The sequence below is a fragment of the Falco rusticolus genome, chromosome 12, assembly GCF_015220075.1.
Source record: "Falco rusticolus isolate bFalRus1 chromosome 12, bFalRus1.pri, whole genome shotgun sequence".
Classification (NCBI taxonomy): Eukaryota; Metazoa; Chordata; class Aves; order Falconiformes; family Falconidae; genus Falco; species Falco rusticolus.
The window spans coordinates 27,744,262-27,797,598 of NC_051198.1; the positions used below are offsets into that span (position 1 = coordinate 27,744,262).

The 53,337-nt window shown below is 47.5% G+C and overlaps 1 protein-coding gene across 3 annotated transcripts; it reads left to right on the top strand.

Annotated features, from left to right (window-relative positions):
- Positions 1 to 465: 465 nt before the first annotated feature.
- On the top strand, positions 466 to 51,655 carry STUM (stum, mechanosensory transduction mediator homolog). Of its 3 annotated transcripts, none has more exons than XM_037405648.1 (4): positions 466 to 731; positions 35,714 to 35,893; positions 41,518 to 41,526; positions 44,333 to 51,655. In XM_037405648.1, the coding sequence occupies exons 1-4, from the start codon at positions 545 to 547 to the stop codon at positions 44,365 to 44,367; spliced, it is 411 nt and encodes a 136-aa protein (XP_037261545.1). In that variant the 5' UTR covers positions 466 to 544; the 3' UTR covers positions 44,368 to 51,655. The 3 variants fall into 3 exon arrangements, with proteins under 3 accessions (XP_037261545.1, XP_037261544.1, XP_037261547.1); XM_037405647.1 differs by having other exon boundaries at positions 44,516 to 51,655; XM_037405650.1 differs by lacking the exon at positions 41,518 to 41,526.
- Positions 51,656 to 53,337: the final 1,682 nt, after the last annotated feature.

The following is a 53,337-nucleotide window of genomic DNA, read 5'->3' on the forward strand; positions in this document are numbered from 1 at the left end:
AGCGCAGCTATTTTAAAACCCGCACACTGCACCGCGTCTCCACTCTTTCCTATCGAGATGGCTGTTCCCCATCCCGCAGAGCCAACCGCACGGCCGCCGGGGCCGGTCCTCACGGCGGGTGCCCCGGCACCTCAGCGCGCCCGCCGCGGAGCGGGCGGGCACACACGCCCCGGCCTGCGCCCCCCGCCGCTTACCGCTGAGCTGGCCACGTTCGGTGCGGGCCCGGTGCGGAGGGGAGCGGGGTTGCGTGAGGGGGCGGCGGGGCCGGCAGCCCTGACAGCCGGGGGTGAGGCGGCGGGGCGGGGAGGCGGGAGGGGGCACCTCTGAGGGACGCTGCCCGCCGGGCGAGGGGGCGGGGGGGAGCGGCGCGGCGGGGGCCGCCTGCAGCGCGGCCGGCGGGGCGGGAGCCGGCCAGGGGCGGGGGGAGGGGAGGGGTCCGCGCGCGGGGGCGCGCCAGGCGGGGCCGCGCGGCGGCGGGAGCGCGCGCGGCAGCAGCTGGAGCCCGCCGGGGGCACCGTCAGGCACGGCCGCGCCCGCGCCGGCCATGGAGCCCTTCCCCAAGGAGGGCGAGAGCGCGGCGGCCGCGGAGCCCAGCCGGGGCGCTGCCCCCTCCAGCGGGGTGGTGGTGCAGGTCCGGGAGAAGAAGGGCCCCCTGCGTGCCGCCATCCCCTACATGCCGTTCCCCGTGGCTGTCATCTGCCTCTTCCTCAACACCTTCGTGCCGGGGCTGGGTAAGGCGCTCCGCAGCCCCGGGCGGCGGGAGGGCGGCGGAGGGCGGCCGCCGCCGCAATCGGGTGCGGGGTGTGTGTGTGTGGGGTTCTTACGCGGCGGGGGGCTGCGGAGTGAGCGCTCCTCACCTGCCGCCGTTTGACGCGCCTGTGCGGGGCCGCCGGACCCCGCTGCGGCGGCAACTTTCCCCGACGGCGTCGCGGGGAGGGAGACGGCCAGCGCCGCCGCCCTGGCGGAAAGTTTGGCGGCGGGACCGGGGCGGCGCCTCCGCCGCGGGGTCCCGGCCTGGCGGGCAGCCGTCGGGGCAGCGGCCGCCCGTCCGTCCCTCGGGGCGGCGGCCGCGCACTGTCGCGGCGATGGGGGCTCCGTGGTGTCCCTCGGGGTGGCCCGTTTTCCTCGGACAGCGGCGGGGAGCGGTGCAGGTGCACCCGCCCGCGTCCCCGGGGGGGTGCCGCTGCGGGGCTCGGGGGGCGGAGGCCGGTCCGCGGGGGCTGAGCAGCCCCGCGCTTCCCGACCGTCCCGCTCCCTCCGGGCGGGGCACGGCCCCACGCTGGGAATCGTGTGGTCTGGGGCAGGGCTCCAGCTGTCGGGGCTCTTGCGAAGTGGGGTCGTAGTCAGAGGACCGAGGCACACAGCCGCCACATCACTCACCAGCGAAGGCGAGCTTTCCGAGCCCGGCTTCCCGAGTTTCCCGAAGGAGATCCCTCGAAAAGGTTGGTCCCGCCCCGCTGCTCTAAGGAACCGATGTCCGGATCCACAGTTCCCTCAGTGTGAAATCCCTAGTGAGCGACTCGGGAAACGCATCCCTAAGCCGTGGCTGTCATCCCATCTGTAGTTCCCTTTCCTCCTTTTCAATTAGGAAATGCTTACTGCACCTGGAGCCCAGTATCCAGACACTATAGAGGCACCTGGAACACAAGGCCAAATACAAGTGTTGTAGCTGCAAACAAGCAAAACAAGCACATTTAAAAAACCAAACCCCATTAGTCTCTTGTAGTCCATTCCTGGCCACCATTTCTCTACTATGGCCACTGCAGAAGCCGCCTTTGTGATATGGGAGTATCTCCTAGCTTGCCCTGCTTGTCAGGAGCTACTGCCTTGCCCTTAACGGCTTCATGTGTTTCGGGTGGCTTAATTCTTTAATGAAGCTGAAGTTCTTCTGATTAAAGTATTGCCTAAGTCTTGAGTGGTATCTTGTGTGCAGTTTTTACAAGCCATTGCTATTCCAGTGTGTTTGCTTTGAATCGATGGATGTATTCTAGAGGAAAACTTCCGCCTTTTGAAATACCTCAGGATTTTCCTGTGCAAGGAATGGCATTGGTGTATGTGCTTCCAGATGTAATGCTGCATGCTCAGGTGTGTTGTTCTCACAGCCCTGTGTGCAAGCCTCTGAAGAACCTGGAGTGATGAATCAAACAGAAACTCTCCAGTTGAGTGCTTTCAGGGGGTTTGAGGTTATTGTTATTTAGCACTTAATTTCCCACTGTCTTCAGAGAGAGATGTTCAAAGCCAGAGCTTTCAAAGTGAATGTCATTTTCCATTGGTGTTGAAGACGCTACATCTTCACTGTAGATGTACAAGAAAAAAACTGACTTACCATGCCCTTTTCCTCATTTGAATGATCTTATGCTTCATACTGTGCACACTAGAAAACAGTGTTCTTCCTTCATCCTAGAAGAGTAGATCCCCATAAGCCATCTTCATGCCAGAATTGGCTTGAGGTGTGGTCATCTGCCCGGAGCTCTTCTCAGGCTGCTGCTGTGGGGCTGCTGGAGGTAGCAGTGTTGTGCCTTCCCTGTCGGTAGAGTGACAGCCAATAGCGCATCCTTTCTGAAGGCTCCCAGCCCATGCTGGCCTGAAAGCTTGAGAGTTGAATCTAGACTTTGCAGCCACATATTAGTTGTGTTATCATTGACTAGCTGGACCAGCTCAAAATGGTTTTAATTCTATTTTTGTTTCTTTTTTTAACAAGCGGAGTTTGTTTTTTTTTTCTTGTTTTCCATTTCATGCACTGATTTCAGCAGTGCATTCTGGCTGGCTGTACTACTGTTCCTCCTGATCTCCTGATGCAAAAGTAGCAAAGCAAGCTGCAAATTAAAAGACATCCTTCTATGTGGCATTCTTACAGACTGGCAAAAAGCATTGTTTTGGAGATGCATCCTAAAGTCTCTGTATGCAAAGCATAGCGCTTAGTCTGCACGTAAATGAACCGTTCTCTTAATGAAGCTGCTAATACTGTGTGCGTTTTAATAGAAAATTTACTCCTGAGATAATATACCCAGCTAGAACATAGCTATTTACAATCTCGGCCATATCCTGTCGTATATCACATAGCCCATACACAAGGGGAAACAGGAGGAACACAGATCTACTAGCAGGAATGGTCAGAGTAAAAAGAGCTCTTGTGTCATTGTTGCATTTCAGCCGTCTTGATGAACTGAGGAACACTTGTAAATGAAATTGTATTTGTGATGGTGTGAAGTATTCACATCTAGGGTGTGAGCCTGTTCCCAATGAAGTAAATAGCAAAATTCCCATCAGTTCCTGTAGTCCAGATTTATAACATGTTAAAATGATGTCCCACAGGCTTGCTGTATATTTTGCCTGCTTAGGTGGAGAGTGACTGCGTTTAGGTGGTAATGGTCGTTCTTTATTTTTCAGTCCCTGAATTCGTTCCTCATCTGTTTGGCACATAGTTATCATTCATGTGTAGACTCTGCAGTGCAATTACGATGAAGGGTCAGAAGCCACTGGAATAGACAGGAAAATGGGCAACACTGAGTAAACCAAGTGTTCCACTGCTTGGAGACCTGGGCACCTGAGGTGTTCGTTAGTGCCCAATGCTTCACACCAGTGGTAGCTAAATAGAACTTGCAATCTGTTGCAGGCTACCGAATACTCAGACAGGCTCTCATCATGTGAAAGCCTCTACTTTTTTAAGGTAAATTATATTTCCTATGTTACGGAAGTCATGTATGAGGGTGAAATCTGACGATTTTGAACATCCAGTTTATTTTTCCTTTATGCTATTTATGTTTTGCAGTAGTACTCTATTTGGACGGGAGAAGTAACACTTTGTTTATAGTCAGTTTATTTTTTTCAGTTGGTTAATTTTCAGGGTTTTATGTAGTAACACAGAACTGCAGGTTTTAAGATGCATTGTAAACTGTTTTAATTACTCTTTGCATATATGCTACAAAAGACTCACAGGAAAATTTTCATACCCAGGGGATATGTTAACTTGTGCCTTGCCAAAACTTAAAATTCAGACCAAATAAAACCCAGGAAAGCTTGAGTAGTCCATCTACTTGTAATCTGTTTTGCAGAACAGCCTTGAAATTGCACACTGCTTCCTTTCACTGTGATAGATGCAAACACTTGGAGATGTACTGGATCAGAATTTTCCATGGTCGTACGTGGTCTTCCCCGTCTGCATGTGATAGGGCTGAGCTGTAACCAAGGTGTCCCTGCCTTAGGTTCATAAAAGTAGCAGATAGTATGAAAGGGAGAAGAGGGAGCTGGTGTTGTCAGTGAGTGCTTTAGCAAAAGCCATCATGCTGTTGGCTACCAGGGTTCCAGCTCTGTCACAGGCACCCTGTGCCACAGACGCTGTAACCTCTGGTTTGGCTTAGGGCTTCTGGATCCGACTCTGAGGCCTCGGGGCCAAATCGTGCTGTGATGAGCTCTGGAGAATGGAAGATGATGACACCAGCAGAGCTAAATGGTGGCGTTGCCTCTCTTTTTCAGTTCCCACAGGACTGAGCAGTGTGCACCTCCAGCCGGTACGTGCTGCAGATGGCAATTGAGAGGAGGGGCTGGCCATGCCCTTTAGCTGGCAGACTGTGTTCTCCTGGAGCTGCCGTGTGCCAGTCAGCGTGGGAGAAGATCTGGCTCCTTGTCATTCCCTGAGCTGATACATGGGAATCTTGCCCTCCTTCCTACCAGTTTTTCCCTCCCTCGACATCACGTGTGTGGGAGGGGGGAAACAAAGGGGGAGAACTTGAAGGAAATGTGAGAAGTGAGTGGAATTATCTGAAAGTATGAGGTATTCTCCAAGATTAATCCCTCTTGTCAGAAAGGGGGTGGACTTTTGGATCACAGCCTGAATTATACATGTATACTATTTTATGCAGGAGTAATTGAATACATAACATAAAATTATGTTAGTGCAAGGTGGGAGAGCAGCCACCCATGTGCCATGAAATAGCTGGTGGAGGAGATCAGGAGTGAACAGCCTCTCCCAGGCAGGTAAAGAAGGGATGATTCCCAGCCCGCTGAACTTTCTTCTGCCATGGTGTACAGCTTTCCTGTTCCTGGGTGCGTCAGCTCTTCTGCCATCTCTTTAGTCTGCTTCAGTCTTGATAGAGTTCAAGGGCCAGACCTTCAGCAGTGTAAATATGGCTTTAGTGCTTAATTCGTAAAGCCCAGCGTCTGCAGAAGGCTCTCATTAGAAGCCATGGCACTCTTCAGTAGAATGAGCTCTCCAAAGAGCTGAATAGAAGTGCATAACACAACACTCGGGAAAGTTGCAGGGATGAGATCTGCATAAATTATCAATATCAGTTTCATTTTTGTTCTTGGAATGGTAAATAGATGCTTCAAGCATGCCTTCTTTATTGGAACAAAGATTTTAAAGGAAAAAACCCCACATTTTCTTATCTCAGTAGGACAAATATTGCAGAAAAGAAATTGGGCTTTCAAACATCCGTGCATTAAAAAATCTCAACTTGCTTTGGCAGTCATGATCCTTTTTAATATTTTTTTTCCCTATTGAGGTGCATATAATGATCTGGGTGATTACAGCTCATTTGTGGAAAACAAAGGTTTTTCAAGAGTTTATATGAATTCTTGTTTGTGAACTTTATTGCTGGAATTCTTTAGCTAATGTGTCCTTCAGCCTCTGATGTATAGACCCCTGGTAGTCTGCAGAAACAAGCTATTTGTTCTTGAGAGCATAATTAAACAAAGCAAACCTATTTTCAGCAGGCTTCAGTCTGTGGCTTTGTATTTTCCACTGAAAAGATCGGGAAGTTCTTTATGGTAACTTCTTCATCTGCTTGTGCAATGTGGGAAAGGAGACCTGTGATGAACTGTGTGCGTCCAGGTTCCTGCTCCATTGCTGGCAGCAGTGGTGTCAGCTGTGCTGTAGATACTGCTCATGGTAAGGTGAAGTTGGGCAGAACAACAACTGGATCTGCAGGTTTCTGCTGCTGCAGGTCCTGTTCTTGTCAGTATGGAGAAGGCCATTGATTTACTCTTTTTTTTTTTTTTTTTTTTTTAAATACCACAACACCACACCAAAACAGTTTTAAGTGACACTTCTAAATGTCTTATATAACTAACTTGGCTGATCATATTGAACAGTCACTCAGCGATCTTGCCAGTACAAGGTAGTCTGGAGTATTTCTGTGCCATGAAGTGTCTGGACCATCTAGAATGACAAACAAGCTTGGAAAACTCATGAGTGGTTTGCAGATAATTTGTGATCAGAATAAATGCCAAATTATTTCAAGTTTTTAGCTCCTTGGTTGAGACAACTCCAGCCTATGTATCTGATCAGCAATAAAACAATAGGGTTTTATCTCTGCTGAGGGATCTGGCATGGCCACTCAGTTTCAGTCCAGTGTCAAATAGCATACCCTGCTGTATTTTAGGAAGAAAGCTGCTTTCTGCTTTCTGGCTGTATTTTATTAGCCTGTACTTGTCTGAATGCTTAATATTTTCTTCTTCTTTCTGCCTTTCCTGTGTTTTACACTGGATGCCTTCCTTGAGTGTGGCCATTATGGCTAAGTGGATAAATATGTGTGTTCCTTCCTATTCATCCTCCTCCTATGGCCTTTGTTTTACAAACGCAGTTATGGGTGTACATGGTAGAAGCACAGCAGCACCTTGTTCTTGACTACAGTCTCTGTCACAGTCCAAATATTTAGTAGTATTTGTGTCCTTCGGTCAGCTTTTGCTCTTCACTTCTTGTAGTTGGTAGAAGGCAGCTGTTGAGCTCTACTTGGCGTTTATAATGACTTTTTGGTTCGTTTCACTGTCAAGCTGTGCGCTAACCTAATGCTGCTGCTTTTGAATGGCTGTCAGTGCCAGACCAACTTACATGCAAACAAGTTTCTCTCCCCTCCCTCATGCCTTCTGTTTCCATCAAAATAGAAGACAAAAGAAATGGCCAGTGACGTCTTTGTTCACTGCTGTCGTTTAAGCAGATCTGTGGAGGTATTTATTACTTAACAAACACGTAAGTAGACAGGGTTTGCTCAGCATCCTGCAGTCTGATTTGTCATTTAATGCAGTTTGGACAGATGTACTTTAAGATTAAGAGTGAAGGTGGGAGCAGACAGCAGAGAAGAGCTGTTAAATGGCCAAGTAAACCAACTGAATTTTAAGAAGCCTGGAGAGCTGTTCCAAATGAAGGGTGTGACATGGAGAAAAATAGAGAATCAAGCCCAGAGGAGAAACGTACATTCTCAGAGATTTGTTTGATAGGGCCAAAGAACTGGAACTTCTTGCAGCAAGGGAGAAAAGGAGTAAAAGGATTTGAAGACCGAAGTAACTTGGATGAGGAGAGTGCTTTTGACAGGTGAATTTTGGCTAGTCTGGATTGCAGGGTGAAGAGGAATTGTTCTCCTGCTCTGAATCAGTGGGTGTCAGAGGTATCTACAAAGTCTTTATCAGACTTTATCTGCACCATTGCCTGCAGCAGTTCGCTGCCATTTTATCTCTGTTCCACCGTGAAAAGAGCGTTTAGGGTTTGTGGAGCTGTTCAGGATAGCCAAGGCAGGAGCGGGAAGCAGTAACCAGGTTCCTCAGGCTCTTTCTTACCTGTCAGATCATGTGCAGCACCCTGAACACAAACACAGCCGCGGGTGGCAGCAGGCAGCATAAAGCACAAAGGTGAATTTTAGAATCTCTACACAATTTTGAATTTTGTGGAGAAACAAGTGATTGGATGATAAAGGAATTCTCAAATAGTCCCTCAGTTTGTAAAAAATGGACTAGAGTTTGCAATACATTTATGAAGACTTTCATTCAGAGGTAAGCTGGAAAGGAGAAAAGGAAGAGCGCTTTTTTGCTTATTTTCTATGAGATACAAAGTCAATCTGACATAACCTTCTGTCTTTGTACTTGTCTTCATTTTATAGCTTTACAACTTTAAGGTTACACAGTTGCAGCACTGCAGTGGATGTGTGTGGACTTGGTTGTAGCACTGTGTAAAGATGCTGGTCGATAGAGCTAGAACAGAATGGTTCAATTGGGAGAGACCTACAGCGATCATCTTGTCCAACTGCCTGACCACTTCAGAGCTGACCAAGAGTTAAAGCATGTTGTTAAGGGCATCGTCCAAATGCCTTTTAAACACTGACAGACTTGGGGCATCAAACACTTCTCTAGGAAGCCTAGACCACCCGCTTGGTAAAGAAATGTTTCCTAATGTCACGTCTGAACCTCCCCTGGTGCAGCTTCGAACAATTCGCACGCCTGCTATCACAGGATACCAGGAGAAGAGAGCAGCACCTCCCTCTCCACTTCCCCTCCTCAGGAAGCTGTAGAGAGCGATGAGGTCGCCCCTCAGCCTCCTTTCCTCCAAACTAGACAATCCCAGCATCCTCAGACACTCCTTGTAGCACAATCCTTACAGCCCATATCTGAAAGAATGTAAACTGGTTTAGAATGTTGTACCTATGCCCAGTACTTTGAATTTTACTGGTGTAAAGGTTCTGGCAATGTGGCAAACCTTACTAGCAATTAAAAACATGATCTGTGCCTTACACAACTTCTGGAAGTTACTGCTCCAGCAGCAAGGGAAGCAGAAGGGAATGCCCACCTCTGCTGCAGCTACTCCAGTTCACAGTCCAACATCTTATTTGAAACTGTAGTTAGAGCTCATTTGCCGTTCAGCTGCTGACCTGGTGCTGTTGTGGTGTGGTACACACATGAGGAAGCTGGTGTGGCAGCAATATTTCCTAGCAGAGAGCTGGAGCCAGCATCACACAGCAACCTTCGAAATCACTGAATACAAGTCAGTCCCACGAGATGACATCAGCATGGGCTCAGCATCACATGGGAAAGTAAAGTTTGTGTTGACCGAGCTTGCTTTAGAGATTCCAGGAACATGAAACCTGGACTTCCCTGTTTCTGCTGAAGATTGGGAGCTTTTTCATTAAGTGAAGGAATTAGTCAGTCTTCCCACTCTTCCCAGGATTTTTGAGCATTTATGTTAACTAGAAGCCCCAAAATGAAAATTTTCTGAGATCTTAAGAAAAATTATATGTCATTCTATCTAGTTATATGTCACTCGTTTATTTCTGATGTTGTAAACTTACTAGGTTTCATTATGTGTAGAGTCAAGGAAAAAATAAGTAGATGGAATGTGATTTGATTTACTTGCCTTGTATTTGATTTAATATATTTGATTTAAAATACTCCTTTCCACAGGTTCTTTTCTCTCTATCTTACCACTTAAAAGCTGCTTGCACCCTCCTTCCTCCAGCAACCTAGTCCTTACTATAAAGGGAGTTCAAAGCTCAGTTTTGCCATTCTAAGGCAGTTACAGGCCAAACAATTTATCTACTTGACAGCCCCTCAAAAAGACCTGGTAATGCGCTCCTTTGGTGTTTCCTTAGAAGAACCCTGTCCCCTGAGGCTCTTGTTTAGGTGAGAATCTTCTGCTTTCAAGAAAAGAAAAATAATGTAACTCACAGCTTTGGAGCAGGATTTGAGGAGATGATCCTGTCTCAAAAAATATAAAAAAGCAGAACGGGACGGGGGAGAAAGAAAGAATTGCAATTTTTAAAAATCTCAGTTTTGGAAAACCTGGTTCATGACTTTTCAGCACTGGAGGATGGCAATATTATACTGAGCTTTTAAATTAAAAAGTAGATACATTGCTAACTAATTTAGAACTCTGCCAGACTAGACCAAACCATGGACACTCATGTCTTTGAGCGTATGATTGTGAAATATCCAGACTAGTAAATATAGATGAGATGGTTGATGAAACTGATTGCTAATACACTAATTAAATGTTCCAGTATAAGTGTACCCAAAGGATATGCCCAGAGTGATTCATGGTCAAATCTTGCTAGAGAAAAGAGTGAAAAAGGTCAGTAGAGGAGCTCTTGGAAACATGATCGTGTTCACTGCAGGGGTTTGACCTGTACTGCATTTCTAACTTCAGTAATAATGCTTATACAGGGAACTGTGCAGCGGACTAAGGCTGCTGTCTTTGGGAATATTAATTTAAACACATCACAGATAATAATCCAGCATCTCACCCACTTGTCTCTTGTCTAGGGTGAGCTCTCAGTTTGCCACAAGCATCGATGAATATCCACACAAAACTTAAAATGCTCAGAGTTTGTGGATAATAATTTTGCTTCAGTTATAACACAAGCAAATCTATGAAGAATGCAAAGGCTACATGGTCAAATTAATCTTGAGATTGTGTTGGAAAACATTGCAATTGAACCAAATAAGAATGTTGTTTTTAAAAAGTGTTTGTACATTTTTAGGTGTTACAAGCCCTTGAAGAACTGAGATTTTAATGAAGATTAATAAACTACACTATAATGAGCAATTGTTAAAAGTTGACTATGTTAAAAAGTTGAGTAATTTTACAAAGTATTAGTAGTGGTATTTATATGAAATATTTTACATGAAATAAAATAAACCCAGTGATCACATTAGTATAACACTGTCCAGCTGAAACAGTTTTTCTGTTTCAAGTTTAAAATATGTATTTATTTGTAAGCATATATCTATTACATATGCCAATACGATGAGATGAGATCTTGGGTTTACATGATTTCTTCCTTAGGTAGGTAGAAAACCATTTGTTGTATCTGTTTAAATGCATTCACAAAAGAATGGATGTTAGATTTCATAAATGGGTTTTGTTAATTTGCTATTTTTAAAGTACTTGCAAGGCCTTTTCTGTTGCCATGACAATTTGATTTCCATAAACATGATTTTTGTGTGTGTGTGAATATCCAACATTGGTGTTTGCTGTGCTGTGCTGGTAAAAGGAGATGGCAACTTGACACCTTAGAAATCACTATGCAGAGCGGCCTGTAGAGTCAGACCTCTTTTCACTGACAGTGGTCAGGACTAGGTTCTTTATAATAAGATAAAATAAGCTCTTGGAACAAGGTTTATATATTTCTTGTAAATTAGTTTTGTGGTGGTTTTTTGTTTTTTTTTTTAATGTCTTGCAAACACTGTTTTGGAGTCAGGAAGCTTTAGGTTTCCTTTCCTCTGAAAATTGGTTCCATGAATCTGAAGACTAAATTCTAGCTAAAAGTGTGGCTGGACTTCCTTGGATCTACATATACAAAGCAGCTGTAAGGACATAAAACTCTTATTGCCCTGCAACCCATTCTGGAGTTGCTGTCCTAGCGCGAGGGGTTCACAAAAGGTTTAGGACTGTGAGAAAGGACTGGTCACAAACTGAGACATTTGTGAAGTGTAGCCAGAAGAAAATACTTTTCTAGCTGCGAGATTGGCATGGTCCCCCCACACCTTCCTTCTGTCTCTGTGAAATGATTGTGACAAATCAGACCTGTATCTGAGCTCCTTTGCACCAAACCTGGTTATCAAATAGACCATTGAAAGAGTAGGTACATTGGGTTTGATGTAGTTGGACAATGTAGTTAATGCAGATTCTCTGGGTTGGGCCATTAAATTATCTCTCTATCTATTTAGCTGTGAAAGCGTTGCCAAGTCTTCCTGTCTGTATTACAAAAATTATGATGTTTTTTGCTGCATATCTCTGTATCTAACAAACTGATCGATACCAGAGAAGGCTTAGCAGGGGTTTTAGAAAACAAATACTAAACATTTTTTAAAAACAGTATTTTAGACTCAGCATCACGAGTTTTTTTTCCTCCTACTGAAATTTCATTGTGGCTACAGAGAGCTGGTGGGATGGTTCCTTGTCTCATGTAAAAGAGAGAAAAGAGCACAGGAACTACGATCATTGGCAACTGTGAGTATAAAAACGCTCTCTTGTTTTCTCTTTTAAAAGCCAGAAGGTAATTTTATACATTGACTTGGCATCAGAGTACTTATTTCACTCAGTCCTGTGCTCCTCCTACACATCCCAAAAACAACATTGAGATGGATTCTCCTGGTACTCCTTTGAAGCTGACTCCTTGAGGTGATCTAACTTGCACCTTGTTTACATTGGTCAGCTGTACACGGTGACCTGATTTTTGTGCCTTGAGAGCGAGCCCCTTACATCATATGCTGCCACAGAAGGCTACCATTCTTTTAGACCCACACTGTGGAGACATAGATAACTGCAAAAGTTATCTTGGGCTTGAACCAAGCCACTAACCAAGTGTGGACAGAAGAATGGGCAGGATTCATGTGCAACCACCAGCCATTCTGTATAATCAACCCATCTTGATCCAAATAACTTTTTACACACAAGGATGCCAACATGCAAATTCTCATTGCCATAGGAGTTAAGCCTCAGTATTCCCACTTGGAATGGTAGATTCAAGGCAGTGCAGTTAAAAGCAGGATTTGCCTCCTTGTGCTGCGTGCAGCTGACACTTAAACCTGTGGTGCAGCCAGGGATGGAGTTTAGATCCGAGCATTAGTTCCCGGGAGCCACTCCTGCTCAGTAATTACACAGTGAATACTTTTACTGAAGCTGTGATGAATAAATGCTAACATTCTGCCCTCAGTATTAATGACACAAGGAATAAGAGATTTTTCTTCTGTGTATTAGCTAAAATTTGGTATACATGGTACAATTGAAAATCTGGCACTTGTGTGTATATGTTCTGCTCTCCCATCAGTGCTTTCAATCCACTAGATGTTTAGTGCTCCTTTCTGTGTGCCGAGGCAGAACAGAGAGGGGCAGAGAGGACATCCCCTTTCTAGTTGCTCTATGGACTCTCCAGGTCACATTGCTTGGAGCAACAGTCATTTGAACCAGTACAAAACGTTCCCATTTCAAGCTAAACCCACTCGTCAGAACTGAGAATCCATGGTGGCGCAGGGGAATGCAATGTTGAGCCTCTAGAACCATTTTGCCTCATGTCTGCTCATCATTTTTGCTGCTTTTTGTGACATGGAGCTGGCCCCTTGAGGTTGCCCCTGTGAGTAAGTGTTACTTACTGTGAAGAAGAGTTTCAGAACTGAGCCGTTACATTGCACGTAAAACCAGAGAAGACTCTTTCTAAGTTGCAGTACCAAGTAGGACACTTACTGAGAATTGTATTTCCCAAATTAGCTAGCTAGCTAAAGATCTGAAGCTGCTGCATCACAAAACTTACTCTACTTTCTCCCTTACAAATGTGGGTGTATTTTAAATATTTATGACACTTCATCATACACTAGTAAAAGTTCTTTAATATATTTTGTAAAAGGAACGATACCTAAATGACATGAGGCCTTATTCCAGTGATGACTGTGTTTTAAGTCTTTTCTGAGAAGTCCGCTATTTACTGGTGTGAGAAGCACTGAGTAGGTAGTCGAGCAGGGTTTTACTGCATTATTATTTCAGTAGCACTGTGAAGTGCAGACTACACTCAAGTCCTCTTATGTTGCAGAAACATGAAGGAAGGATTATAAGCCACACACACAGACTGTTTGCAGTCTGAATGGAGAATTCAGAGGAGATAATCTGCTGAAGACTGTCCAGGAAGCTGGTGGCAGAACTGGCAGGAGAATCTACATGGACTTCTTGCAATTCAGTGCCTCAAATCATGCAGCCATGCTTTAGTTTCCATTAATCTCTTCCAAGGAAACTGTTTTTAATGAACTACCTCCATCACTCTTGAACTTTGCGTTTGTCAGGAAGCAAGGTGTTGTCTTTGCTAGGCATTAGTGAAAACACAGTAAATGAGTAGGATGGACAAAAGCAGTTTGTAGTTTGGATGTGCTAGTTACTCCCTCATGGGATCATATGATCTGCTTTAGCCTGTAGCTTTCACAGACCCATCTTGTACACACAGCGGGGACTTCAGCACGTTTTAGTTAGGACGTGGCAAAAAAGCCCCAAACCAAACCCCAAAGCCAAGCAAGTACAGATGCACCCTGGGGTTGCCATTTGATAGAACACAGATTTGTACTGTGCTTTGTAGTTTAGTATTAACAGATACTTGCAGTGAGTAGGCTCTGCTGTATTCCTTTTTGTTTACACCACAATGGAGTGCTAAACAGGGCCTTACCGTGACCTTAAAATATACTATTTTAAATTATATTATTTATACAACTGTGTAGGTTGACTATGGCACAGTACAGACAATGGAAAAAGAATGGGTCCTATCCCAGAAGGTTGTGATAGAAATGTAACCACAAGAGTCAGATCCAAGTTTAAAGAAATCTTAATAAAAAACATACAATACAGTGTAATGAAAAGTATTTCCTTGAGTTGTATGTTTAAAGGCAGAGTTTTAAAGGCACAGTTGGGACTTGTTTCTTAGCAACAGGGCTCATCTGAGCCATGCAAACACTGTCATGTTGAAAAAAGATACCCTCAAGAAGAAAGGCAATATGAAAGGAGCTAGAAACATCAAATTTAGATGTCTTCCTGCTGTTGTAGGAGCATTTAATCAGCATTGCAAAGCTTTCAGGCAAAGACCAAGGTCATTTTGATAAAATGTAATGATCAGAACAAAGAACTCATCTTTACTTCTGTTTCTCAATAGGGAAAAATGGCAAAAATAACATTTAAAAACACGTGCATTGGTATTATAGGAATATCATAACTCATAGTTTAGGTCCTCTCTTCCCTCTGTATCCATAGCATGGCTGTATTCTACACTGAGGGCACAGGAGTCCTGCAGAAGTCCTTGCTCTGTGGTATCTCATACTGTATCCAGTATTAGATATATCAGAGGAAAATCTGTAATGAACAGAGCCGAATGCAATAACCTGCCAGCACCAAAAGCTTCTCCTAAAGGAGTCTATTAGCTGGCTGATACACCAAAGCAGGGGGTAATTTTTTATTAGTATTATTTAGTCAAAATAGTTTAATGGCAAGTGTTCTTTTTATTGGATGTATTAAGTGGGATTCATCTACCTGTGCATTTGAATTGGTTGCTGTTACAATGTGTGGGGAGGAATTAGGCACTACCAGCGTGTGACTCATCTCTTCTCTAAAATAGGTTAAGTGAATCACACCCTCTGGGGGCCTCAGTCTCCTTTTTTTTTTTACTGCAAAGGGTAGCTGGCTCAGATGGAGACACCTCCCTTACAGATATCTGAAGTTAGGTCAGATGAAAGCTACCCATTAACTGGTTTGCAAAATAAGGTATTTGCTTTAATAGTTTCAAAATACATCACACATTGCCCACACATCTTTCTGGATCTCAGCTTGTCCTTACAAGAACTCATAAGTCGGTCTGACCTCCATGCTGTTTCCTCATGCATATACATCTACCATGTCTCATGTAATTCATATACTTTTGAAGCTTAGACCTCCTATCTTTCTCGGGAGTCCTCAACAGAAAAACCTTTAATTTCTGTATTTACTGTCATTGCCCTTCCCTGTAGTTTTTTGCTAGCCCTTTTCCAGAGTGTATGTGTATTGGGTGTTGGTAGCAAGGTTTTGGCTGCAGAGTGCTGCAGGGAAGGGGGGACACATCGGTGAGAACAGCTGGAAGAAATGTGTATTATGGAGAGCCCATGCTAGAACAGGTGCTTCTGATGGGAACTGCAACTTATGGAAAGCCCGTGCTAGAGCCGGTTTGTCCCAAAGGACTGCAGCCCCTGCAATGTTCGACACCAGACCAGGGGAAAAGCATCAGGAGGAAGGAGCGGCAGAGAAGAACTGCTGTGGACTGACACCCCCACCCCATTCCCCACCCGTCCTGCACTGCTCAGAGTGGGACAGAGGTAGAGGAATCAGGAATGAAAGAGTGAAGTTGAACCTTGGGGCAGGGGTGTGTTTTAATTTGTCTGTTTCTTGCTATCCAATTTCCTCAAGTCCAGTCTGTTTGGCCTTTGACTGTAATTGGTAAATGATCTCGCTGCCTTTATCTCAACCCACAGACTTTTTAATCTTATTTTCTCCCTCTGTTCTGAGGAGGGAGAGGGGAGCGAGAGAGCGGCTGGGTGGGTGTCTGGCAGCCAGCCAAAGTCAACGCACCACAGCATGTCACTGATTTCTGTAATGCTGTTACAACCTCTTCCATAACATCCTTCCTCTAGTAATACTGTTACAAGTTCTTCCATGGCATCCCTACTCTAGTACAGTCTAAAAGTTTTGTTAGCTTTGCTGACTGTGGAACACTTTGAGCACATGTTCCCACTACACTGCTCGTGATCATTTGGATCCCTTCCTTGAAGGATGTGCTGGATGTTCACAGTGTTCTTTCCTTTATGCATTATCTATGGAATAGAAAGTATGAGGGATGTCCTTGCATGCTCCATATCAGTAGCATTGAGAGCTGCTCTATTTACTAATGGGGCTGACAGGTGAACTCAAATGAATATTGAAAACTGGCTACTGCCTCTCCTCACAGAATAACCAGGTTGGGAGGTACCTCTGGAGATCATCTAGTTCAACCCCCCACTAAAGCAGGTTCCCCTTGAGCAGGTTGCACAGTCGCATCCAGGCAGGTTTGAATGTCTCCAGAGCAGGAGACCCCACAGCCTCTCTGGGCAGCCTGTCCCAGTGTTCTGTCATCCTCAAGGTAACAAAGTTATTCCTTACGATCAGAAGGAACCTCCTGTGCTGCAGTCTGTGCCCGTTGCCCCTTGTCCTGTCGCTGGGCACCACTGAACAGAGCCTGGCCCCGTCCCCTTGACACTCGCCCTGAAGACATGTGTATGCATCGATAAGATCCCCCTCGGCCTTCTCCAGGCCGAACAGCCCCAGCGCTCTCAGCCTTTCCTCAGCAGGGAGATGCTCCAGCCCCCTCATCATCTTCACAGCCCCCGCTGGACCCTCTCCAGTAGCTCCCCGTCTCCCTTGACCTGGGCAGCCCAGCACTGGGCACAGCACTGCAGGTGTGGCCTCACCAGACAGAGTAGGGGGGGAGGGTCACCCCCCTCGCCCTGCTGGCCACGCTGCTCCCAATGCACCCCAGGATCCCACCGGCCGCCTTGGCCACCAGGGCACGCTGCTGGCTCATGGGCAACCTGCTGCCTACCAGACTCCCAGGTCCTTCTCCGCAGAGCTGCCTCCCAGCAGGGCAGCCCCAGCCTGTACTGGTGCCTGTGGTTGTTCCTCCCCAGGGGCAGGACCCTACACTTGCCTGTGTTGAACTTCATTAGGTTCCTCTCCACCCAACCCTCCTTAATTCACCCTAGCCAACCAGGATGACACCTAGCAGTAATCTCTGGGTGTGATGACTAACAGAAAGGTTTCCTTCTCACTCTTCTTCTGACTTCTGGGACATTGACAACTCCATCAGAAACTTGATGGTGGCAGCTTAAGCAGTTACAGCTGAAGGAACAGTGTCTTTTCTATGCTCTAGCTGGAGATAACACCACCTCACATCAAGAGATGGCAGAGGAGAACATCTACTAGTACCTCAGTTTGCTTTAACCGTGGCTTTGAACTAAGGTTAAGTTTAGGAAAGCTTTGGTAAGACTTTATACTGAATCTGATGTAGGACAGACACGTTCCCTTTAGTGGACTCTGATAATTGGCTTATGACCTATGCTAAGATTAATTGCCTGGCAGCTGGCCCTGTTCAGCCTGTAAATCCTCAGAGTTGCACAGCACAAGCACTTGGTAGTATGCTATTCAACCAGTTCTGCTAAGGTCATAAAAACCCCAGCAGATATCATTAGCACTGCTTGAACAGGAAGAAATCTAAACTATGACAGCACAGGAAAGAGACTTTTGCAGGCAAACATTCTTTAATATCCTGTAGTATCCTAATTTTCTGGTACGTACAGATTGGAAGTGAAACATACTCATAATTCTATTACAGCTAAAAACCTTGGAGGGCAGTAAGGCTAAACTAGGAAAGCCAGGATTTATGATAGAGTAACCTGACAGCTCTTTCACTGACCTCAAGCATGATTTAGCCTGCAGTTCCTCAATTTCAGTGGGAATTAGGTGCCCAAGTGTTTTCAAAAACCTGTGTTTTAGCTTCTCTGCCTGCCTTCTTTTGTTTTTCAACAAGGAAGAGAACACTAGCATACATAATTACACAGACATGCACTGGGGTATCATTAGTACTTATGAAATGCTAAGATAACAGAACTAGATGAAGTGCTGCTGTTGGTCAGTACGGACATTAGGAGAGAAGTGACAGTATGTTCAAGACAGAATAAGTAGAAAGATACACACAGAGTTATTTGCATATGTTAAAAAAAATTGGAAAGATTATAAATAGTTTAGGGCCAGACGTTTGAGAAGGATAGGAACTACGCTCGTGTTCTTTCCCTGCTGAGCAGTTTGGCTCAGCTGTTAATTTCACTAACTGGAAAATAAAAAAAGCACTTTTCCAATAGACTTGTATTGCCTTAATCCCAGATCTAGAAATGTGATGTTTCACGTGGATTCCATACATGGTGCAGACTATGCCTGCCCTGCATGGTTTGCCACTCAGCTAGCAATGATGAGACTCAACTTTCCTACAGCACCAGACAGGTTCTGCTTTCTACAGCCAGCCAAAGCATCAGCAAATGTGCCAGCACCTTGTCCCGGTACTCCCTTCTTCCTTAAAGTATTCTGTGATTTAGGGACTTCCTACCCTACAAATTGTAATTGCATCCCTGTGTTGTAGTAGCCTTTGACTGACCTTTGTTCTACGTGTATTTTGGCAAGTATTAGTTCAATTAGTAGTGAGGGGAGTTGATCACACTGTCTTTACTCTGTCCAGTCCTCTTCCTGCTCTCATCCCACCCCAGATCTGGTCTTGCTTTCTGTGAGATGGGCAAAACAAAGAGCAAGTTCCATGTGACCCATAGCTACTAGCATGGGCATTGTTTTGAAGCATCCTGCTGCCAGCCGTACCATCTCTCAGGAAAGGCATGGCGAGCCTTGTGCAAAGCATCATTCCAGTTTCCAGAAGACCTAACACAATCCAGCCAAAAGACCAAACACTATCCTGGTGGCAGCTCATGTTTGCCTCCAAGCCCATGTTGCTCTCCAAGAGCAGACACAGAGTTCCTGGGGAGCATAAAGCAGCAATATTCATTCTACCTCTGCAGGAACAGGTTGGTTTTGAGGCTCTTTCTGGAAAGGGCAGGGTGATCCACGTGTTGGGCCTAAAACACTTGGGCCTTCTGCAACAGCTGAGAAGAGTACAGAGCAAGCTGAAAAGGCAGTTGCAAAGATTTCTAAGTGTCCTGGATTGCCTGTAGTTTCTTGCAAGGGAACGCGGTAGGAACTGCCAGGGGAGCAATGCAGCCTTGAGCTGTGTGCTTAGTGATCCGTGGTGGATCCCTCATGTGCTCAGGCTAGTTTGCTCGACTCACACCCCAGTCCCACTCATGATTCTGACTTTGCTCAGCCCAGACACAAACACCCAGAGATTTTACTGTGTACAGAAATCCCTTTTCTATATGAGGAGTGTTTTCTGGGTGAGAACTAAGGTGGTCTGCACAATCCTTAGGAACTTCGCATTAAGGAGTTTGATCCGTGGATCTTAGATGTGAACTTTCCTTCTCCCCTGCTGTCCTGTATGCCAACTTGCTATTGCCTTTCCCTGCAAGAAGCTGCCACAGGACAGTGGCTCCATTGTAGGGCACAGTGTAATCATTATGGACTCAAGATCTTACAGTAGCCACTTCTGCTTAGATTATTGCGCTGTCTTAGTCACCCTGGTATCTGAGCTAGAGACATGTGGTTTGCTGTGGATAGTTCTGATGTCCCAGAGTGCTGGTGATCCTGTTCCAGTCTGCCTCCAAGGAAAGCAATGTTGCAGCTGCTTGGTGATGTGGTCCTAATGCATTGACGTTGGATTTTGCATGGAACAGACATTTTTCTCTAGAAAATACTAATTATAAAATGTAAGGTAATTTTTCATGACTGCATCTGGTTAAACAAATGTTCCTTTGAATGACAATAACAGGCTTCTGCTATCAGATTGTTCTGTGTAGCACAGTCAGCTAAAAATACATGCTTATTTTTTTCATTGCAGGCACAATAAAACACAGCAGAATAGCTCTAATGTGTCAGATTGTTGTTGCTTTTGTATAATACTGTACTAGAAATCTTATTTTGTAAAATGTGAGGGAAGAAAAAAATGCTATGTTTTATCACTAAAATGAAAGAAAAATTAATTATTTTAGCTAGAAATGTGGGGTTATTTAATCCTTAAGTGTAGGAAGCTATAATGAGTGTAGAAATACACTTTGGGCACCTATAGGGATTAGCATAGAAAAGTAAGGAATTCTTAAGTAGGAAGAGAACATCATGGTATATAGCAGTATGTCAGTGGTCCACTCTCTCAGACAGCACACAGTAGCCCATGCTTTAAGGAGGGGGAGGGTGTGCAGGGCAGGGGGAGGCATGGACTCGCCCCAGTTTGGGTTAGGGAACAGCTGCTCTCTGCCACTACTTACTGACTTTGGGCAGGAGAAACTATAGCCTTCTGTCATTTTGGTGGCTAGAAATGCAGATATCTACATGCACAAGAAAAATATCTGACCTATTACTTAGTCTTAAAAAAAACCCCAACAAATCACACAAGTGACTTAATGGATTTAGCCTTTGGTAATTCCTGTGATGGATGGGGACATTTGCTAACTACAGAAGTTAATTGTTGCAACAACTTACCTTGTGTTACACAGGAGCTACAACAGATCCCTACTTCAGGGTAGGGGTTTTGTGTTGCAGGGTGTATATAAATGATAACAGCAACAGATGTTCATCAGCTCCAAAAGTAAGATCTTAGGAATGGAAAGCATTTGATATGGTGTGCGAAGGGAGACTATGGCTGGAGAGTAGCCTATAGTGATTGAAGTGAATGTAAGGGAAGAAAAACATTGATCTTGTTGATGTAAGAGAGGAAATAGTATTTGAGGTGACCCGAACGCATGGGAAAAGGAGATGTAGGAAATAAATACTTAATTCTTCTCCTTTTCTCTTCACTTGTAAGCCTGATTGATGGGAAGGTGGTCAGTGGCATCATTAGTGACAAACATTCACTATGCAAGGAATTGGAGTTTGACTTTGCCATCTTTGTTAAGACAAGAGGATGTTCAAGCAGAGATACCAGGAAGACTAGGCAGGACATGGGAGAAGTGTCCTAAAAAGATGCAGGAGCTTGAGTTATTGGCATAGAAATGGAGATGGCACATGAAGGCTCATGCGCAGATGAAGCTTAAAGGCAACGTGGTATGGAGGGAACAGAAAACAGGGGGAAGGGAATTGCAGAGGCTCAGTCTGTGCCTCTGTGAAATAGTAAGAGAAGGTTGGTAATGTAGAGTGAGCGATGTGGTAGGAGAGAAAAGAGTAGATGACAAGATGTCAAAAAGCAGAGAGCCTCCAGAGCTAGGAACTAGAAACCCTGCAGATGGAGCAGAGGTCCTGACACACACTCAGACTCTTTGCAGACCTGAGTGCGCATGGTTTCAGCAGAGGGGACAGAAGCCTCGTTGGTAAAAAGAGAAAAGTGAGGTAACATTGCGACATTTCCAGGACAGAGGGAGGGAGGAAGGTGGTTAGGAAGCTGGAGCAGCAAGTGGAGCTGCTTAACTCTGACACAACTCTGCAGAGGTAGGAGGCTTACTAGAGGCCTTTTTCTGTAGCGGGGTAAAGCATAGATCTCGCCTTAGTTTCAGCTGTGCAGTCCTATAAACTGAATTACGTTATAGTGCGAATGCTGATGCAGTGAATCCAGGCCAGAAATGAGCTTAAACCACCATCAGCTCTTAGAAGCTTCAGGGTTACAGGAGCTGGTTAAGTCGTCTCCCAGCGATACAGCTTCTAGGCACAAGGTGAGCCTGGAGACCCTTCCAGGATCGCCAGGCACCGTTGTCCTGCTCAGCTAGGGAGCAAGGAGAGCAACGCCGGCTGCTGCACAGAGCAGAGACAGTTCCTCACACAGCACAACAGAGTTGCTAAAACGTTAGCTCAGTTCACTTATGCATATAGGATCAATTTTCTACAGTCTCTAATTCTGCTGGAATATGTATCCATGCAATTCATGTTAGCCCTGTTCAAGTTCACATTTGAATTTGATTCATCAGCCTCACACCAAGAAGCAGGCGTACACTGTTTGCCATGGCCCGTTACTATTATTTAAACTGTCTTTCTGCTGTTTGCACTGCTGAATTGCTGCCAAGATCAAGTTAGACCTGATGAGCCAAATTAATCCCCAGTGTAACTCTGTGGCAGTCAATGGATTTATGTCAGAGATTAATCTGGGCCCAATATAGATGTATTTTTTGGCAGAAGGAAGAGAACAACAACAGAGGAATGAATAAAGGTTAGATGGATGGTCCCTCAGCTGTGCCTGCCCTTTCAAGTAGTGTTTTCCCTCTATGCCCACACCCCTTCTTTCCAAGGAGATGCGTTCCTCTGCCTTCCCAGCTGCTTGCTCCAGAACCCTGAACCAGGGGAGCCATGCAAGGTGCAAATAGGACAGTTCCTTGGTTTGCAGGTGACAGAGCTTTTTGAGCTGCTCTGGAGACCCACAGGCTCTTGAGAGAGCCAGTACATGACACCAGTTCCTAAGAAGATACGGAACGAGTAGCTTTAGGGATATTCAAGAGCTGCAGGATGAGCTCTTTGGGACAGGGAGACTCTTTTGGGGTTCATACGTTGCCTACCGCCAAGGAGGTCCTGGCCCTGGCTGGCATGCAAGTAGCAAACGTGAATTCCCTTTCCTCTGTGGGACTGGTACCCCCTAAAAAATAGCCCTGTTGAGAAAACACCATGGAAAACTGGGTAAGAACCAGCAGTTAATTCCTGGAGGATATACAGAAGCAGAGAAACAATATCTTTGTTTAGGTTGTGAAGTCTTGTGCTGTGATGTCAGTGTTGGGTGTCAGGGCTGGTCCCCTGCCCCCAATCCAATGGCTTCTCAGTAAAGCAGGAGAGAACATTTAAAAGTCTGAATCTCATCTCAGTTGTACCCTTTAACATTTAGGTAAGTGCTTCTAGCAGTCTTGCAGGAGAGTTGAACCATTTTTCCTTTGTCCCTAACCTTATTGTAACCTATTCAGTGTGAGAATTCTAAAAAAAAAAACCAACCAAAAAAACCCATGTCAGACAGTATGAAACTACCATAGTTTGCAGTTTCTCTTTGTATAACACTTTCCCTGGTACATCTCACACCCTATAAATCTTCTCTAACCTCTGAGGGAGGACTGGCGTCCTTGATTCACTGTATAATACAGGTATTACTTTTCATATTTCACTCAGAATAATTACACACTATGTTGTGATGCTGTTCTTTGTAGTATCTACAAACAAATGCACACACGTTTTCATCTAATGCTGACCAGTAGCTAGATGGCAGATATTGGAAATTATTTGGTAAAGGGAAAATCTGTCCTGTAATGGAAGTAAGCGTAAATTGGATGCTATTTCCTGCAAATTTGGAACACAAAAACCAGAGGTAGTGGTGTGCAGGGGACAATCAGATGAAAAGACCACATGTAAAATCTCACAAGCACTCTTGCATGGCTGTGCAGAGGCCCAGGCTCTGCTGGACACATCTCGGCTGACCAGGAGGCATTAACTGTTTGGGGATAACCTGGCTCTGAACATGACCCGGTATTCACCTGCGTTCCTGACATGCTCAGCTAAGCCATGGTGTTTCCTTTGGCTTTGCTTTCAGACAATAGAGGACTACACCCTGCAAAAAGGATGATTTGTCCAAGTCAATATTTCTTTTACATTTAAAGGAAGACCACACATATATGAAGTGTTATTTCCCCTTAACATAAAGGCATCTCCCCTCAGAGGCTGGCTGAGCGTGCATGTGCTCACAGGGGCAGTGTCAAAGGGCAGGGGGGGCTGTTGACTTGAAGTTCACCTGTTCTGGCACAATCAGCAACTCACAAGCTTGCTTTCTGCTCAGGTGTACCTATCGCTACAAGAGTAATTGCACCTGATGTTTAAGGACCAGAACAGCTCTTCAAAAATAAATAGAAAAATGATGAAGAGCCCTGTGTTCAAGAGTTGTTAGTCATGTAGTGGCAGAAGGACGTGGCTCTGGGAAAATAAGCCTGAGATAGATCAGCTAAGCCTTGCATAGATTAGTTGAAGTTACTGACATCCTATAGAATAGCTGAGGCTGGAAGAGACTTGTGGAGGTCACATAGTCCTTCGTCCAAGTGGGTTAACCAGAGCAAGTTGCTCAGGTCCTCGTCCACAGTATCACAGGACACCTGCTGATGCAGATACACTGCAGTAGCCTCCCTAATCTCCCTGGTAAGAAATCTTCCTTTTAGAAAACTGTGCTAGCTGGGCTGAATTAATTTGTCTTGGCTGGTGCTCATTTTCACAGAATCTCTAAAGTCATGGATCGCTCCAGCCTGCTCTATTTATGGAGACTGCACTGGGGTGATGTCAAGCATAAGGTACCACAGCTCATTTCTCTGCTGCCAACAAAGACTTGCTTGGTCTGCCCGGGGCCTTTCCGCAGGGAGCCAAAAAGGCTCTGGAAGACTCTTATTTCCCCGTCTTCCCCATAGGAGCAAGACTCCAGAGAGCAGATCATGCCTAGAGGCTCACTCCGTGTGCTTCACCTCTACAATGAGAGTACCAGCCCTTCTCACCAAGGAGAGTGGGGGTTGGTTGCAGCCCAGTTCTGTGTGGATCCTCATCCTCCTCATCCCACCCTGCTCTTCCATAGAATCGATTGGTTGTGTTTGAGTCTACTGTTCAGGAATGTTAGTGTGGGAAATTTCAGTTAAAATGGATACAAGTTAAGCTGCAAAAAGCGTTCCCCGTGGTTTTACTGATAGGGTAAGGCATCTTTATATTCTCCGTTAGGTAAATTATCATGAAAGTAAATATTTTTTTTAATCTGTCTGAATCACCTGAGGGTACCAAAGCCAAAAAATATAAAGCATCATCTCCTAAATATTTCAGATGTTATGTACATGAATAAATGTACATTTACATTAAATGTAAAAGTAATAGGGGCTCAGAATGGCACTCTGTGTTTTACTGGGTGAAGCCAGATCAAGTGCTCACTTGTTTTCCTGCCTCTGCCCTCCCACAGGTTAATTAAGTGTCATTAGTGCCTACCTCAGGGTGCTCTAATTCAGCAGAGGGAAAGCAGCAGGCTAAGGGCAGCGTAAGGTTTCCTCTCTCCTGCCCTGTCCGCGTGCAGCCAAGCACCCACAGTTCAAGGCAAGGTCTCCTCGTCTGTCTTTCTGATCATTTAGCCCCCTTTAAATAAGCAACTTTGATTGTCTTTAGTAGGTACAGTGCTTTACCTTTCATCTAAGAAAGATTAGTGCTTCTGTGAAAACTGTCCTTTAAAAGCAAGAACTGGTCACTGGCTTAGGGTAGCACTGAACAGAACAACAGGGATATAGCCCTGTCACGTTAGGTGCATGAAAGCTGTTAGATTTCCTGAGACAAGGACTACCTAAATAGAAAAGACACTTGAAAGTGGTGGTGTTAACACCTTGATAATGTTACTCTGACACTACAAGAATAAAGTTACAGCTTGAGAATTATTTAGCAAGTGGCCATAAAGCCAGGACTGAATTCTGCCATCCCAAATCATATTCCAGACTCCTGGGTGCAGCACCGCACCTCCGAGCTACAGAGTGCAACTCTCTCATATCCCCTTTAAGTCCCTGCTTGAGATGCTTTGGCTCCTAAAATGCATGCACTGAGTTTTCTGGATTAAAAAAAGGTCTTTTTGTTAGTCTCCTGCATGCTTATCACTGCAGATCTCTGAGCATTTATGTCACAGTTTTGTGTTACGTTCCTATACTACTTAAAAGATAGCTTGTACTTTGGGGTGATATTGGAGGCTGGCACACTTTATTACACTTCCATTTCGGCTGTCTTGATCTGTAGCAAAACCTCTAATTGCTCTGCATCCCCATCTAGCTTTCTAATAAGATTAATTCTGTCTTGTGTCTTGGTAGTCCCTAATTAACATGATTTGTCTTCACAGTTAAGGACTCCAGGGTATCACAGCAAGCTCAGATTCGCTGCTCAGTGAATCTTAGAAGTAGTTAATCTATCCTTCCATGAGCAGAGCAAATGTGGTTAGGTGGCTTCAAAGGGCTAAATGATCAGAAAGACAGACGAGGAGACCTTGCCTTGAACTGTGGGTGCTTGGCTGCACGCGGACAGGGCAGGAGAGAGGAAACCTTACGCTGCCCTTAGCCTGCTGCTTTCCTTCTGCTGAATTAGAGCACCCTGAGGTAGGCACTAATGACACTTAATTAACCTGTGGGAGGGCAGAGGCAGGAAAACAAGTGAGCATTTGATCTGGCTTCACCCAGTAAAACATGGAGTGCCCTTCTGAGCCCCTGTTCTGTGGAAGCTGAGACTGGAGGGGCACGTACGCATGCCACCCACTGTGCCCCACAAGAAAGAGCTTTCCCTGGTACAGACAGTTAAGAATAGACTTTAGTTCATCACTGTATAATTGGCAAGAGCCTCTGTGAAAGCTCTTGAGAATCCATAGCCTTTTCCTCATTATTTTTCCACTGTTACACAGCTCTTATTTCTGGGGGCCTTTAGGAACTGAAGGTTTCGGAAAGCCAAAAATCTTTCCTTACAGGTGGTTTCCTGGCCACTCTGAAATGAGGAGGGGCTCTCTCCAGACATTCTGTTTGTGAAGCTTCCAGGTTTGTAAAGTTTGGATGAAAAACGACATCCAAATAATTTCAATATCAATTAATGGAATGGCTTGAAGTTTGTTTCTGGATGCACATGAAGAAAACTGATTTCTAAAGGTGCTTGAGAACTGTGAGTTAGGATCATAGTCTCAAAAAGAAGAGATATTTTAGTGAAAGGTTGTTTTTGTCTCCTTGGTTCCTTTGTCACTTGGATCCCAATCTCCTGCAGCAAGTGGGTGCAGAGCAGCCTGGGACTCAGCCTTGGCAAAGCACCCAAGCTGGTGTTACTGGGTGGGGAGGAGAGAGGAGCATGAGGTGGAATGAGCACGTGGTTTAATAGTAGATAGTACAAATACAGAAAGTTCTGCGCAGCAGAAGACAGCAGAGAGAAACCAGCAAGCAGAACTGTTCCCACGAAACTGATCTTTTAAGTTGCTGATAAATTACAGAGCAGCAGGAACGCATCCACTTAGGGCAGATGAGTTTATAACACAATGCCCTATGCTGGAAACAGTGGGCATGCCTTTTATTCTCCTTTATGTTTTTGTTATAATTGGAAGCCAATTACATTATTTCTCTCAGTGCTGGCATTTTTAATAAGGATGCAAATTAATTAAAATTCCTCGTTCTATTAGCAAAGAAAAAAAGTAAGCAGAAGCTAGGCTGCAGCGTCTTGGTTCTTTTCATCGCAGTGCCCCTGGCTAGCAGTAGAAGAAGGGACATGGCATTTGGCCTCCCTGGCTCTTTGTTCCCTGTTAGTAACATGCAGACGGCCTGTGGTCTGCTTCATAGCAAACATCTACCTTAAAAACAGCAGAGTACTCCTGGGGAATCGCGTTAGCTTTAACCAAGGCAGTCTAGCTGTGGGCCAGAAGCAAGCCAGATTAGCCTATGCAGAGCTCAAACTGCTAGACTGCTGGCTGTGCCTGGAGGATATCTTCTTTTACATCCAGCAGAGCATCTCTCTATACCACTGCGGTCAGCAGGACAGGTATAATGAGTAGCTATAGTGCTACTTGGACAGGCAGGGATGCTCAAGTGACCCAAACAGGAGCCAGATTTGGATTGGGAAGAAGATGTCTGTTAGTGAGGTACTAGCATTACATCGGGAAGCAGCTGGGAGTAAGTGGCAGGTTGTTGTTATGTTCAGAGTTGACCTGAGCATCAGCTAAGACACTGTGATAAGTGGCAAAGAATTTCTCCTTGTGGCATGTTATCTCGGAAGCGTGGCAAAAGGTGATACTTCTGCAATCTACAATGGGCTTATCTTAAGCAATTAGTTTTCTGTGACTAGTCAGTAGGTATTGTTCGGTGCACCCTTCCCCTTTCCTATGTCTAGGTTTCTGTGTAGCAGTATTTTCCCCCCTTTACTTCTGGGAAATTGTAAGCTCTCTCCAGTGGTTCATACTATTATAAAGCATTATGCAAAGTGTCAGTGGCAATGCTGGGACCACAGCTTTTATACAGGAGGGGAAAAATTAGAGTCAGGCAAGTACAACTTGCAAAAATAATTCAGCAAGTCCTGCCAGAAGTCTGTCTACTTCACCACCATGGATTATGCAGCAGGACTCTGCATCGCCATGCAGCAGGAATTCTCCAATCTCAGATACTTCAATCACACCCTTAATTTTAAGCATCAAGTCAACAGAATTAAACTGTAGAAATGGATTGGAAAACTTCACTCAAGGATTGTGGAATGTCTGGCAGTGGAACAAACTGTACTGCAATCTCACTATTTATGGGTGGCTGCTTTTAAGTGTTCAAAACATTGCAGTGCTGCAGAGCAAAAATAATGCCGACGGTTCCGTGTATAATTAAAGCTTTAGTAAGTCACTTCACCTTCATGCAGCCCCTCCCATGTAATTTAAGATTTTGCTGTGTATTTTTAGCCTTGTAAGTCTGTGAAGTTTGTTGCAGTTAAGTTTTGAAGTTAGTGTTAAAAAACTCTGCATTTTCAGAAGAGTTAACTTTTTCTAAAGCCTTAAATATGAGAAAAATCTCATTTTTTATGCAAAGGCAGTGCTATCTTACTTGCACGTGGGCTGTCTTCTCTAGATGCTACATAAACACTGTCAAGTTCTGTTCTGACCACATGACATAAACCTACTAATAACAAAAGATGCAGAGCTCAGTGCTGGAGCTACAGCAACATACTGAAGCAGTTGTGGTCAGTCATAGGCATATAGTGGGACATGCTGGACATTTTTAATGTATGTAGGGAAACCAGAAAGCTAATCCTATATCCAGCTTGTCTTCTGCAGACTTGGGAGTTGGAACAAATCCTTTGGAGACAAGATCTGCAAGAGCCAGCTCTCACTTGTCAAGTGACTATATTTTTTTTGTCTGTGGCAAGGCCAAAAGGACCTGACAGCACCAGAATTCACTTTGAACATCCTTCTGATATGGAAGGGGAAAATAAAACCAACGTGCTGGCAGTAGCTAAACAAAGCATTTTTAATAGCAGTCCATGGAGGAGAATTCACGAGCTACTCTCCATGGCAACATCTAGGTTCTGTCACGTTTGCTGCCTCCACTCTCTCCTCCTTCCCATTCTCTTGTCCCTTTCGTACCCTTCGGCTCCTGCTGTTCTTGCCCGAGTCCTGCCCACATGCTGTCCATGAGACCTGGCATTTGCAGACGGTCACTGCCACCAAGGTGTCTGCACATCACTTATGTCCCCCACTCTTGCAGCAATGCTTGTTGCATCTGGCCTGTGCCCGTGGGGTTCAGATTTTCAGTTCCAAGAGGTGCTGCCTGGGACCAAGCAAGCCTGCTGTTTTCTAAGCTGTCCAGTGCTCCTGCTCTTCTTCCTCCTCAACTCATCACCTGTCTGCCGTAGCTCCCCTGCACTGTATTTGGCGGGGTAGGCTTTAGCCTGTATGGATACTGGAAGGGGTAAGAAAGCTTGCCAATGGCTATTTAATTAAACTTCAGGCTAAGACCCAAGCTTTTAAGATGTTGGGTCTAAACGACCATTATCTCTAGAAGGAAACCAGGTAATCGCACCAAGTCCTGGCTTCCTTCTGTGGCTGAACTACAAGGGGAAGGATGCAGGGGGACCCACTGACACTCAGGTTGCATGTTCTCTTGGGTGGGACACCTAAACCTTGCTGATGCTGCAGCATTGTGGTGCAGTCTTGCCATCTCTACATGCTTTATATTTCAAGAGAAGCAAGTCCAGCATCCACTAAGAGGTGAGGAATTGCTGTGTAAATGACATCCTCTGTAACCTGGACTAAGCTCTGGGCCCAACCCACAGCAGCAGCACGAGTTCTTCAGCATTCCCGAGCTGCTCGGTGTGAGAAGGCTGCCGGCACCACGGCTGGATGCTCTGCTCCAGGAGCACAGCTGTAGTTGTGTGCAACTGCTGTCAAAGGGAGCTCAACAGCAAGTGGCTCGGCGCCTTCCTTTGCATGGGGCGCCTCCGAGCAAAGCGCGTGGGGGTATGGCCTCCTGGCAAAGGAGAGCGTCTGGCCATGGCGTCAGGCCCAGGTACTCAAGAAAGCTTAGCTCCCTCAGGAGGACACCCTCCAGCCTCCACACCTCCACTTTGGCTGCAGACCGGAGAGATTCACTGCATGCCCCCTGCCTGCAATCACAGCTCTCTGAGGAAGCCGCGGGTGGGAAGAGGAGGCATGGTGGAGACCCTAGCGAGAGCGCTGCACTCATGAACTGCAAGAGCCACAGTAGACCACACACAGGTGCATGAAATGGTCTTCTGAACCAGCCTTTTCTGTTCAGAGAGCTGCAGTAAGCTTGCAAAGAAAGCACTCAGAGGGTTTAGGTGATACACCTATGCTGGCAGGTTCTCTCTGATGCAGCCTAAGCCCTAGTGAGTTCCAGCCAGGTTGAGACTGGGGACGCTGGTGAGGACTCGCACTGGCCAGAACGCTTCCAGAGGGTTTTACTTTGCATCTGTTTTCTCAGGCAAAGGCACAAACAATTCTCTGCTTTAGGAAACGTCAGCAGATAGTCAGCCTGAGTGTTAATGCTTTGCAACTTCATTTTGTTGTGTTGTTAACAGCATCCTTTCCACAGCCCAGCTCTACCCACCTAAGCAGAGGGGAAGGATTTTCAGCACCAGCAGACACAGCTATAGCCCTTTCTTGGGCAAGCTTCAGTAGCTCTCTTTCCCTCATCGTAACCCAAAGGGATACAGCTTAGCACATGGATTGATGCCAAGGATAAGAGGCCTCCACAGCAAACAACTCCTTACAGCTTAAACTAAAGTATAAAAATGAGTTCATGACACTGAGGACCCAAGGATGCCTTGACCAACAGATTAGCACATTCACTGTAATGCTAAGGAAACAAGTGCAATCCTTATTACCCTTCTTGCACAGTTTTTCTGACTCACACAAGCAAGAACCAGCATACCTCATGAATTTTCAGCGCATCCACAACATCTGCCTCATATACCTGCCAACACTGTTTAATGACAGCTAATAATCATTTTACACAAAAAAATTCAAAGGCACATCAGACGTGTCCCCACACAGCACTCCCCTGACACAATACAGCTACACAGCTACATCTCATCCCCACAAAACCCACACTCATTAATTACATCTCCCACTCAATCCAACAGCCTTGCTCCCACAAACACCTCGAATTTCATTCCCCTGTGCTTACCTGCAGCTGTGGGCCACTTGCAGCTTTGCTCCAACTCCTGGGTTGTGACATGGTCCTATTTTTCCCCTCTGGGAGCAGGAAAGGAGGCACCATGCCACTGCCTTATTTACTCCCAGTCCTATAGGGGAATGATCTTAAATGATCTGCAGGCTTGTGGGAAGAGGAAGGGGTATTTCCCAGCCCCTCCCTGGCTCTAGGCTTTTGTAGGTAGGGATCATCATCTCCACGTGGTGCCTCTGGCTACAGTAATTTGGGTTCCTGCTCTTCCTCCACCTGTAACAGGACATGGTTTCCTTGCAGCAGAGGTGCTTTCCGTAGTGAAGTTTCAGGTATCTGATGGTCAGTGGGAAGCCCACTAACAAGTTGTCTGTGTGTTCAGATTACTTACACTGTGGTCGTCAGTGTCTCGTCTCCCTCCCATTTGCACCCTGGCTCCATCCAGGCTCCCACTTCTAACGTTTCTGGGAAGGTGCCATCAGGAGTTTCTCACAGCTGGGTCCTCCACATAAAACGTGCCAAGCTCCATGTCTGACTGAAGCTTTTGCAGGAGTGCCTGGGACAGGCTTTCTTGCAAAAACAGGAGAGAAAAACTTGTGTCACGCAGCTTAAGATATTCCATAACACAGTCACTGTTGCACTCAGCGCAGAGGAGGCTGCTCAGGACAGGCTGTGGACTTGACGTCGTGTCTTTCTCCACCCCAGTAAGTGACCCAAACAGTAGTAAACCAGGAGAACTCTCTCCAGGGTGTGAGTTTTTCCTCTAAGAGAAAAAGCCCCACACTATTTCTCTCTCATACTATTATGGTCTGCTCTGTGAGGCCAGTAACCAGCAGGCGATGCTCTTGGGAGGGTCATGGCTGTCAGGGTACCAGCATACACCAGAGACGGGATTTTATCCTGCCTGACAATGGACTGAAGGGGAGAGAAAGGGCAAAGCCCCCTCTGTTGTCTCTCCCTTTATAGTGTTGTCCTACAGGTAATACTTCCTCTTCATGTTCAATGGGTTAAACTGTTGAAAACAAAAAGCCTTCCAAATTTCCTCGTATAAGCTAAAAATACCCCAATTCTGCAGGCAGCAAAAGCAAACACAGGCTCCCAGGGGCTTGCTGTCCTTGCCCAGTACTGTGTGGGTGCCCAGCTAGCTGACACTGCTCCAAGTGACGCGAAATGAGTCAAAAGAGCAAGCTCAGCTTCCCATCCCCTCCTAACCTGGCTGCACATGGTGCCGTCACCCTCTGCCCACCAGCTGGTCCAGGAGGGCAGCCCCCAGCTCCCCCCTACCCTGCCCAGCCCCTGGTGCTTGCTGGCTGCCAGATGGGCTGCGTGGCTCAGCCGCCTGATTGCAATGGGCCCTGGTGCCCCATGAGGCTGAAGGAACAGACTCAGGTAGCGTAGGACATCTCTCCACCATCTCCCCTCTCTCTCCAAAGAGGCTGTATTCATTCATGATTTAGCATAATCCCAGGTTTTACTGCGTTTTGGGTATTTTTCATCGGGAAGCTGTAAGAAATGTTTGATCTAATTTACTTATCTCATGTTTTGCTGGCATAACCGTGGGGGCTTTTAGTTGACATCTGCTTGCAAAGTTAGGAGTTTGTGCTTGCTGGTTACACTCCCAGCCTGAGACCTTTTTTGACGGCTGATTTATTTGGCCACCATCATCCCAGCTGCCGTTTGCATACCAAGTTTATGATTTCCAGGCTATAGGTATTCAAGTGTCTGAATGTCTGGTCAGGCAGGGAAATGGTTCAGTGCCCCAGCTATGACACAGCCGGGTGGTATCAGCAGATACAGCTCGCTTGCCTTCCTCCTCCCTCCTCCTCCTCTCTGCTTCCAGATGCAAATGCTTCCATATTCGGCAATGTGTAACTATGATGGCTTCTTAAGGGGAAAACATCTACCTTGGCAAATGCATTCAAGACTCTTCTGCTTCACATTTTAAAGCATATGTGGACTAGAGGAAAAATACTCCCATTTTATGCCTGCTGGCACATCTCTAGTCCTGTATTTAAAAATGCCAACAACCTCCCAAAGATTACCTAATCATAATTAATAATAAAAAAAAAAGCATTGGGAATGGAACGGAAAATGAATTGGCTGCCATGAGTAGGAAAGTGGCCTGAAGAGGGAATCAGAAGCCAAGGTTCATGAGATTGTAATCCTAGTTTCTGTATTAATTCCCTGTCCAGAGAGGTACGCTTACCCTCTTTGTTTGCTTTATTCCTTTCTGAATGGGACTAGACATTAGCTTAGTCACTGTGGTGTTTAGGGGATTAATTAGCTAATTCAGCACCTCGCTGTAATGATGTAAAAGTCTTAAAAGCTTCACTGGAAGGATTTGAAGCTGTAGCTTAAGAATTATTGCTCATTTATGACCTTTTTTGTAACACATCTTGGAGAGTTAAAGGTAAGGCAAGAGGAGAAGATTTTCATTTTCATTTTCATTTTAAAAAGAGACATGCATTTCCATTTGGCAAGACTTTGCCTCCTGATGGGAAAACATAAACACTCAGTCTCTGATCTTGCCTCAATCCATATTTAATCTCAGAGAGTGCTGTTGGTGTAACTTTGCAGACAACGGTTTCAGGAAGCATGGAGGAATATCCCAGGCTTCCTTTTGCTTTGGAGAAACAACAAAGGAAAAAAAAGGTGGGTGAAGCAGGGCAAAGATCTCACATAAGCCCACGTGGAGGACACAAAAGACATGGAAGACAAAGCCACAGAGCAGAAGACAGCCTTTTAACAAGCAACAGGGAGAATTATACAACATCCTTTGGGATTAAAACAGTTTCCCCTTTTCCTCTGTGCAGGCCCTTTTGTTTTGGTGGACAAGGGGATGAAACCCTGCCTGTAAAAGCCCAGCAGTCAGGGGACAAAGCCCGGGGGGATTTCTCACAGGGGAGAAGACGTGCCCCTGTGCCTGCGGGTGATGCTCTGCAGCAGGGCTGCCTCCCACCGCCCCAGCAGCGCTCACCCACTCCCCTCCGCAGCTGCTCAGTGCCCAGCTTTGGCGTGCGGCACGTGGAGCGGGTGGGAGTACGAAATCGGAACGAGCCAGCGGCAGGAAGACAAGCGGGGTTTTAGGAGCTGGTGGAGTGTTAGGAAGATGCTGGAGTTGAAGCCTGCAGAGGATGGTGAGATTAAAAATAGGCTGTAGCCAGCCTTCCCCAGCATTTTGGCATCTTAACTGCCTGTTATCCTTGTGACCCACTGAAGAAGAGGCGGCGATGGATGAGATTATCTCTTCCACCGCCCTGGCAGTGCAGGAGGAAATGGTATTTTGCTCCTAACCAGGTTGTTCTCTCTCTGTCTGGTGAGGTCTTCTGGAAGGGTGTAAAGTGAGTGTTTCTTCCCCATCTTCAGTCAAACCAAGGGACTCCCTCCTTCCCTTGAGTTCAAGGCGCTTGTGTGCATTGAAGATGTGCTCATTCATTCACATCTTAGAGGGTGTTTGGAGGCTTACATCCTTTGATAGGAAAAAGGGCAATTCTTGTAGAAATGATTGGACATCGTGCTTCAGGATTTTTGATTCAAGACAGTCATTAAAGAAAGCATTTCACAGAGCTACATTATCCAGTGGAATCCACATTACACTGTTGTACCTATCTTAGCAACGCTGTATTTATATCAAAAAAGGCCAAAGATGATCTGTAATGTTAAGAGGTGTTGAAATGCATACTTAGATCAGCTGACTGAACCTCCTGGTCAACAACTTGTACATTATATGGATCAGAAACAGTTTCTTCTGCTTTTTGCCTGTGCTTTGTATTTCTGCAGATTAATTGCGGGGCAGACAAGGCTTCCCTGAGCTGCAGGTTTCAGCTAGCCATGGACCCAGGGCACCAGCTGCGAGTAAATGGTCAGGCTTGTCCAGTGTGGTAAACTGAGGATGGATCTTTGTAAAGGCTACAGTGGTGTAGTTTCCAACCCCCTCCGGCTTGAACTTTCCTACATGAACAAGATCCCCCATCTGAATTGTTTTAGGAAGTCTGAAGGGTGTTTGCATGTTTTCTAAGTTGGGCTCAAGCAGAGCCAAGGGCTGCAACACCGAGTCGCCTGGCTCCAGCACTGCTTTAGCTGCTTCTGCTTTGTTAAAACATGCTTTTAGGTAACAGCTTGGGACTGGGGAACGTGCCATCCAAAGATGCAGCACCCCTTTTCTTTGTGTGTGCTCCTTCTAGAGCAGTATTTGTTAATAGTAACAGATGCCAGACCCATACAGCTTTCCAGAGCTGGTCCAGCTCTAACTCTGGGTGCAGCTGTCACTTTTAGAGCTTCTGTGTAGTAAATGTTCTTACCAAGATCCGAGCCACCAGGCAGGAAAAAGGTAGACTAGCATTTCCACAGACACACAGCACTTCCTTGTAAACTGCCTACAGTGCATAAATGGTGACTGTTGGGTGGGGGGAAGGAACCAAAACCCAAAGAGTGTGTTTTCTGTCCTGGTTCTCAAGTATACATATTGTTGTAATTCAATGGGAGACAGTAGCATGTTTGAGTGTGATGTGGCTGTGCCTCCATTTGTCCTCCTGTAAAGAGTTCCCAACTTTTCAGCACTGCAGTGGGAGCACAAGAAGTGGGATGCTCTGAGAAGTGGGTCTAAGGGAAGGAATTTGGCACAAAGCCATGGTTTTCATGGGGCATTTTGTTGCTGCTCTCTCCTTAGGAACATTTGTATCTGCTTTCACCGTGCTGTGCGGAGCCCGGACCGACCTCCCCGACAGGCACATGTGTTGTGTCTTCTGGCTGAACATTGCTGCTGCTCTGATTCAGATCCTGACGGCGATCGTGATGGTTGGCTGGATTATGAGTATATTTTGGGGGATGGACATGGTCATTCTTGCAAGTAAGTACAGGGCACTCGCAGCCCTCAACTCCTCCTCTCTGTGGCTGTGTTGCTGGGTCCCAGCTAACACCCCTGCAAGCCACTGGACTGCACTGTAGGGACAAGAGCCACAGGATGGGCTCTGCAAGTCCATGAGAAACACAGTAGGCAGAGGAACTGCTGGGAGGCAGTTGGGATGGGCCCTGGGACACATCTGGACAAGCCTCCCATTGCACCACATGGGTTAGAATCTTCCTTTCCCCTTTATAAAATGAAAAGTGCAGGAAGGGGGGAGGCCCCCAGCACTGTGAAGTTTGCTGTCTGGAGCCCGTTCTGCTCTGGTTGCATCCATGTACATATTTAAACAAAAAAGCCCTTTCTCCCTCACAATTCTGGCTGCATCTCTCGAGTTAGTGAGACCTTTCTGTGAGATCTGTTCTGCTTTCAGATAGCATGCAGGGCAAGCTGTCCACAGAAAAGCCCTGGGGGCTCTCCTGGACCCTCCCCTTTCTCCCCAGAATACATCTACCCAAAGGCTTTTTGTCACGTTTCACATCAAGTTCTTAGGCTGAGCAGGACTGCTTAGCTACTTACTGCCGGAAGGATTTCCCCTACACCCTTTAAGAAGCCTCCAAAACATTAGTCTAGGGAAAGAAGAGAGGAATTGTTTTAAAACATACATAATTTAGGCCACCCAGTTAATATATATTACCAGTCTAGAATACAGGTTCTGTAACTATCCACTAAAGACTTACTGGTGTAGAAGTTGTATTGTATCTGTTTCATACCACCTGTATCATGTTGCAGAGAAGCAAGGTGACAGCCTCACCTTGCCTCCAAAGCCAGAATCAGCCCACAGCTCAGGGTGCCGACTGTGTCTGCAAGACCCCACTCCCTTTCCAAAGGCTGGTGGGCATTGCCCCAAACCAAACAGGTCTGAGATCCTTCAGGCTGGCAGGGCAAGTGGTTCCCAAAGCAAGAGCTTCTCCCAGAGAACATCTTATCAGCAGCTTTTGCTTTTTGATTTGAAGGGGCTCCACACTGTCATCTCCGGTGATGACATCTGTGGCTGCACGACAGAGGAGGAGAGAGGATCTCAGGAAATGGCCAGGCACCTGTCTGAAGATGAAATGGAAGAAACAGAAAAAACAAAACCAGCAGGCAACTAGTGCACATCTTCAGCTGCCAAACCCAGGGGTTAAACCCTGTCGTCAAACCACCTGCTAATTTCTGAGCCAGCATCAATTTACAGGCCGAGTTAAGAGCAATCCCCACGCAGAGCAAACGATGGATATTAAAAACCTGAACATAAGTGAGGTAAAAGGCTTTCCTCAGGATGAAGGCAGCTGCCCTGTTTTTCCCTGCAAACCACTTGCCAAGTTTCCTCTCAGATGCACCCACAGAGCAGGGGTAGCCAAGTTATTTCTGAGGATAAATTGTGAATCAGTGTACATCTGTGATGTGTCTTTAAGAACCTGCCCGATCTGTGTTTAATCCCATAATTAAGTGTTCATAGTCATATGCTCTTCTGCTGTTCCTCTGCTGGACAGCCTCCATATGCAGTTTGCTGTTTTGCAGGACCTGGTTCTGCAGTTGTGGGGAGAGGCAAGAAAGCATCTATGCAGAGAGAATGCTACAGCTGAAACCATGACTTGCTTTTCTCCGTAGTCCTGTTCATCTGTGTCCTCCGGGCAGAGGGGCTGGGGCTCAGGAGGGTCTTCCTGCTTTTCCAGTTTGGTTGCTGGGCAAAGCCATACAGCTTGGAAGTATCACCCTGAAGCTGTTCCCCACACCTGGCTGGAGCCCACTGGTTTGGGAGGCAGAGGGTGGGTGAACAGTGTGTTTGGGGGGGCCAAGAGGTCCCCGACCACAGCAACAGCATTTCGTCCTGGCCACTCTGGTGGCAGTAGCAAAGGGTGAGAGGAGTCAAAAGTGTCTTATGTTAACCAGCTATATGTCATTCACCAAGTTGCAGCCCTTGGCAGTTTCTTGCTGTCTTGTTAAATAGCTGGGGTTTAAGTTTATTTACCATGCAGAGAAAAAAAATGGCAAAATGAAGCAGCTCTTGGTTGATGGAGAATAAAAGAAAAACCTCATTTTTCAATCAAAACAAAGAACAGAACTGATCGATTGCTCCCAGCTGGATCAAACAGCCCTGTCAGACCAAAAATGGTTTGTTTTTTCATGCTTAAAAAAAAAAAAAGGTAATAACTTTAAAAGGAAACAATGTTTCAAATGCAAGAAATAAGACATTTCATTTGAAAACACTGCCAGGAAACAGTTTGCTTTGGTTGGGCGTTGTTTGTGTGCAAACAAGCTCTGATGCACTGGGCAGAAATTGTACACCAATGCAAGTTGAATCTGCATGCAGGTGGGAAATAGTTAAAGAACATGAAATTGCTGCCCACCTCCAGTCTTCCTCTCCTTGAAATGGCTGATTCCATGCATCCCTGTGAGGGTGCCACACAGTTTTGATGGGCTGGAGGCAGGGCACAGCAGGTGGTGTCTGAGCTGATGGAGGCTAGCAGTGAGAAGGGTGGGAAGCCACTGGGGTTCAGGGTCTCCGCTCCAGCTTTCCCTGAGGGATGAGTGCCTTACTCCCTGGATCAGGGCCTGTCCATTAGCCGGTAGGGAGCTGGGTGGAAGTTAGGGAGGCTCGTTACAATATTTCATCTTCTGGTGGTAATCCTCAGCCGTTAAAAGGGGGAGCCTGCTCCAAGGAGATAGCTTGGGGGATAACGTCATACCGTCTTTAATGAGAGGAAAAGGAGAAGAATTACAGGCCAACCCGGTATACTTCAATTCCAGGAAGAAGTTATCAAACAAGTGACTTGCATGCAGTTAGAAAATAAAAAGAAACAAAGTCAACCTGGGTTTGTCCAGAGCAAGCTGTGTCAGACTGGTGTGGTACCCCTCTGCGGCAGAGGGATGCAGCGACGGTCAGCCATCCCTCTCGACTTGCAGGCGCTGATGCCCTCTCACACAGCCTTCCTACCAGCAAACCAGGGAGATGTGGCTTGGGTGAAAATGCATTTGAGAACTGTTCTCTAAATGCATTTTCCTCAACTGGAGAGGTACAAGGAGAGGTGTGTTGAAAGGTCCCTCCTGAATCAGCTCTGTTCAGTATTTTCATTCATGGCTTGATGATGGGCTGGTGAGGGCACAGGGAGGGCAGCAGGCAGATCCAAGCAAGCCAAAGAACCGGCCTGAAAAAAATAACGCTGCTCAGACACTAAGAAAGGATTAATCAACTGCATAAATACACGCTAGGGAACAACTTGTTTTTCAGAGAAGGATGTAGTGGCTGCAGTGAGTCACAAGCTGCACAGGAGTACATTGCTGTGGAGGGAACAAACACCGCCCAGGCAGGTAGGAGCAGAGCCTGTAGGACATTCATTAGTCTCCTCACCTTTCTTGGCCCACATAAATCTGCAGTGAGGCTTGTACTTCTTGTGGACAACCAGGAGAGAGCCCAGAGGACTGTGAGACAACAGGCAATGAAGAGGTTTGGTGGGCTAGTAAATGTGAGAGGGCAGCAGTTTAGCCTAAGGTAGACTGAAATAACAGCAGGAATGATCAGTGTGGAAATTAGGAGACATTTTCCCTCTAGTCAGGTGAAAATGCAGAAGAGATGGCATGGCAAAATCTGCCCTCTCTGTCACAGGAAGACCCCAAGAGCAGGTAGACCCATGTCTGTCAGGAGCAAGGTGGGACACGGGAGGAGACTGACTCATCTCAGGGGGTCCCAGCCAGCCCTCATCTCCTCTAAGGTGCCCTTTGGAGGGATATATCCCAGAAGGAAATTTAATTGAATGCAGTTTTGCTGTCACACAATTACTTTTGGCAGCACAATGGCACGGGGCATTTTCTCTGCTAATTTAAATGAATTGCCAGCTGGCCCCATTAAACACCACAGATACCTTCTTTAAGCAGCCATATGGCTTTGGGAACAGTCCTTCGCTTTACCTGCTGTCTGAAGGCACAGGTAGATTAAAAGGAATGACTTAATTATTTTGCAAAAGAAAAAAGAATAACCTAGACTCTCCCCGTGCCACTGCAAACATCAGCTGCCCTGTGGGTGGCTGGGCAGCCTCAGCACGGCCACAGGGATGAGGCACGGAGCTGAGGCAGAACCGAGCTAATTAGCTGCCCAAAGCCAACTGGAAAATGAGCCTCCTAAGGCTCTCCGAGCAAGTTTCCCCTCTGCTAAAGGCACACCTTGTCCCCAGCCCACACAGCACATGACTTCGTTAGCTGCGTTGGGTGGAATGAACACAGAGGAACGGCCTTTCCAGGAACTCCCTAGCTGCTCAGAGCTCGTTACAAAAGGGTTTGTCCCATTTCTTGGCAGAAATAGCACAGAAATCAATATAGTGATGTCACGCTGAGGGGGCAGAGGGGATGGGAATCAGGGACTGTTTGTCCAGGCACTGTTTCACCTCTAATGAACACAGCCAAGAAGTCGAGCTGGGTTTCTGAAGGAAACGGGTGCTGGCCTCTGAATTAACGACTTGCATGGCTGTGCCTGTGAGCCAGCAAAGTTGCTGTCACCTGTGGCTTCACAGGACAGGGACTCCTGCTGCAGTGGGCAGCTGACTCTCGGGGACTGCTTGCCAGCTGGTAGTAAGAAGTTACCTGTAATCATGCTGTCCACTTGTCACTCCTTTGCTAATTACAGCACTCAGACCTTGCCAGGAGCAGTAGCAGATGATTGCATGGTTACCGTAGGCTCGAGCTGCAAGGGACTTTGGAAAGCATCGCCGACCCCCTCTTCTCTGCAGGACCCCTGCCAGGGCAGGTAACGCAGCTGCCCTGGGAAGGAAAGGGAGCAGAAAGTGCTTGAGACACTTGGAAGAGAACGACATCCTAAACCAGCTGGGCACCCTTCATGAGATGAAGGAAATTGTGAGAACAATTTACCTGCTTAAGACCTATTATGATGTTTTGGTGTTTTTTTTTTTTTAAAACATCTAACTAGATCCCCAAACTATGCCTGAGGAAATGAGTTAAGATGCCTTTTTTTGCAGTTTCCTACCAAACGCTGCAGTAGGGTAAGTTCTTAAAACACCGTAGGAATGTTAAATACCACCAGGGTTTGCAGCACCCTGCTGGGCTGAGGCACACGATGAGTTACCTGTGGGCACAAACTCCACAGCAAAACCAACCTGCCAGAAAGCTGTCGGGTGTCGTTCTCCCAGCTCTCGGACTGTGAAGAGCATGCCAGGTGCTGTCTGGTGCCCCGTGATGTCTTGTTTGTTGCCTTCCTTCAGCAGTTCCCTTTTGGTCAAACCCATGAAGTGGCAGTGTCACGGAGGAAAGTGCTGGTGGGAGCATCGCTCAGAGATGTTAGTCCATCCAGCCTGTCTGGCTTCGGGCTGGTGAGCTGGAAAGCAGATGAGGATTCCCCCGTCCTCTTTAAACAAGAGCCCCAAATGAAAAAATCCTCTTCAAGTACAAGGATTTTAAGTAACATTTAGCCCTGGTGTCAATATCTGATTAGGGCAGCTGTTCTCCATTTACTCTGCAGCCCCAGTTTATTCATTCTTTTCTGGTTCTCCATGTGTTTTGAATATATTGTCTACAGTTACATTTCTCCCTCTCTCTTTCTTTCATGTTCCTTTGCCTCCTTTTGTTCACCATCAAAGTTTCACAAGGTAAGTTTGTTTCTGTTCTTCCTCCTCCTCCTCGCACCCCTTGGCAGCTTCCCACAGAGAGCTGCGAGCACTCGGCCAGGGCAAGCTGCCTGGGATTCGCCTTGGCTGGTGGTGCTGGTTCCCAGCCCCCATTCAGCCGTGTGCCTGTACGTACGTGTGTCTGTCTGTCTCTGTGTCTGTCCTGTGGCCACACAGCCATGGGGACGTGTTCTCCACCTAGAGCTGAAATGCCCCTTGGGCTGCCCCAAGGGCACCCCCAGAGCAGGGCAGGGACCCGTTTCAGCCTCCAGAGCATCCTCAGGCCACCCTCTGCGTGAGCCCAGTCCATCCCAGTAGGACAGCCTGTGCACAGACTGGTTTCTTTTTGCCTGACTCTTACTTGCAATGGATTACAGAAGTGGTGCAAGCTCAAGCAGACTTGATTCAATCAGTGACAGAGCTGCGCCTTAACTGTATTGCAGGCATACTAACATAAAGCTGCTTCATGCAGAGCAGCTATTCCTGTGCAAGAAATGCAATAACTATTTTCACGTATAAACTATTCTGTAAGTTGTCTGAAGTATTTTAAGAAATAATCTTAGCATAGGACAGGTCACCTTTCAGCTTAGTTTGGTCATGGAAGAAGAGATACAGACTCTGCCACTGTAACTGCCTTCCAGCCAGCTCCAGAACTGATAGCAGGACTGAAAGGATTGCTATTACATCTTAATAAGAATTTGCTACACAAGCAAGTTACTGTAATCATAACCTAGCTTGCTGACTTTAGCTAAGGATTTATGGCATGCCCCAACTCTCTGGTCCCTGTAGTTGTTGTTGGTTGTTTTTTTTTACTGTGCTCCCTAAACACGTTAAACTAATGCTGTAGACAAGCCCGTATTACAGATTTCCAACCAGGTCATCTTGCCTTCAGAACTAACTCACACTTAAAACACAAACGTATAAAAAAGTCATCATTTTTTCCCCCTAGAAAAAGCTGTTTGAAAGAGGTGAGAGTCTTTCTTTTCAGCTGCACACAATGGGCAGCAATGCAGTGCAGGGTAATGTGTGCTGGTAAGTGTCATTAATCTCTTCCTCTGTATCTTGTGCTCATTTAGCAGCGGGAGATACAGGCTGCCAAGGCTGGGTGAACACTTGGATTTTTCCAAAGTTCATTTGCTGGGGCCAGTCCTTAGTTCAGCAAGAAGTCCTTTAAAGATAGGGGTTGTGGCACCTGCTGGCATTTTGCATTCAGCTTTAAGGGACTTATTGGAAAAAAGTATTAATAATTATCAATGGAAAAGTGTTTGAAGAGCTAAGCATTCTTCTGAGATGTGGCATTTCATACTCATTTGAAATTCAAAATACAAAAATGACAGGCTACTTATGTTAAACAAAGGGAAAAAATCTCCACATTTTTAAAAGGTTTCTAGTTGAAAATCTTTGCTATTGCAGGCAGTGCAGGTAAAGGCCAGTTCATCTGCTCCTTTAAAAAGGAGATCTTTTGCATTGATACTATCTTAATCTCAGCTTCTCTTAAAAAGAAAGCGGGTGAAGCTTTTGTTGCAGGCATTGCAACCACCTAGGAAAATGCCAAAAAACCCCTGTATTTTTCTCTTTATCCTGTGTCAGCATGAGCTGTGGGTGCTCTCCTGTTGCCCTTCCCCGCCCATGCCCCCCAGGAGGGAAGGAGCTGTCCCCTATGGGATTTGCAGCCTCCCCACAACCACTATATGTGGCACAGGAAATAAAGTGGGGTGCCATTCCCCTGGGAGCTGTGATGAGCAGCGGGACAGACTGCTTTAGTCCTTGCAGCATCCATGTGGCTGCAACACAGCAGGGCCAGGTGTCTGCAGAGGCCAAGCATGAGCCGCACAGAGCCCTCGTGGTCCTTGCTGCCTTGGTAGGGAGGTGCATTAAACCTCATGGCTAGGGGAAGCGGGGAGAGGGTGGAGGAGGAGGGATCCGTGTAGTTTCCCAGTGCGATTGATTTTGCTGCTGAACAGCTCAGTTTCCTCCAGTCCCACCAGACAGCTGCTGTGCCCCACCAAAAGCACCTGTAATTCTGCCGGGCTGGAGCAAAGCAAGTGCATAACGAGGCATATCATTAGGGAAAGGGCCCACAGAGGCATCCTGAAGTCTGTGTTTGAACCCTGACATGTCAGCCTGTGATTAAAGGCATCCCCTTGCTCCTCCAAGAGATGTTTGTTCACCTCTGCAAACCGCAGTGCAAATTGGTTGCTGCTGGAGAGCTCTGTTAGCAAAAGCCAGCATGGGAACAAAAAGGCAGATAAAGGAAACCAGCCTCCTCCTACCTGGCAGTCCCCTGGAAGGACGAGGTTCAGCCGTAGATCACAAGTAGAGATGTGATGTGTCGGATGCATGATAAGTGCTGCCAGGTCAGCGCTGGGGAACAGCAGTATGTAAGGCATACATTTCCCCTACATGGCAGAATTAACACGCTTCCTCAAAGTTTTAGCTTATTGGACTGTAGCGGCATTGGTGGCCGCCGGTACCTCCTGTGCCTTTATGGGCAATTCAAGCAGACAGGCCTTTGCCCACGCCGGCGGCTGGCAGCACGGCTGGCTGCTGGCAGCCACATCGCTGTGCCTGGGAAAGCACGTGCACCCCGTGCCTGCACCGGGCAGGCTACAGCTAGACAGGATGGCTTGCCGGGCCGAGCCTGCCCCAGGGGGAACGTGGCAGCCCCCTATTTTCCCACATGGTTTGCCACTCCTGGTAAACCAGGCTCGTGGCTCACTTGAGCCTCGCCAAGGGTCCTCGTTAGGAATTAACACTAATCATGTTGCCTTCCCCTCCCTCCCCACAGGCTACAAGGAACAGGGGATCCCACAGCAGCTGTAGTGGCTGGGACAAGTGTGGTCAGAGAAACACGGCGAGAGATTTCCTTTGGCAGCTGCAGGCTGTGGACATTTTCATTACCCTTTGTCTCTCTTCTTCTTCCTTTTGTTTTGTTTCCTTCTGTTTGAACCTGGTTCACCTGCCCATCCAGCGGAGCGGAGGTGCAGAGCGACCGACGGAGACTTGCACTGATCAGCGGAGATGGGGCAAGCACGGCGTGGCTTAGGACTGGTCCCGGCCAGCATGCGGTGGGCAGCTGATGATGACGAGGAGGGTGCCAGGAGAAGGAAACACCCTTGGCGAAGGTGGCACCTGGGCAGGCAGCTGAGCCGGGGGAGCGGGAGACGCTGCTTTCTCTCTCCTCCCAGAGGAAAGTAGCTGAAGACATTTCGCTTCCTTTTTACGCTCACCATTAAAGGAAACTGGCTGTGAACGACAAGTGCCAAGGAGCTATTAATAGATACATGTACAGTATGTAAAAGCAAACCAGTGGTACTTTTTCCCCACCCTGAGAGTCCATCCTTGACTGCTTTGTGGTAGTGGAGGGCTCAGCCCAGCCTCCTCTGCTGTCTCTGTATATACGATGCTCAATGAAGCTCTGTCCTTGCAGATGTCTCGAGAAATGTGCTTGCTGTAAATCGTATTGTACTGCTGAACGACTGGGGCCATCCCCTGCTCCCATCCACCGGCACCATGTGAAGACCAGACCTCCTGCCAGCCCCTGGGGAGACTTTATCTAGCATGGGACTGGTGCCCCGCAGCACCTTGCCTCTAGGGTGGTGGGTACAGCCACGTGCTGCCAAAAGCTTCTAGTGTAAGACAATACTGGGGGAGCCAAAAAAAAAAAAAAAAAAAAAAAAGGCGACTTTTCCTCCCCTCCCCATGAAAGGGACTTGCTGGCAGCATCTCCGTGCTTTGGAAATGGATCCCCTTACAGCGTGCTGCGTGCTCCTGGCTGAAGCAGCATCCCTGCTCTGCTTCCCCGGGGTAAGTGCCCAAAGCAAGAGCAGCCTGACCTGGTGTTAGCCAGGGGCTCAGTAGCAGCTGCAGCTGGAAAGCCTGTGGCCACATGGGGTAGGGCTGTGTTTCTGTGGCTCGAACACACCATGTGCAGGGCTAAGTTGGGCATCCAGGTGGAGCGACCCCGCTGGTCCTGGGTGGTGTTTCAGCAGGGCAAGGGGAGCTCAGCCAGGGAGGGGGACATGGTGGCAGCCCCCTGCTTGCTTTCCCACTCCAGAAAGGAGGAGCCCTGCTGAAAGTGGGCAAAATCAGGCTGCTCCCAGGGTCCTCCCAGTGAGATGAGCTCCACACAAACCTGCTGCCAAAACTGGGAGCCACCTGAGCACGATGGAGCTGTGGCCTGCTTCCAGCCCATCACTCGTGCAGAGAGGCAGCTGGTGGGCAAGGGGAGAGCAGCAAACCCTGCTCCCCTACAGGCCTCTCCTAGCATGATGGTTTGTTAAGGCAGGTTTTAATTTTCCATGCGGATCAGATCCTGTCAGTTAAAATACCTCCTGCTGCAAAGAGGGCTGAGGTGTCAAACAGCAGCAAGTGCCCCTGAGCACGTCTCCTCGCCTGATCATCTGCAGGCAGAAAGTGTGGGCCACCTGGCTGTTCTCTGCACTGTCTGTCCAACCCTCAGAGGCATCGCAGGGGCACATCGAGCAGGACAGTACGCCTGTCTGTGAGCCCCCAGGTGTTTGCACCCGCAGGAAACATGGCTTTGCCTCCCCACAGCCCCAGCTCTCCTGATGGCTGGACACCTGCTGGCTTTAATGCCAGACCTTTCCTCCTGGAAAGGTTCCTACCCGCCCAACGCCCACACTTTGCTGTGAGCCCACAGGCTGTGGAAAGCAGGCACTGGTACCTCTCTGCTCTCCCAGCTCAGCAAGCCCTTCTCCAGGGCTAGTGATAAAGCATCACTGATAATCACAGTCCCAGCTAACTTGTGATGGGACAGGACCCATCCAAACCATGCGCGTTTACCCGGCACAGGCATCAGACCTGATGACAAACTTTTTTCACCCCACCCTTTGATGACAGCGCACCATAAAAAAGCTTTGGGCTGCCTGAACAGGAGAAAGGGGCTGAGAGTCAGAAGCCTTGGAAGCACCAGCCTTTGCTGCGAGATGGGAGACTCTCAGCAGCCTTAATCAGGAGAGCAAATGGAACCCATATAGTAAGGATGCAGTTTTGTAACACAAACAACTCGCCATATATTTTACCAAGCCAGACTTCAGCTAGGTCAACGTATTTTACAGATATTCCCTTTGTGCATATGCAGGTGCTACCTGGTGTTTGAGCACAGCATGCCTCAGCCAACACCCTTGGCTAAACACCTGCCAAACCACACAAGCCCCACTGAGCATGCACCCCGCAGCGCCTACAGCCCCCAGGAGGTATGTTTAAACTGGCTTTTTAGCAGCAAGAGGTTAGGAAAGAGATCAACATGAAATGGATGGGTGGAAGACCCTTCAGATGAAGTTTAAAGCAGTATTTCACAGGTCTTAGCCCAACACTAACAGTGACCCTCTGCATCTGCAGACAGACAGATCGCTCTCCCTGTCGCACAGCTGGGAAGCAGCAGCGTGTGGTCAGGGTACGTTACCAGGCTCCAAAGCAAATCCATGGCAGAACCACAGGAATAACTCGGGCTGTATTTCTCTTGCCTTGCACCCCAAGCAGGGGCTCACACTGCTATACTGACCAGCCAGAAACGTGTGTTTAGCAGTTACCCTGTACCCGAATGGGGGTGCTGAGCTCAGCTTTTTGGGCTCTTCCACAGAAAGCAAAGGTCCATAACGTGGTGCAGACAGGAAAGCTGCTCATTTGTAACTTTAGAGGAAGACATGAAAAAACACCAGTTTTAGAGAAACGCCAGCCACACAACACAGGCAACAGCGAAGCGGGCTGCTTTGGAAGACGAGCACCAGTTGGTGCTGCTTCTTAACCCAGGGCTAGAAGAGGAAAAGCAGCACAGTTGTTCTGCCGTGATGCCACGGCGCATCAAGGCTCAGTTACCTTGCCTTGCTGAGGAGAGGTTTGCAAGACAGCAGCACTTTGAAAACTCCTAGCAGGTCAGTGGCAGATGAGACCCAAGAGTCATCTAACATCTGCGTTAAAGCCAAAGGATGAGCTCCTCAAGGGTACCGTTGCCACAGCAATCACCAAAAAGGTTTCTGCTCACAATGTCCAGCAATTTCAACTCTCTTTGACCATTTCTACCAGAAGGACCCGTGAAGAGGGTGGCTGCTCAGTGACCTGTGCTGTAGTGCCTGCAGCTCTGTGGCTTGCAGGACTGTGCAGTTGTTACAGAATTGAGCTTCAGCATTTACTGCAAGACAGAGAAGCTCTTCTCCTTTATTTTCCACCTGGGAAAATAAGGGGTAAATGGGATCCTACCCAGCAGCAAACTAGGAATCAGTAGCACAGCTGGAAAACACCTTCACAAGCTGCTGTGATCAGTGGGAGCTCTTTTTTCTGAGGTTTTTCACTAGTTATTAACCACCCAAGCAACCCGCTAGCTCAGATGCAGCGAGCATGGTGACCAAGAGCGATGGGTACCGCTCACGTTTGCTGAAACAGAATGGCTGCTTCAAGTGCCAACTCCAAATGCTGCCTGAGCGTGGAGTTAGCTGGGCTTTTGCCCTGGGGTGGACGTGCAGGAAGGTCTGCAGACAGGGCTAGTGGGTGTCACTGGGCCGGCTGGCAGGGGTGTTGAAAAGACACCAGGCAAAGCCTTTGGGTGCAGCAGCTCTGACACCGGAGCAGCCAGGCATGGCTGAGAGCTACTTGTTCTAGTGCCCCTGCAGGTGGATTCACTTTTAGAGGATGGATTTAAACATTCAGTGGACAGGCAGTGCAGGCAGTCTGGGTCTGGGGAAGGTTAAACAAGGTGACATTTTCACTGCGCATTTAACTGCCAAAAGCTGTATCCCCTGTGGCGCAGCTGTCAGACCAGCAGCAGATGCCCCATCCCACAGACCCAACACCTGTAACAAAAGGTCCCCTGGAAACAAAAAGGAGGCAGGATTAGCTCCTCATCAGCATCGTCAGGGTTTTGCTGGCCTTTCAGTGGTGTCAGGTGCTGCCTGTCCCTGTGCTCCAGTGAGGGCAGGGGAATTGCATTAGGTGGGGAAGGGCTCATATGGAAATGCTGCCCCCCCCCCTCCCTCCCCCGACTGTCATAGGTCTTCAGAGAGCATCGCTTCAGTTATGTGTGTATGCTGGCTGCATTTATTGCGTGAGGGAGTTTGGCACCAGGAGAGGTGCAGGATTTATAATTTACTTTCAGGTTTTGCTCTGTAAAAGTTTTTCTTCTTTTTGACGTACCAAACTGGTAAAGCCAAGAAAACAGGCAAGGCACTGCTTTGGAGGCTCTGAAATCTGTCAAAAGGACATCCCAGGACAGAAGACCTCATTTCTGCCTGTTGTAGGGATTTGCTTAATTGATATTAATTAGCACCAGGCAGATTCCCACTCTCTGCTTTAGGACAGAAGCAACTTTCTAGATTGGCCTTGCTGCCGGAGAGCAAGCACCAAATTGCATTTTCCCCAAAACCACCCTGCTGCAGTGATAACGATGACAAAATCCTCTGCATTTTCCAATAGTCCTGTTTAAGACCAGCACCCTCGAGCTCCCCCCAGCCCGGGTGTGAACAGCAGCATGCTCCCAGGCAATGGCAAGCTCCTGAGCCTGGTTTCAGGTCTCCCCGTGGCAAGTAGCAGGGGAGCAATGTGCTGCAGTGAGCTCAGAGGCTGCGCCCCACCACAGTGCATCTGGGGAAGCCAGAGGCGACAGGTGGGACTTCAGGCCTTAGTGGTCACAAGGCAGGTCTGCTCAGTCCCATCTTTAATATCACACCCCACCCTGACTTGTTTTTCCTCCTCTCATAAGAGGTGGACAGGGACAGACCAGGCAAAGCCCATCCCCTTGAGGGTCTCCTGGGGAGCCTGTGGTGGGGAAGCTGCAGCAAGCTGGAGGTAGGTGCGTGGTGTCCGCAATCACACACTACCGAGAAGAGCCATGCAGTGAAGACACAGGTGTAAGTGCTAATCTAGAGCTTCTGCCCCCCTCCACCCCCATCCCATCAGCAATGCTTTTCTTCCTCTTTAGGGCCAAATTAATCACCCAGTGTTTTTACACCTCCATCTGGAGCACCGCAGAGGGAGGCCACCTCCTCCAGGATGCCCACCAGCACCAGGGTCCCGCTAGCGCCTGCCATGGCCCCCTGCACCGCTGCTGCAAACCAACCCCCCCTCCTCACCAGCACAGCTGCAGGTCACTGCCAGCAAATGCTTGATCTGGTCAAAGGCGCATGGCACCTGGCTATCTCCATATCATCACCTGCTCCATACATATAGATGTTTTAGGTGCAAGCTGTACAGCTAAAGAGTGATAGTGGGTAATGAAGAATAAATGCAGTGCTTCACCCCCATCTGCCAGCACCACGGCATTTTCTGCTGCTCTTCCCTGATTGTGAAAACCAGGTTTCTCAAAAAAAAAAAAAAAAAAAAAAGGGCTTTAATGGAATAGTTCCTTGGTACTTGAACCCAGCTAGGCTGAACAGCTGATTTACTACTCACTGGAATGCAATTCCAGGTAGGAACCAAACCAAATTTGTTTTTGAGATGTGGGGCTATTAGTAAACCAATTTCATTCTGGGTCAGCCCAAACATTTCAACACAGAGCACGTTAACATTTTTTTTCTAAATTTGTTGGTGTTGCCAAATCTGTCCTTACCATGGAAAAGGTGCTATGGCAGAGAGCCCCTGCCCTCCCAGCCCTTTCCCTGCCTGACCGTGCTTGCTGCAGGGGTCAGCATCCCTCTCAGCCATGGCACAGGTGCCTGGCAGTCACAGCCAGGAAGGTCAGTGGGATTTTGAGCTGGCAAAGGCTCCAGCACACAGCCGTGCTGTAGGGAGTGTTAGACATGCGAGGTGCCTCCATCTGTGCCGCATCCTGTGCTTCCCGAGACACAAAGCCACGCGTTCCTCCCTATGTGCATTGACTGTCACACATTTTATTAGAGATCTTTCAGTTCTGCTGGAAATTGCCCCTTGTCGTCATCTGGCTGTGACGCAAGGGGTACTGCGCCGAGCTCCGTGGACAGGAGGCTGAAGAGTCACAGTCTCATCATTCTCCAGGGGGCTGTTTTATTCTACCCTTGTCTTGCCTTCTACTTGTTTTGGGATGACCCTGTGGTCTGCATACACGCACACACTCCAGCAGAGTGTGTTTTATTACTATTGAACCTAAACTACATCCTCAACAAGACACCACCAAGAGTTCATTGACATTTAAAGCCCAGACACAAGCAGAGCTATAAGCTTGGCTAGACCCGATATTCCTCCCTTTCAAAAGCAATGGCTTCTCCCACACGCTTGCTAACCATGGCATGATAACACCCCCCTGTATTTTCTAGCTGACTTCTCTTCATGCTCACACACACAATGCACTCTCAGGCAGTGCTGCAATTTATTTTCCAAACTGGCACTTGGCATTTCCATCCCCCGGGTGGGACCAGTGTGCTGTAAAACCCCAGGTGACAGTGGCACCAGCTGAACCAGGGTTCATTATAGTGAATCCCACAAGAGCCCACACCACCCAAAATCCTTCCTTCTTATGCCATCCATATGCATAACTAGAGCCAGGCTAAAATTCAGTCAGGCTTTTCTTGCACCCACCCACTGGCCAGAGGAATGCAACACACACACACACCCCGCACCAAAATGATGTGCTGGGATGAGAAGGCTTCACATAGACTCCAGGACCAGCAAGGTGAGAGGTGAGAGTACCTCAATCCATCTTCCAGCTCAAAGGCAGGACAAAAGGAATGGCAGATGAGGGCTTGGGCTCAAAACAAGGGCTCACCTCCACCAGCACAGCCAGGAGGCGATGGCAGCGCTTCCCCAAAAACACCCAGCAAGCAATCCCAGCCCAACAAGCACCCCCCTTTCCACCCACCACACGTATGCAGCACTGGGAGGGGGATAAGTTGTCTGTCACTGGCTCAAGTCCATGTTTTCCTTTGTTTTGGCCATGCTTGGGTGTATCAGGTTTTCCCACCCTGGGAAGGAGGGAATGAGTGCATACCATCGGGGTGCAAGTGACACAAGTGGGCAAGCCCACCTTTCATCTTCATGCTGGAGCCCAAACAGAGGGGTTACGGGGGACCGTTTGTATGCCCATTTACATCACCAAGTACTGGATTGTGACTTGCTGTGTTTTGATACTGTGTTTTTTTTTTTTTAGTTAAATATATTCTATTGCTGAACAGCTGGAACAAAATGCAGAGTCTCTTTATGTGGCCTGGAGAAACTCCATCAGCCCTGGATCAAGATCTGCCTTCCTCCTCCTACCAACTGAGTGGTGGAGCCCATCCAGCAGACACCAGTCCACACCTGAGGAGAAGAGGCAGGGGGCCAGGGCATTCACAGCTTCCTTCAGGAGTTAAGGACCCAGAGCTTTCCAGGCGAGCAGGGGGCTGGTAAAGACCCTTGCCCGCACCTCTGAAATGGAGACAAGGCAGGGGAAAAGCCACCCTGCCACCCCCCTCTGCACACACCTGCCAGAAATCCTTCTCTCCTGGGTTTTCTTTGCAGTTTTAACACTTTAAAATGACTCCAGGCACATTATCCCTGCTACCCCTGCAAGAGCAGCCCCCCCGTGCTGCCAGGGCTTGGCCACACGTGCCAGAGCAGAGCAGACCTTGGTGGGTGGCAGGGCCATCACAGGGGAGCTTTGCTATCGAAGGCAGCACTGCTGCAAGGGCTGCCAGCCCCTCAGAACACATTGCACATTTTGACTAGCCATACTTCATGCTCCCTGCTCCTCCTGCCACCTGCAACACCCCAAAGCCCCGCTGCTCTGCTGCCTCCCCAAAGCTGCTGTAGGTGGGAAAATGCATGGGAGATCCCAGATGGATTTGTCAGGGCTTCTCTTGGTCATTTTGGAGACAAGCAGGAGTCTAAAGTGTCCAAGCAATTGTTCATTCATACAGACACCCACAACCTAGTAGTTTTGACCCCAAACACTGGCACACAGGTAGTTCCCAGGCTGGCCAAGCTTCCCCTGGCCCTGTCTGGACGCCTCACCTCTGCAGGAAGCTCCTTGCAAACACAAGTAGCTTGTCCAACACCAACTGTCCTTGGGCCAGAGGCCTCACACTCTCTGTCAGGGCCCCTCAAAAAAAGCAAAGGCTGCAGTTATCACCCCATTTCCAGCGCAGGCAGTGCTCACAGAGGACAGGTTTCAGCCAGCCCTGGGTACCCCGCAGCCCTGCTGGGAAAGGGCCAGCCTCCTGCTCCATCCAAACCCCAGATCCCTGGAGGTCTGCAACACTGCCACAGGTGACGGCAGCTGCAGGGAATAAGCCTTAAGCACAGTTCTCTGTGCGATGGGACTGCACAGACCCTCACACACGCTGCGTCAGCGGGGCTGGTGTCCTCCCTGCTGGGGAGGGGGAAGGGGGCACAGGGCTCAGTGGCATCTGCCACCCACCCAGAGCAGGTACAGGGCTGGCCTCCCAGACTTTCCAACAGGCAGGTAGGGATGAATAGGGAGCCCAGCAGTGCCGAGGGGAGGAGATGGAAGGTGCCTGGGGTGAAATGCAACTATGGCTCTGATATTCACCCTCCACAGCCCCAAATGCAAGGGCAGGTGTTTGCCAACAGAGCTGGAGAGACTGAAGTGTGCTCATCCCCTTCTCCAAATCGCCAGAGCAGTGCAATGCCCCTTGCACGGGCTCACACAGGAGGGGCAGCAAGACAGAAGCCAAGCATGGCCCCGGAGAAGCAGGAGAGGGCACCCACGCAGTGAGGCTGAGGCTGTCACCATTGGGAAAGTGACAGCATGGATCCCACCCCATCCACCCTCACAGACCATCAGTAACCACCTGACCCAGGCTCAGCAAGGGACACCCACAGCTGACACCCCACTGCTGGGCAGCAGGGCCAGCCCCGCACCGCTTG

Excerpts from the sequence above, each read along its gene's own strand:
- STUM (XM_037405647.1), top strand. The coding sequence starts at position 545 with ATGGAGCCCTTCCCCAAGGAGGGCGAGAGCGCGGCGGCCGCGGAGCCC. Across the intron at positions 732-35,713 it reads CACCTTCGTGCCGGGGCTGG|GAACATTTGTATCTGCTTTC; the intron begins GTAAGGCGCTCC and ends CTCTCTCCTTAG.